The sequence below is a fragment of the Panicum virgatum genome, chromosome 9K (genome assembly GCF_016808335.1).
Source record: "Panicum virgatum strain AP13 chromosome 9K, P.virgatum_v5, whole genome shotgun sequence".
NCBI lineage: Eukaryota > Viridiplantae > Streptophyta > Magnoliopsida > Poales > Poaceae > Panicum > Panicum virgatum.
In genome coordinates, this window is record NC_053144.1 from 63,856,276 (window position 1) to 63,925,265 (window position 68,990).

General features: G+C 49.3%; 6 protein-coding genes and 1 long non-coding RNA gene across 18 annotated transcripts in view; 3 read left to right on the forward strand and 4 right to left on the reverse strand.

Annotated features, from left to right (window-relative positions):
- LOC120646941 overlaps window positions 1-4,309 on the forward strand; it is a 4,359-nt gene extending 50 nt beyond the window's left edge. The window contains exons 1-5 of one of the 2 annotated variants that reach the window (XM_039923486.1): window positions 1-181; window positions 1,733-1,828; window positions 2,862-2,984; window positions 3,455-3,583; window positions 3,854-4,309. The exon at window positions 1-181 is cut by the window's left edge and continues 50 nt beyond it. In XM_039923486.1, coding sequence (XP_039779420.1) covers window positions 174-181; window positions 1,733-1,828; window positions 2,862-2,984; window positions 3,455-3,583; window positions 3,854-3,935 — 438 coding nt within the window. In that variant the 5' untranslated portion in view covers window positions 1-173 and the 3' untranslated portion in view covers window positions 3,936-4,309. The remainder of the gene's footprint in view (window positions 182-1,732; window positions 1,829-2,861; window positions 2,985-3,454; window positions 3,584-3,853) is intronic. The other variant, XM_039923487.1, reaches the window with a different exon arrangement.
- A 5,814-nt stretch (window positions 4,310-10,123) lies between these two features.
- Window positions 10,124-15,832, reverse strand: LOC120646942 (putative F-box/LRR-repeat protein At5g02930). Of its 10 annotated transcripts, XM_039923491.1 has the most exons (7): window positions 15,748-15,832; window positions 15,312-15,659; window positions 14,725-15,049; window positions 14,168-14,572; window positions 13,754-13,903; window positions 13,477-13,615; window positions 10,261-10,736 (listed from the first exon to the last, which is right to left on the reverse strand). In XM_039923491.1, exons 3-7 carry the CDS (start codon window positions 14,731-14,733, stop codon window positions 10,396-10,398), a joined length of 1,044 nt encoding a protein of 347 aa, XP_039779425.1. In that variant the 5' UTR covers window positions 14,734-15,049; window positions 15,312-15,659; window positions 15,748-15,832; the 3' UTR covers window positions 10,261-10,395. The 10 variants fall into 10 exon arrangements, 6 of the variants coding, with proteins under 6 accessions (XP_039779427.1, XP_039779425.1, XP_039779423.1 ...); XM_039923488.1 differs by having other exon boundaries at window positions 10,381-10,736; window positions 14,168-15,049; XR_005664641.1 differs by having other exon boundaries at window positions 10,560-10,736; window positions 13,834-13,903; window positions 14,168-15,049.
- An 8,626-nt stretch (window positions 15,833-24,458) lies between these two features.
- Window positions 24,459-26,081, reverse strand: LOC120646944. 2 transcript variants are annotated; one of them, XR_005664645.1, is made up of 2 exons: window positions 25,638-26,081; window positions 24,459-24,754 (listed from the first exon to the last, which is right to left on the reverse strand). It is a non-coding gene; the product is annotated as an uncharacterized LOC120646944 (long non-coding RNA). The 2 variants fall into 2 exon arrangements; XR_005664646.1 differs by lacking the exon at window positions 24,459-24,754 and adding an exon at window positions 24,815-25,328.
- Window positions 26,082-26,941: 860 nt separating this feature from the next.
- Window positions 26,942-28,715, forward strand: LOC120648223. Its single transcript, XM_039924957.1, has 2 exons — window positions 26,942-27,190; window positions 27,283-28,715. Exons 1-2 carry the CDS (start codon window positions 26,942-26,944, stop codon window positions 28,642-28,644), a joined length of 1,611 nt encoding a protein of 536 aa, XP_039780891.1. The 3' UTR covers window positions 28,645-28,715.
- Window positions 28,716-30,970: 2,255 nt separating this feature from the next.
- On the reverse strand, window positions 30,971-35,307 carry LOC120646945 (formin-like protein 8). Its single transcript, XM_039923495.1, has 4 exons — window positions 33,775-35,307; window positions 33,474-33,676; window positions 32,319-32,560; window positions 30,971-32,173 (listed from the first exon to the last, which is right to left on the reverse strand). Exons 1-4 carry the CDS (start codon window positions 35,292-35,294, stop codon window positions 31,385-31,387), a joined length of 2,754 nt encoding a protein of 917 aa, XP_039779429.1. The 5' UTR covers window positions 35,295-35,307; the 3' UTR covers window positions 30,971-31,384.
- A 10,574-nt stretch (window positions 35,308-45,881) lies between these two features.
- Window positions 45,882-47,808, forward strand: LOC120646946 (cyclin-D5-3-like). The gene is made up of 5 exons (XM_039923496.1): window positions 45,882-46,392; window positions 46,497-46,583; window positions 46,731-47,019; window positions 47,120-47,259; window positions 47,359-47,808. Exons 1-5 carry the CDS (start codon window positions 46,081-46,083, stop codon window positions 47,569-47,571), a joined length of 1,041 nt encoding a protein of 346 aa, XP_039779430.1. The 5' UTR covers window positions 45,882-46,080; the 3' UTR covers window positions 47,572-47,808.
- A 4,820-nt stretch (window positions 47,809-52,628) lies between these two features.
- LOC120646947 (calcium-transporting ATPase 10, plasma membrane-type-like) lies at window positions 52,629-58,382 on the reverse strand. The gene is made up of 7 exons (XM_039923497.1): window positions 57,902-58,382; window positions 56,459-56,513; window positions 54,420-56,371; window positions 54,170-54,328; window positions 53,694-53,865; window positions 53,271-53,569; window positions 52,629-53,164 (listed from the first exon to the last, which is right to left on the reverse strand). The coding sequence occupies exons 1-7, from the start codon at window positions 58,076-58,078 to the stop codon at window positions 52,916-52,918; spliced, it is 3,063 nt and encodes a 1,020-aa protein (XP_039779431.1). The 5' UTR covers window positions 58,079-58,382; the 3' UTR covers window positions 52,629-52,915.
- Window positions 58,383-68,990: the final 10,608 nt, after the last annotated feature.

Here is a 68,990-nt window from a genome sequence, read left to right on the forward strand (position 1 = left end):
TCTAAAAAAAAGGTGATCCCACTATAAATATCCCCGTAACCGTCGGCCGCCACTTCCACCTCTCCGCTGATCAGCCGCTCATCGCCGGTGTACGAAGCGTCGACGCCAAGCGCCGCCCTGCCCCTCCGAGTCTCCGACCCGGCGCCGCCGCCCTTAGCCGACGAGTTGGGACCATGGCTCGGTAAGAACTTGTCATTTTCCTTCACTCCCCGCGATCCAGGACGATACGGTTTCCATCCACTAGATTTGAGTGGTTTTCGTGGTCAGAAAGTTGTAAGATCTAGGCGATGTCGTTTGGATGGTAGTTGAGAGCTCCCCCACGATCCGGGACGATGCGGTTTCCATCCACTGTAATTGAGGGGGTTTTCGTGGTCAGAAAGTTGTATTGTAGATCAGGATGGTTGTTTGGATGGCAGTTGTATACGGCACTGGAGAAAGAGGGGAGAAAAAGGGGATCGTATGGGGGTTGATCAGAGGGTAGATGAAGGGGAACGGTTTTAGGGTTTAGGTTTAGCTGGGGATGAGAAGGTTGATAAAGGGAACGGGTTTAGGGTTTAGGTTTAATTGGGGGTCGTGGAAGGAACGGAAAAGAGAGAAGCGCTCTCAAGCGCCTGACTGGCGGCTGATAAGCTTCCATAGCTCCATGTCTCATCACCTGGTTCAAGTTGCCATGCTCATGCTTCTGGAGCAAGTTCGACAGCCTTAGGTGTTCTGTACCCCTTCGAATTTTGGCACAATCTTAGTCTACATTTCAGATATGTACTGGATCGTTTGATCTATATATATGCAATTGTTAGATATGTTTCCCTTGTAGCTCAGGCTTTTGTTTACTTAATTGTTGCATCAGCCATCAAGCGTCACTGTCAGTCTCAAATTGTTTATCAGGAAGTTTTAGCCATCCTAAATAGCGTTCCTGTTTCATATTTTAGGTTGTGCTCCACTTCTGCATTCTGTTCAGATGTTTATGTAGGAAGGATAGATTGTGTATGAATCATGGGTTATATTGCATTGAGCGTTGAGGGCGAATATATAGGGGTACAAGTACAAGACTTTGAGGACAAGAAGCCTCCCCTAGATATTTCCTATACTACTAAATATAACATCCCCCGCAGGTGCAGGTTTGCTTGTTCTTGTTGTCCTACCATGTTCACTGCTGTTGCCACGAGGTCATATGAATGTTTGCGATTTCTCTATGCATTTTTGTGAGTCTTTTTGTAATTAAGAGATAAGAGACTCGATTGAGCTAGTTTTAGTCACCTGATAATTTTATATGCACATTTGCACTTCAAATGCACGCACACATGCATAGATTGGGTTCACTGCTTCACTATACGACCCTGTGGCTAATGATGTATCATTATTTTTCTTTTTTCTAGTATCGGTTCTCAGTTGGTACCATGTCTGAATTGCATGATACGATGATTGGTAGTCCGTGGCGGTAGAATCAGTTCGATGCAAGTATATCCAATGAAAGGAAACAATCCTCAAAAATTCTTCTCTCTGATTGAGCATTAGCATTCTCAATTCATTTTATTTGTCGCTTTAAATGTGTTTGAACAAAATTAGTTTCTCTGTTGGTATAATTTCTTCTATTCTTTTTTGATTATATGTTAGTACAAGTAATCTTTTTGGAAGGCTTAAATTGCCAAGGTTTCATTCTGGTTACTTATACTATATATGCACATACATTTAAATGAAAATTTACTTAGTAATATGATTTGTCGTATTTCAGCCAACAGCTAGGAAAAACCCTTCTTAAGAGTGCTAGGTTTAGGGATCTAGTGGAGCAGTCTGGTGAGTTGAAGGGGAAGAATAGTGGTGAGAAAAGGTATTGCCTCTCTAGTGGCTTTTTTTATAACCAGCATTTTCTTGGGTCCTTCAGTGTTGTTTTATGGACAATGTGTACTTATATTTTGATTGTGGTGATATGCATTATGTTTTCATTCCTAGGTTTGTTTCACTTGATAAAAATTTTGAGTCAAAAGGGATTTGATACTTTCTGCTTGTTTTTGTTATCTGATGATTATTTCAAGGGCTCTTACTTGATAACATGGAGTTTGTTGTTTACATGCAAAAATGCATTTTGGTCGCAATTGGTCTAGGACAAAAAAACCAACCCCTATTGAAATAACAATAACTGTTTGAGAGTATGAGAAGTAGCCTAAATTAGTTCTGACAATGATCTGCCGAAGACTTGGCATGGTTTTATCCTTTTGTTTTTCACCGCTGTATAAACGTGTTGCATTTGCATGAAAATTTACACATTAATATGGTTTGTTTCAGTGGAACTGATGAAAAAGACCTGCGTAAGACTTCTGATGTCAACACAAACTTTTTAGTTGGTCCTCCAATGTTTTAACTGGAAACTCCTCGTTACTAGTGCTATTTATTGCCATAGCCCATGCCAATAGCAAATAAGACTATCATTTGTGAATATTTAAATTTTTTTAAATAGGACTATCAAAAGAGAATAGAGAGAGTATTGTGCTGGTTGCTGCTTTGTTACCAGTATTGGTTCTCAGTTGGTACCATGTCTGAATTACATGATACGAGGATTGGTAGTCCGTGGGGGATAGAATCAGTTCGATGCAAGTATACCCAATGAAGGGAAACAATCTTTAAAAATTCTTCTCTCTGATCGAGCATTAGCATTCTCAATTCATTTTATCTGAAGCTTTAGATGTGTTTGTACAAAATTACTTTTTCTATTGGTATAATTTCTTCTATTCTTGTTTGATTATATGTTAGTACAAGTAATCTTTTTGGGAGGCTTAAATTGTCAAGGTTTCGTCTGGTTACTTTTACTGTATAGGATTTGTCATATAAAAATTTACTCAGTAATATGATTTGTCGTATTTCAGCAAAAGTCTAGGAAAATCCCTGCTTAAGGGTGCTCAGGTTAGGGCTCGTGCAGAGCTCTCTGGTGAGACAAAGGGGAGGAAGAGTAATGAGATGGTGGACATAGCTCTTGTCCTTGAGAAAAGGTATTGCCTCTCTAGTGGCTTTTTTGTAATCATCATTTTCTTGGGTCCTTCAATGCTGTTTTATGGACAATGTGTACTTGTATTTTGATCGTGGTGATATGCATTGTGTAGGTTTGATTCTAGTTAGATGTCAAAGCTTGTTTCACTTGATGAAAATTTTCAGTCAAAAGGGATTTGATACTTTCTGCTTGTTTTTGTTATCTGATGATTATTTCAAGGGCTCTTACTTGATAATGTTGAGTTTGTTGTTTACATGCAAAAATGCATTTTGGTCGCAGTTGGTCTAGGACATAAAATCAACCCCTATTTAATTGACAATCATTGTTTGAGAGTATGAGAAGTAGCCTAAATTAGTTCTGACAGTGATCTGCCGAATCATACATTGGCATGGTTTTATCCCTTTGTTTTTCCCAGCTGTATAAACATGTTGCATTTGCATGAAAATTTACAAATTAATATGTTTGTTTCAGTGGAACTGCTGAAAAAGCACTGCATAAGGTTTCTGAGGTCAACATGCTCGCAGAGCAATGCAATGAGAAAAAGGCAGCTTCTGGAGGAATTGTAAAGTTTGTCACAATGGTTCCACGCTTTAAACTTAGGTATTGCCTGATCCTCCTTTCGTAAGCAACTTTTTTTCTCATGGAGTCTTGGTTATAATTGCTCAGTTCTGCTGCCATTGAATAATGAATATATGTTTTTAGTTCAGTTTTACCTGGAAACATTTGGATTGGTAGGTTTGAGGTTGGCTGGTTTATATGTTTAGAGGAATCTGTAGGTTAGGTTGTACTGATTATTCATCCTTTCTGGTGATGCCTTCAGTTTGGTTGAATTTTAAGTGTTGACCTGCATACTCTTCCCTTGTATTGTAGGTGGGGTGGCAAGGTTTACAGGGTTGAATTCCTGCTCAAGCGCCTCAAGCAGATCAAGCTCACCATGAGTGGAGACTTATGAATGAAGCTGACAGAATGAGTGATCCAGATGTTCCTACCCTTGACGTACTGTTAAAATACTTGCGGCTGTGATACTAAGAGACAAATCACTTAGAAGTACCGTTTTGGCTTACTATGTGGTTTGGGTACTGTCGTTTAGTTACTTCTGTTGGGTAGCGTGACAAGCTAAATCTTAGTTGATGATAAATGTTGCCTCCCGGCCGACAGATGCGTGACAAGCTAAATCTTAGTTGATGATAAATGTTGCCTCCCGGCCGACAGATAAACATTGCCTGGTGAAGTGAAGTTCATGCTGAAAGAACTTGTCTGTTTCGTATATGTTGGTTTGAAATCTGTGGGTTGCATACTTATGATATATGATGATGGTTTGAAATATCTGTGGGAGTTAAAGGGTGATGCAAAGTAGCATTTAGTACCTGTTTCTTTCAGCAGAATTTTCTTCTTGTCAGCAATTCATGCAGTTTTGCAATCTGTAAGTTGTGCGTAACATCCCCATGATTTCATATCAGTCTATAGATGGATATATGCATTGTCGTTGCTGTCCGTTGCCTCCCGTACCTCCTACATGTGGTGACCCTGTTCCGTGCCGCCTCTGCTCGCGGCGCATTCCTCCAGTCTGGTGTGTAGGACGGGATAGCGGGCGGCCAGATCGGCGTCGCACGGGAGGCAAGCTCGTCCACGCGAGGGCGCGGGACATCAGGGAGGGCTCTTCTCTCGTCCCCTCGTGCACGCTCGCAGGCGGGCGTGGCCCTTTCCCACCGGAGCTCTATAGCAGCGACGGCTTGACCTGGCCCCACTGAGACTTTGCCATGTCGGATCCGTGCGGGTGCGACCGTGCGAGCTGCCAGTTAATACCTTATTATTGTTTTGCTCCTTGAGTTGCCCTGCTGATGAAAATCGCAAAACTCCTGCTCAGAATATTCGTACATATTTCAAGCTGAGTTGTTTTTGGAGTAACTTGAAACTTTGACAACCCAGTTTGGTTCGGTCCTGCGTTGTAGCTGTAGTCCAATCCTGCGCAGAACTAAAAGAGCAGCTTATCGGACGTCCAGCATATGGATTTCTTGCTGTTGCTGCCTGTCGGACGTGATGTGCAGCATCTCCGACTTGATGTGCAGCATCTCCGACTTGATGGAACGACGACCAACTGAAAACTTGCACTTCATCAGCGACTTCTCAGTATGCAATTTGCCCAGGACGAGTGCGTGTGCGTAGAGAGAAAACGTACTTTGTAATAGGCGTGTTACTCTATTGGGCGCGTATGTGGCGTGGGTGTGGAGAGGGATATAATCCCCAGAGAACATGTAACGAGACATTATCGTTTTCCTTCTGAAGAATAGAACTCGGGGTTCATCGGGAGCCAGGGTCCTCTGCCCTGCCCCGCCCCCTACGAATTTGCCTCCTCTTGTGTGATCTCTGCGCTATGCAACTGGAGTTTAATTGCTACATCCTCTACGTACTCTTGTAAATTAATCATGGTAGCAGTTATGTACACATATGTTTACCATGCCTAATATTGCAAATCCCATTATTGATATGCACTTGTCAGGATGTAGTCTCGAATTTCACTATGCACGGTCATAGAGGTTCAACCGTTCAAATCATGCGAGCACCTGTCCTGCCGGCCTCCTACGTATTGCAAGTTAAACCGTTGACGTCTTCAAGTACCCGATTGGAGTTGGACATCATGGTTAGTTATCATCCAATTCCCCTCATGATCAGAGTAATAATACAACGTTTTAGGACTTTCGTTTTACTGGTACTGAGAATTCCATGTAGAAGGGGCAATAGTGAGGAGCCAGGGCGGCGATAATTTGATGAAAAAAAAAGATGAGTACAATATTTAAGATAATGAGGTCAAGTCTTCCATATAGTGTGTACATGGTCATACCCAATATGGGGAAGTGAACAAAAGTTGCATGGACACGTCTAAATTCTTATATTAGGCAAAATTTGCTCTAGGACACTCCTCAAAGGTGGCTTTTGCCACAGGCCACCAAAAAAGACCGGCTTTGCCTCAACACACTCTTGAATGTTGGTTATTTGCTGCTGGACACTAAATGTATTATTATACTACATTTTAATTGGACTCCATGGGGAAATGACTGAATTGCCCCTGCCTCTAGTCAACAGAAGTCACGCTGGATCGAATGGAGGGGAGAACTCATCCTCGCGGCAGCGCCACGGCAGGCTCCCGGCGGCGGTACCCGGCGCCGCGAGGGCGGCCCGCGACGGTGACGGCCCCGGCCTTGAGGCCCCCCCCCCCCCCCCGCAGCGGCTACGGCACCCGGCAGCGGCGAGGGTGCGGCCCCAAGCGGCGGCGGCCCCCGCGGCAGTTCGCAGCGGCGGCTATGGCAGTTCGCAACGACGGCGGCTAGCAGCCCACGCCGCACCAGCGAGGGTGTGGCTCGCGGCGGCGGCCAGGGAGACCCCCGCAGCTGTCAGGGAGGCATCCAGCATTGGCCCTGAGCAAGGCAAGTGTGACAAGAAACTTAGTTCATTCGAGGCATACAGTTGACCTTCAAGAGAGAAAGTGCACCTGCCGGCGGTGGCAAGTGACTGGGCTGCCATGTACACATGCCTTGTGCATAATCACCTCAATTCGAGGTTACAAGATTGAAGACTATATCCATGAATATTATTCTGTGGCAAAGTTCAAGAAAGCCTATGGGAAATGTGTGAAGCCCATGACTGATAGGAAACAATGGCCTCAAGTTAATCCTGGGTTCAAGTTGTGGCCTCCAGTTCTGAAAAGTGCAGCTAGGAGACCAAGGGTGAGAAGGTACAAATCAGTTGCAGAAGGGGGCTCTGGAAAGAGAACAACAAAATGCAAAAGATGCAGACAGCTTGGGCATATGGAAAAAAACATGTAACTAACCTGTTTATGATTATGATGCACCACCACCGGCCCCTCCAAAGCCACCAAGAAAGACAGGCAAAAAAAAGTGTCACAATAGTGCCATCAGTTGCTGCTGAAACACCAGAAGAACAATTATCCATTGCTGACCCTTTGTGAGTGTTAAAATTGCATCTTTATGAGTTTACACCTAACTTGCACATTCCTGCTGCTAACTTATAAATATAAACAACTTGCAGTGCTACACCAAGTAGAGCTATTACTGTATCTAAAAACGAGCCCTGTGACAAGAAGGTATTGCATTGTGCTTGTTGAACTATATTTTAGGTTCAAACTACAATTTCACATGGTTCGATCATGCAGTATGTCAAGGAGGCTGCTAGAATTTGAAGCTTCTACACCAACTAGAGCTATCATTTCTACAAGTACACCAAGCCCTATGACAAGAAGGTAATTTATCTAGATTTTTTTATGTCTTTATGCTTATCTTCTCTATTAGTTTGACTAAATTTGTATCCATTTATAGCCGTAAGAGGTTGATGGACCTTGAAGGAAATATAGAGCCTGTTGCATGTCTAGCTCTCTCTCCATCTCCCGTTGTTGTCAATGAGAAGGGTCGAAGGTTGTGAGGTCCAAGAAGACATAGTCTGTAATTAGGATATAGCTTCGTACTACTAGATAACCAAATGTGGGTGAACCTGTTATTTTGTGTGCTTGGAATGTTTCTGTACATGGGTTCAAGTACTGTGCTGAAATGTTCCTGAAACACTGCTGTAATATGGCTGAAATATTGTTGGAATGTTGCTGAAATTATCATGTCATTTTATTGCTAAAATATTGGTTTGAAGGGCAGGGGTATTTGTGGCAGAACCGTCCAATTTATCCCGACTTAAGAGTGCCCGATCATCATTTAAAGGAATAATCCCGTCAACGCTCTTAAAACGGAATAAATCCGATAGTCCGTCGGGCTTCACCCGAACTTTTCACCAAACAACCGTTCCATAAACATGCATACGGGATCACGAGCATAGAGCTTCAGATATTACACACAGGCATTTATTATAGAACATAAAACTAGGAAAGTGTTATTACAATATAAGAACAAACTTAATGCATACCGACTCTACAGAGTTTTCAAAGAGTACACCTACAGTCTTAGGGATTGTTGCCAGACAAGTTCATATATTACAACGAGTTTATAAAACATTCAGAGAGGTATGGACTCAACATACTCTCTGAGTCTTGGAGCTCTACTCCTGAGGCTCCTCCGGCGGAACTGTTATAAACATTTCAACACAAACACTGAGTACAAAAGGGTACTCAGCAAGACTGACCCGACTAAATGAAAATAAATGCAGAAGATCAAGGAGCATGCAAGGCTGTTTAGAGTGGACTGGTATGTTGGTTCAAAAAAAAAAGATAATTTGAACTCCAAACAATCACTTCCTAACCGAGACTCATATATAGACACTAGACTCAAGAATAAACCTCATTCACAAACATTACAATAACTCTAGGTTCACAAGCAACAACTTTTATACTGGTTGCATTGTAATTATTTACGATGTTTAAGCAAGATCAAACGGCATTCATATCCGAGAATTGCGGCGATTGGGATCGATTTACATCCTGCAGGAGATAACTGGTCACACGTCACGTACAACTTCCGGTAAGCTGCACGCGGCAACCTTTCACAAGGAGGATACTAAACCCTGAACCAAGATTACCAACACCCGGGTTCGCACCCCCATGAAGGACCCCTCGTCGGGCTTGATCTCAACACAGGTTTCAGGCTACGATCCCGCCACCTATATCCACGTCGAGTGGGGTACAACTTGGTTCAAGTATTTAGGTCAACCAAGCTATTGGGCTTACTGGTTCCATATGTCAGTATATGACCAGTTTGTCAACTCCTGATCAAGGTTAAACATACCGTAGTTCCTTATTTCTTTCTTTGAAAGTGAGGACAGAGCCAGAACTCCTCTTCTACTCTGTACTCAACGATCACCCTACTCATCATACATTGCCTGTTTATATCAAGTGAACCTTTGAGTAATACCTAGACCTTTGATTGCTTTTAGTGTGGGTTTCTTTTAGACATTTTGGTTTGATCTAACTAGTTGCGAAGGTGGCAAAGATGTCCTTAAAACAATAAAGTTGATCATGCATCAAATGGGTTTCAATCAATTCCTAGACTTAAGCATTCACATGCGATAGCATGAAATAACAACAATCACTAAGAAATTAGTAGATGTAGATGCTCCGGTGCTTGCCTTGATCGGCTTCAGGAGGTGGGACTTCAGCTTGGAGCTCAGGCTCGTGCTCGATCACAATCACCTCCTCTCCTCCTATGGGTCCCTCGGGCGGCAGCTCAATGTATTTGACGCTGACGTCCGCGACTTCCGATTCTAGTCGTAATGAGATGCAATGTTAGTGCATGAATGCAAAGCATTTGAAAGAATTGAATTACAACCTTATACCCCCTATAAAGTTGTAATTCAACACTTAAAACACAAGCAAAAGTCCTAACCACATTTTAACCTTAATTTCCTATTTCTTATTATTCCTAATTATTTCTATTAAATATTTAAGAATATCAAAGTTCTATTTTAAAAAGAAATAAAGGTTTAAAGTTTTATTGCATAAAGAATGGTAAAAGAAATCTAATAAAATTTATTTCACAAATTTTGGACAACCACAAAATCTTTTTAACACAAGAAACAAAATTTATCTAAACCATTAACACAAAGCCTCCTTTATCCCTTTCATTTCTTTTCCATCCCCCCCCCCCCCCCCCCCCCCCCTCTTCTTTTATTTTTTTCCTCACGGAAGCCTCCTCCCTCCTCTGTTTTTGCCGCCCACGCACGGACAGGGAGCGACGGCTCCAGCAGCTCGCCGGCGGCGGCCACACCGGCGACCTGCGGCCGGCCCCCAGGCCTGCGGCCCTGCTCCCCCCTCTCCACGCTCCATCCACGCCCCCAAATTCCCAAATCCCAGCGCCCCCAGCGAGGAACGCCATGGGGGGGCGGCAGCCTGCCATGGCCAACGCTGACCGGCCAAGGCGGCGCCTCCCCGCGCCGGGAGGGGGATTGAGGAGCACCACCACCACCCCACGAACCCATTCCGGCCCTCAATCGAACCTCGGGAAGACCGGAGCACAGAGCTCCGCGGCGCGCCCCGGCGACCACGCCGGCCACGCGACCACGCCGGCCACGGCGGCGCGCGCGTGTTCCGACCGCCCCGGCCACGAAACAACGCGGAAAGCAGCACGCACACCTTCTACGACACCTAACCAACTTCCAAGACTGCCCAAACAAGACCCAAAACCTCGGGAACCTAGAGCTCACCACCGGCGACCTAGTTTCTCTGCTCGATGGTGGCCAGAGGAAGAAGACGATGGCGAGCTAGCGGTTGTGGTCGATGGAAGGGCTATAAACTCTTTGAATCAGTCGAGATAGGGCTGCTGGTGATGTGTGTGCGGGGAATCGAACCAAGAACGCGTGAGGGCGACGAAAACGGCGAGGAACAGAGAGCTTGGTTTGGGGGAAAAAGATGGCGGGAGGATGGCGATGAACTGCATCCAAGCAGTATATATTTGAAATTTTCACCGTGATCCATTTGCCACCTCCAGCCTGCTTGTTGCCACGCTCATCTCGTTCATGAACGCCACGTAGAAGCTTTGAATTTTTACCGCCTCCTTGATCGAGCGGTGCTCGGTGGAACAGATAAGGATGAATGGAACTGTAGCAGTCTGAAATAGGCTGAAACTGAACGAAATACCTATATTTAGACCCCTTTTTGTCCAAATTCCACTGCTAAACTTTGAAATATTCCAAAATAAAAGTTGTATATCTACCATTTGGCTACACATTTGCTTTAAGGAACCTCCTCTAATTTTTCCTCTAAGATAGTCAAAATCATTCAGCAAACTTATTCCATTTACCAGTTTTTGCATTCAAATTTAAATGACTTTCTGCCATTTTACATATATAAAAATAGTACCACTGTGAAGCCTGGACATCCAAATTTCCATTTTGGCGCATATTACACAAGTTGCTACATCGAATATCATTTTATTCGTCTCCAAACTCAGTCATTTGTCACTGTTTTCAGACTTGGCAAAAATCTTTTGTTCCTGCTGATTTCTTGCTTTCTTGTAACTTGGAAGCTTTCAAACATCATCAAGTCACTGTTCCAAGTCTTCCAACTTAGTTCCATTACGGTCTTGTTTGTTTCCACGGACTTTTTTTATGTCCCTGTCACATCAAAAGGAATCTTGCTGTTTTGAAGTATTAAATAAAATCAGTTTGTAAATTTTTTATTACAGCTGAGTGCTAATTCGCGAGACGAATCTAATGAACCTAATTAATCCATAATTTGCTATAGTGATGCTACAATAACCATTTGCTAATTATGGATTAATATACCTCATTAGATTCGTCTCGCAATTTAGCCCCAGAGTTCTGAAGTTAGTTTTATAATTAACTTTTATTTAATACTTCTAAATACTAAGATTCTCTTTGATATGACATAGACTAAAGTTTAGTCCCTCCAACCAAACAACCTCTACAACACTCATACCTTGCACTACCTTTTCCATATTGACCAAATGTTGACTTAGTCCACAAAATTGCAAATTAGGATCACTTAGAGTTTGATCCCTCTCATTAACAAGGGTGAGTTGTTACAGTATTCTTGTCTAGAAATTTGTGTTTTCTTACCTCTTTGAGTTGGAAATAGTATAATAATGTTTATAGTGTCCAGGAGCAAATTGTTACATTCCAAGAGTGTGTTGAGGCCAAGCCAGTCTTTTTTAGTGGTACGTGGCAAAAGCCACCTTTGAGCAGTGTCCTAGAACAAATTTTGCCCTTATATTAAGGAGCGTGCCTAGCTCCACGCCAGTTGAGGTATGCGATGAGACCTCGGCTATAATCAAAGCGTTTTTTTTCTTGATGTGACACTTTATTTTATATTTATGTTATATATAGCAGTCTACAATATGCACTAAGTCTAACGGTTAAGCTCAAGTAGCGTTGTACCATGGCTCTATTATAAATATTGTCCACATGTTATATGATCATTAAAAATACAATTCCAATACTGTGTCAGGGAAACTTTTAGGCTTTTATTATATGATGTTTAGAGTCTTTTATTTTTTCTGAGCACTTTTTAAGAGAGAATTCCCATAAAATCTAAATAAACATCCAAATCAATCATGCATTATGCCCTATCTAAAATGCACAAGTCTTATATATTACTTAATACTTAAGTTTGACAACGGATCGAGAACCCTTCTCAAACAATCATGTTTAAAGGTATCAGTTGCCACTGTAATTCGTTAAAGCCCAAATTTCTCCCAACCAAACGGCACCTTAGTTCCATTCAAAAGACGTCGCTTGCGATTGTCGCCTGCAAATGTGACAATCCTCAGATTTGCAGGAACAGATCGCTATATTGTACCAGATCATTTTGGCAACCTGCGCTGTGCACCAAAGCTCGATTTATGCTTTGTAGGCAATTAGTGCACACCATCATTATACATACTTCCTCCATTCTAAAATGTAGGTCATTCTAGGATTTTTTCCAACAGATTATAGAGATGGAGAAAATACTATTTTACCTCTAATTATTAAGTATTGAAACTCTATTTGGGTAACTAAATATGTGCTAATTAAAGTAGCATGTTTTTTCCTATGCACTTCCCTCTACATGGCTACATGCACGTCTTTCTATTGAGAAATACCTGAAAATGATGCACAATTAAGATGGTTTGATCCACCCTCAATCTAAAATGTCTTACATTTGAATATAAAATTTAAACTCTAGAATGCTCTACATTTAGAGAAAATAAAAAGACTAAATGAAATGATTGCTGCGTTATAGCACCCAAGACAGCACCAAGCATCGGAACAGAACCTCGGGCCAACATTGTAACCATCGTGGGGAAAAGAACTTTCATAAATTGGTACCAGTCATGACAATTGACAAAGAAAAGGTGAACCAGAATATATGTATGACAACCGCCTAAGGTTGTTAACCCGAGTGGTACGAAGCAACCGGCGGCACTCCACAGGTGGAGGGTTCGAACCCCCACCGGGACAAATTTCTCCGCCAGTGGGAAAAAACCCTCGTTGTGCTTCTGATAGCTTGAGCTGTATAATCAGCCTAGCCCGGCCTGGCGTCACGGTTTCCCGGCCCAGTGGGTAACGACCCCGGCCCGAGTAACGGTTCCAAGAAATGGCACCAAACCCAAGGTCAAAAAGAGCCGGAGTTCGGGGGATTTCTCGACCTACATTAGAAGACCTCCTTCTTATAAGAATGCTCGGGGGGCGACTAGCCCCTCGCAGGTCGAGTTTTTTTTTTGTATGACAACGCCAAAACCAGTTCGTCAATCCAATCCAACTAATCTTTACAGAGTTCAACTAGATTAAGCTTCTACCCATCCATAATCATGTCTTAAAGATTATTTGTGTGGAGCAGGAAACCCCAATACCGAGCTGATCCAGTATCATGTCTTGCTCGTATTTATTTTTCGGAAACATCGAACCTGTTGGACAACAGGTCAGATTGCTGCTGACTGCATCGCAGGGTTCGCATGGATCTTTATCTTGCAAAAGAATTGTCTCCAAACTAGAAGCATAGTCCATGACACCTCTAATAAACTTCATATGTTTCTTGATTGCCATGAAACCCACAAATTCAAGCCTTTCTAATTGCAGATGCCCGGAACTTTTGAACTTATTACGTTTCTGCCAAGGATTAGTTCTTTTAGAGAATACTCTCCTGTTTTCTTCAGTGTCCACGTCACACATGTGATTCCACACCTGAGTTCAAAATGCCACAAGTGATTGTTAGTATCATCTTTCTTTGGTTCAATTTCCATCTAGAAGTACATGGGCATGATGGAAATAAAGAGTGCAAAACCCTAAACAAAGAGCGTAAAAGAGCATGGAAACAAGTACCTCAATTCCAAATGTCTTTAGAGAAGGGGCCTTTTCAATAAGAGCAATTGTCCATAGAAGGCCAAATTTGACATTGATACCATGTATAAACATCTTGGTTAACTTGTTGAATGAAGTACAAAGCTTCTTTCCTTCAGGTAGCATCCATATCTGGTGAGAAGAATGTTACAAATATGCCCAAGTGGATCAGAACATATGGCATTCTAGTTATGCTTATTTAGCCTATTGTTTTTCACAATCAATAAAATGACAATTACAAGAACAGTTAATGTTCTAGGTTATACTAAATAAATTGTGCAAGTTTAAAAATTAATATCACTTAGCATGTCCCAGTAAGTCCTATTTCCAATTTGGTACAGGAGCAAAATAGCCGGGGGAAAAACCCTACAATAATTCTTCTGTGAACACTCTTACCTTCTCTCCATAGAAATCCAAAGTAAGAACCTTTATACTCGTGGAGCCATGTAAAAGCTCACTTAAACTGAGTCCAGATTGATATTTTGCCGCACAACAAACAAGACTCAGATCCTCAAGGCAAGGAACATAGCCAAAATATAAGGGGGTACCAATAGAGCTCCAAGATTCACAACATAACACAGATAGTTTTGGAAGGCATAAAAACTCAATCTTCTCAAAGCAACAGGACGCAAGTCTTAGATAAGAGATTTTTGAGTTTGGCATGTCAATCTTCAGTACGGATAGATACCCGGTATCACAACTGTTCAACTCCAGATGTTGTAGTTGCTCACAGCTATTTAGGATTTGGTGCATTTTGAACTCGCTAAATCTAGCGCTGTACAGAACAAGCTTTGTTGTACACTGAAAGAGATTGTGCATAGCATCAAAAAAACAGACCAGATTGTTAGCATGCCGCATCATATCCGCCCTATCATAATTTTGACTAGTAGTTGGCAAGGCAAGCTCCACACTTTTCACGTTACTGTTATCAATAGCTTCGCAAACTAACTCACCAATGTCATACAAGTAATTGGCAGACAGGCAGAGGTCGAGGCTTGCTGTTTTCATAACCCTTTCACTCCCTGGGGTAGCCAGACATATCCTCGCTGCTTTGGTCATAGCTGCCATTGCTTCATCTACCACTTTATTATTAGTCAAAGTGTTGTTGGAGTGGATAAAGTCCCAAATACTTAAGTCGATGTGAGGCAGTAAGGAAGGAAGGTGCCTCCATCGAGTTGATGAAAAGCTGGCCCTTATAGATGACATAATGTTTGTTTTCCCCAAGATATGAAGTAAAATATCATCAGGCAATTTGCTGAACCTATCATCATCGTCCACCTTCAAGAAACAAAAGAAAGAAGACATCCCTATATTAGGAATAGCTAGATCCGAGTTTGTGTTTCTATGTGATATGATTTCAGAACAGTGAATAAGATGGTACAATGATTGCTATATCATAGTTACATTCAGCAACTACAGAAACTTAATGGTGAAGATTATGACAGTCAGTTTTTAATAAAAGCTATTTCATAGAAGAGTAAGAAATCACGCAAGAGAGGCAAAAAGGAAGTGGAAAGAAAAAGAAAAAATGAAAGCTTACGTGGTTTTGGACGTTATTTGACCCCATGAATTATCTACGGAGCTTCTACACGTCTGAAGCTTGCAAAGGGCCTTCGTACAAAGCTGAAGCTATGAGGCAAAGGGCCCTCGATCTCTGTATATGAGGTCTACCCGACCTCCACCGAAACTGAAACAGACCCTGATCCGACTATATCTCCGGATCCATGAAGATATATGGCACACAAAATCCTTGAAGAACCATCCAATCCAATTATATTATCTTAAAGAAAGTGCCAAATCGTTGCGATCCTCTATTTCCCGTTAGAGAGGTAAAGATCTAGGCCAACTACAGTTTACTATTACTTCAGATTTGGACCGAAAACGGGTCCTGAAAAATCAACAGCCGATGCGCCATGAAACAAAATGAATCGAAAGTGAAAGGAAAAATATGGGGAATAGGACGGAGAGCTTCGTACCGTCTGTGTCGGCTAGGGCATCCGGCTAGGGGCGGCAGCCATCTCGTCTGCTGGGGAAGTCGGGGAAATTAATGTCGCCGTTTCGAGCCCTTTTCTGTATTGGGCTTGGCCAAAATTAATACATGCGGCACGTCGTATTGGGCTTGGCCAAAATTTGGGCCATATCTAGGCCCGCTAGATGAGATACTTGGACGTATAGTTTTTTTTACGACAATGCTTGAGCACAGACGTCCGCCGATACGGACGCTCAGCCCTCTGACTCTCTACAGTGGGTTCACCAAACCGGTCCGACCCGATTTCGGTTTGGTCCGGTACCAAACCGGCCCAAATTCAAAATTCAAATTTAAAATTTAAAAAAAAATGAAAAATTCTCAAAAAAATTCCTAAAAATACTTCAAGGTGCGACGAATCTAATGGTGTCAAATTTTCTCAAAAATTCGTTCATTTAGTATAGTTTGCGGGGATATAAAGTTAAACAAAAAAACGTACATACAAAAATATATAAATACAATGTAAAAGTAGTACGAAAAAAGATTGGAGGGTTCATTTAGGCTAAAACATGTTATACAAATATTCATTTAGTATACTTTGCAGGCATTTGAATTTAAAGAAAAAAAGAAAAAAATTGAATTTGACCGGTTACCAGTCAAACCGGCCGGTAAACCGATCAAACCGACTGATATACCAGTACGAACCGTTTGCACAGAAGATTTTAAATTCAAATTTTACTTCGACCGGTTTGGACCGGTTTCCGACCAAACCGGTCCGGTATACCGGTACCGGACCCCGCCGGTTTGGTCAGACCGGTCGGTAACTTAAACCCTGTCTACACTCGATTCGCATGGGAGAACGTGCTCATCCTCCACGCTTGCCATAATTCCTTGGGGGCAACATGCTGCTGGAGATCGCAGCGTTCCTAGATGCTAGCAGCAATGCAAAGCCGCGTACGCGTAGGCGTAGGCAATTCAGGCCCCGTTTGGTAGGGTTTCGGCTCTTCCAAAAACAGCTCCGGCTCTGGCTCCTCAGATGGAGCGGCTTTTCTGGTGGAGTTGGAGCCGTTTTAGAAAATGTTTGACAAAACAGCTTCACTTGTTAGATTGATGTGTAAGCCGCGTGAAACCACGATTTCATGGCTTTACCTTGACTGTGTAAGCTGCCGACGGCTTCAGAACCGGCTTCACACATGAAGCCGGTCCTGAAACAAACGTTTGGGAGGGCTTCACCTGAAGCCGCTCGTGAAGCCGCCGGTGAAGCCCTCCCAAACGGGGCCTCAGTCGATGATCACTGTAGCGGCAACTTGTCACCAAGTCCCCGTTGCAAGATCAACGATTAGATCTGGATAAACAATACAAATATTACAGTAGTAAATAGTACCCATACAGTAATTTTTTGCTACATTATCATGTCTACAGTGCTTCCCCTTATTATTTAGGCGTGTACTGGGACACCGGTCGTCGCTCCGGAACACAGTGTGACTGCTACAGTGCGGGGCACCGGGCTTGATATGGGAGACATGGCTGCAGGCGTGGGAGCCATGAGGTTACGGCGAACCACCTCGAGCAGCGCCAAACCAATTTGGGTCTAGTAGGTTTACCCCTGCCCCGTGACAGGACAGTGCTCGGCCTCGTCTGGAATGTTGCCTTCATCCAGTCTTCGTATCTCCGCTGTGGAGCTCATGCTTAGATCCTCATTAGCACGGCTTCTCTTACGGCTCCGTCAAATGCTTCATATGAAGCTGTACTAAACAGGTGGAAAAAAACAGCTTCAGACGTGAAGCCAATGGAGAAGCCGGTTTGGTTTTGCACTGGGGCGAGTGAGAAAGAAAAAAAATTTGGCTCCGCCGTGCGGCTCCCTCCTCGACGCAGCGTCTTCAGCATGAAGACGCCCCTGGATGTCGCCGTATTCACACAAAATTTGCCACCGCCATATTTCTTACCCATTCGTTCTCACGCGCTTCTCTATGTGCGGTGACGGCGCATGGACTGGAGGCCGGAAACAACGTCGGGGCAGGTCAAATCGGCAGATTAAAAGAATGCGTGGAAAAAATGAGAAAAAGAAGTGTATATTGAATAGAAAAAGATAAAGGCATATTGGACATTTAACATATTTCATCACTTCATGAAAACATAGAAGTTATTTTGCCAAAAACTTTGATAATAAAAATAAAAATAACTCCACATGAGAAGCCACTCCACCAGAGAAGCCACGGCCTTCTCCTACCAAACTAGCCTTTAGCCCCAATGAGAGCCCTTTGTGCTGCTCTGTTTCTATATTGCTGAGGATGCATGGTTGATTTAGAGATGTTTCAGTAGCAAATAACTTGTGACTTGTGGTGATACTTTTTTTTTATGTTACATGAGGTGATTTGAGCATAATCGGTTGATACTCGATCATACATGTTTTTTCCATGTTCTTGCAGTAGATTTTTTAGAACGTCGCGATATATTACTTTCTAAAAATGTTGCACAAAAAATGATGTAACATTTGACGTAGTGTTTTCTTTCACAAGAGATTGAATGGTACTGTTGGTGAGTTAGAGCAAGACTAATAATTTAGTCCATTGCTGGCTGCAAGACTTTTTGCAGTTCATCTCTCAGCCCACTTGTATAGTGGTTTATTTTCCCACCATTAATATATAGCTCACTTATCTATCTCACAAACTTTTTTGATTCTTGTGTCAAAACTGGCTGTAAGCTTACAGCCCACTCTCTCTCTCTTTCCTCTTCTCTCCTGCACCTCATCATTCAGCCTGCTTTTAGCCCACCATAATACTTGCTCTTATTTTGTTTCATATTTCTTTGATGTTGAAAATTGTATTTTGATAGCTAATATACCCGTGCATTGTCAAGGCAACGTACAGATCAGTTTTTTTATAGTTTTTTTTCTTCGAGACGGATTTTGTTGTATTTTTATGTACTCATATTCGAGCCCAATGTTACTATGATTGTTTGATTCTTGTTATATACGCTTCGGGTGGTCCACCCATTAGTGTTACGTGTTGGACGGAACCAAACTTTCTAATTGAAATGTTGCGTACTTTAGTAACAGATAAAGATATGTTGTTAAAGTTTTTTCAAATGTTGAATATAATATTTCTAGATTTTGTGACCAACTTTTGTATAAAGAAAATGTTAAATGTCGCATGCAGCGTGATACATGTTACGATGAGAATCTTATAGCGGGGAGTTACCATCCGATGCTACACTCGAACGTTCGGGTGCTAGCAATTTTGTTTATTTTAGGGCAGATCACATGAATTTTATTCTAATATAGTGTGGTGGTGGTGGTGGTGGGGACGATGCCTAAAAGGCTAGAAATATTCAAGGTGGCACACGCTACTGCGATTGAGTGAACCCATGGACCACCACGGTGATCTCGCACCTAGCTAGAGATAGAGAGTTTAGGATGCTGGTCACCTATAGAGAGGGTCGTCGAACCAACGGTAGGGCCTGTTGAGATGGCGGGGCAACAGAAGAAGGCGGTCAAGTTGGGGATGGTGGCGGGGGTGTGTAACTTGGATAAGATTAGCATAGGAGGTGGTAGAGCGGCACCAAGCCGGAGGAGGAGGTGGAGGGGTTGGGAGCTGGAGCGGATCCCGGCCGTCTACATCACATGAGCCTCAAACAATTTTCCTTAGTCAGGGATTTTGTAACCATGAATAATGATACATGTTCTTCAGTTTGCCACTCTAAATAAGGAACATGAACATATAGGGACAAAAGAGAGTAAATGCAATCAAGTACTGTTCAATTGTTCTAATTGCGTAGAAACACTTCTCTTCATGAATATTGAATAGTAATGATAACAAAATACTTGCTTTTTCTCCGTGGAAATTCAAAGTAAGAGCCTGCACATTTGTCGTATCACCTAGAAGTTCAGTTATCTTGAATCTTGTGTGATCACTTGTTGCAGTACAGATGAGTTTTACTTCATCAAGGCAAGGAACAAAATTGAAAGAAACAGGTTTTGGAATTCCAATCTTTACACTGTAGCAGAACCAATTTCGGAAGGCAGATTAACTGAACCATCTCAAAACTGCATGAACAGAGTTCGAGTGCACGCAGTTTTGAGTTTGGTAGATCCATCTTCAGTATTGATAAATATCCAATATCACAATCATAGAGAATAAGATTTTGTAGTAGCTCACAGCTAAGTAAAAGGCGGTGCATGTCTGGTTCTGTGAAACTCGCATTAAACAAAAAGAGTTTTGTTAGGCAACCAAATAGGCGAGGAGATGAGTCGAAAAAGAACATCAGGCTCTGCGCACGCTCCCGCATATCCTTGTTACCAGAAGAATCACTTTTCTTCACAGTTGGAATCTCAAGCTCCAAGTTCTTCAGTTTACCACTGTCAACAGAATCGCAAACTAGTTTCCCAATGTCCAACAAGAGATCGGCGATCAAGCCAACCCTAAGGCTCAATGTTCTGATGCTGCTTTCTCTCTTGGGCGATGCCAAGAAGTTGCTCACTAGTTTAATTAGATCTGACATTGCTTCCTTTACCGACTCGTCATCGACCGCCGTGGTGGAATTCTGGGGCATGAAGTACTCTGCTTCGAGGTAGAGATGAGAGAGCAACAAAGGAAGGTGCCTCCACCGTGTCGACAGGCTGCTGGTCCTTATTACCGTACTCATGCTAACTTTCTCTAAGATTGCGAGTAAGATATCATCTGGTAGTTTACTGATCCTGTCCTCATCCTGCACAAATGGGGGGGGGGGGGGGGGGGAGGGATGCTTATTAAACTAGAATGACTATATTCAGTTGGTTTTACATCATCATCAGGTGTAACTAGAAACAAAAAAGAATAAGGTGTACATCTATCAAGCTCAAAATAGCACAGCGTTCTTGCCATATCCTAATGTGACCGTGGAAACTTGATGGTACCATGAAAAGAAGAAGAAGAAACTTACATGGTTTTGGACATCATAGGACTCCATAAGTAAATTTGAGGGGTGTCTTTAAACTGGGCACCTCTGCCGGACAACTCGGCTAGCAGAATTTTAGAAATCCTTATATCTCAGCTCAGAGGAATCGAGGGGAAATCACACTAAACTGCTCCAAAAGGGGATCACGAAGCAGATCTGGTCCGAGACTAGGCAAGCAAGGCAGAGGTTTCCTGCCTGGGTCTGAGCTGAGTGTCTCCAAAAGAAGAAGAAGAAGAAGGAAAAAAAAGCGCCCAGGCTCCCGCGTGCCGGCGGCGACTGCGCGAGGGGTGTGAACTCCCGCACTTGGGTGCGAGGAAATTCCGGTGGCCAACACGGCGCAGGTGCAGATATATGGTGAGGTGACGTGTTCTTCTCGGCCACGAACCGGATGAGATGGAACTAGAATTGCACCCGTTGATCCTCTTGGCGTGCCAGGTGGGGGGAGAAAGGAATCCGGAAAACATTTTCTGTGGCACGGGTACGGGGAAGACAGAAGTAGGAAGTTCCACAACGGGATCGTTTCCGTTCAAAAATAAAAGGTAGCCAGTACTTCAATCCAGCTATAATTTCCAAGCCATGCAGAACATATTTAATTTGTAGGCTCCACTGTAATTTCACTTTTGCATGTATATCCATAAAAGATGCTTATTAACTGTTTGCTGTAGCAAATTAGTGCTTTTTTTAACTTAAAAAGGCCACTACACGTACGACGGCATCATTGAGTTTACATCAATTGAAGATTATGTTAACGGAGCAACAAGACCCCCCAATCTCAAGCTGAATCAGTACCATGCCTTGCTCATAGTGCTCTTTAGGAAACAATAATGAATGGACCCGCTGGAGAACAGTAAGATTGCTGTCGACTTCATTAGATCACAAGTCTCGCAGAAACAAAGGACGGAAACAAGCAAAGCATTCGCAAACAGGGAAACAGGAACATGACGTGCGTATTATTTTCCCACGGTCGTGTCGTGTCGTGTCGCGTGCCTGCCAAACTATAGCTAGCTAGCTAGAACCTCCTGATGGCGATGATGCGGCGCTGGTCCTCACGCACGGAGACCAGGAACAGCATGGCCTCGGCCTGCCCCTGCACATCAACGAAGTGGTGCCGCGTGCCGGTGCTCGCGTCGAAGAAGCTCTCGCTGCCCAGCACGCGCGGCGCCGCGGCGCCCCTCACCACCTCCGCCACCTCGCCGCCCTCCGTCACCGTGAACGTCACGCCGTCGCACCTGACGCGGCCGGCGGCGGCTGCGGGCTTCCTCTGGCTCGCCGCCGGCGAGAGCGCGCTGCAGCTTTCGTCGGTGGAGCAGGAGTCCATGATGCTAATCTACTGCGGTAGAGGCGGACACCGTCGTCCCTTAACTTGAGATCGTTTCAACTGGAGGACCCCGTGGTGTGCCTTTGTAGAAAGAAAAGTTGCGTCGGTCCCGAGTCCGACACGAGATGTGATCATGTGAGTACTTGTATGACCGCACATGTCAGCTATTTAATTGCACTTAAAAAAAGCCAGCCCGTTTCCGAATACTATGGAGATTAAGGGCCATAAAAATTCTGGATCGCCGTGCAGTCTTGCCCCCGTCGGCCCGTTGCAACAGCAGCCCGATCGATCGAGGAGCAGCATCGCGAAAGAGAACATGTCGCCGCCGCCGCGTCAAGGGCATGGGCATGGGCATGCCGGCCGCGGCGGAATGCGTGTGGTGGACGTGTGGGCCCACAACCAGGATCAGGAGCTGGCTCGCATCCGCGAACTCGCCCGCGGCTTCCCGATCGCCGCGGTGGCCGTCTCCCACGAGGGCCCTCCTGCCTTCTTGCTCTCCGGGCAAACATTCCCCCACACGCTGGAGGGCAACTACGAGGCCGTCCGCGCCAGCGTCGAGCGCGCGACGTCGGCGCAGGTCGGCCTGGCCCTGGCCAGCCGCGACGGCGAGCTCGCCATGGGCGGCCGCGTGTGGCGGTTCCACCTGGGCGCCGGCGCCGGTCTGGCCAACCCGCGGCGGGTCTGCTTGGGCATCAGGGCGCACGCCCGCGCCACCATGCCCCGCGGCGCGCTGGTCACGTCGGACGGCGCCGAGGACGCGGCGTACCTGATCAGGCACATCGTCGATGGCGGCCTGCCGCGCCGGCGCGACGAGTTCCTGCGCGCGTGCGGCGTGTGCTTCCCCGCGCTGTACGACCTCAGGGTGCTCGCGGAGTGGACGACCCCGGCGGGGCACCCGCCGCCGCTCGCCGCCGCCGCCGCCGGCGGCGGCTCGGGCGCCTTCCGCGCGTTCCTCGCACTGGCGCAGGACGCGTGGTTCTGGGAGGTGAAGGTGGCGTACAGCGCGTTCCTCTACGGCCTCGGCGCGGCGGACAACGAGTTCCTCGTCCGCCGCAAGATCGACAAGGCGGAGCACGAGGAGAGGGACAGACGGCTCAGGGAGCTACTGCTGCTTCAAGGACACGACGAAGCATTTGTCCGAAACATAAGTTTTTTTTGAGAAAAACTACGGCCCTGAGGTTGCCTGAACTTTATTGCATTAAGGAGACAAAACACGAGGCAATTTACAGGGAGCACAAGCAGGCTCCATAGTGGAGGAGAGAGAAGAGCCCTAAACTATCTATCTAAAGCTAAAACTGATTTACATACATTACATAAAAAAGAAAAAAACTACTCCAAGCCAAAACATAAGTATTCTCTAGCAAACAACAATTGTTTTATTTTCTTAAAAAAATGCTGGTGCCCTTTCTCATGTAACAGCAAGTCTTACTTCGTGTTTCAGAGTATTATTTGTGTCGAGTTAATTTTTTTTCTATCATGTAATTTACTACAATGCGTTCTAGACCTTGCACTGCTATATAGTCATCAGAAGGTAAAGATGGTCATTGTTGAGGATTGGACCTTCGGGAATGCGCCCGGAGGTTAATCTCAGCTTCGAAAACATCTCCTAACCTGTCTGCAGGGCCCCGGTGTTGGGTAACAAGAGCGTCCGAAGGGTGCTCGGTGCCAACCAAGACACCAAGGACCGGGAAGCCCACCTTCGGGACCGAAGGTGGGGGCCGATCACTCAGGAGCACAAGTCTGAGGACCACAACCTGTGAAGCATCGAGGGGATCACCTTCGGGAGGCCGAAGGTGACGATTGATCGCTCAGGAGCACAAGCCTGAAGACCACAACCTGCGAAGCATCGAGGGGATCACCTTCGGGAGGCCGAAGGTGACGATTGATCGCTCAGGAGCACAAGCCTGAAGGCCAGAACCTGCGAAGGCTCTCGAGACCCGAAGGATATTGAGTGCAGAATGCAACCCGGACGAAGGTCTTCAGAACCTTCGTCGGGAGTAGGCGTGCATGTGAAACGTGAATACGTGAGAAGGTCGAATTTGTACACCTCTCACCGTGTAATTTTACCCTGAAACCATATGTAAGTGAGCTGTAAACGAGTTGGAGGAGGACAATTCGGGAATATCTGGCCGAGGGCCAAGGGTATAAATAGCCCCCTCTCTCCACAGTGTAAAGGGTTGAATTTTCTTATTACTTATTGGAGAATTAAGTGCCTACTTTCATTACCATTTTCATACTGTTTATGCTTTCTGTTTGGGCATCTAAGAAGCAAAGATCCCAACATTTTAAAAGAAAAGTTGCTCGTGTATGTGACCATTTAAGCCGATTCAGTAACAGTTTGCAAGATAGAAAAGTAAACATATATAAATAAATAAATTGGACCAACTCAATCTGCTTCCAATTTCATAGCATGCATAGTTTAGAAAGGACCTTAACTACTGCACTTGTTCGCAGAGATTGACATATCATTAATCACTTATTAACCCCTACAATGCATTGGTGCCTAAATAGGCTTAACCTCTCATTCAGACACTGCTTAGCCACCCCATTCAGCAAATGCATTGATCTCAGTTATCATCAAGTAGTGCTGCATTGGGCACTCATGTAGTTTATCTTTGAACCAAACAAAATTATGTTCACCCTGACGATAAGCCTGCCTAGAGAAAGTCAAAATATAAAGAACGCACTACTCCTAAGTCCTATATACCTACATAATAAACACTTGCCACTAGGAGCGTGTTTCCTTGACAACAGATAGTTCCTCCTGTACGAAAACATTCCAAGGAAACATGAAGAATCACTGAAATGAACAAGAATCTCTGCATGTGGAATGACTATTATGGCATGTCTGGTGTCAAAAAATGGTTGACCAGAACAGATATCGACTAAAAACAACAGAGGAACAGTTGAAAACACAACCATTTAGTTCTCCGATTAATAACAGACATCAACAAATAGAGCTGAAGATATCGCTCCATTCAGGACAAACTACAAGCTTGGAAGCTCTGGCTCTCAAATCTCATTTACTTTCCTTCCGTTTGACCCCCTCCTTTGAAGGGGCCTCTGCACTCTCGCCTTGGTGTGCCAAGGACCTTGACTTGTAATGCTCAAGTTCTCGATCAATCAAAAGTAGGTGGGGATCAACCCCCCCCCCCCCCCCAATATTGTTCAGAAAGAAAACACAACCGCTGACACAGTAATTACATACCATCCTTTATCCCTAGCATCACCTCATGTATGTGTAGGCATGCAACAGGGCTGCAAACCTAGCATCTCGATCAAGGCTTAAGTGACCAAACTGTGTGGAAGGAAACATAACAGCAGAAACCTCGAGCAGCCTTTCCTTTCAAAAAAAAAACAGCAGGCAAAGCTTACAGATCAGCCTGAAATCCTGATCATGCTATGGAAAATAATTTTACCAAAACGAAATTTGCAATCAGAGTACATTTGACCTATCTCGATTCTCGGCAATGGCATATCATCAAACAGATAGCGTGCATTAGAGATGGTGCACAAAACAGTTGTGGCGTAGCTTACGAATCAAAGTAAATCGGCATGCGGTTGGACAAGAACGACAATTAGATCTTACTGAACCGAACGCAGCCCCTCCAATGGCCGGGCTGGCTCTGCTTGCCCACCGTGCCTACCTCCAGTGGTTGAAGCCTGCTCGCCGCGCCCCTGAACCATTAGCCTGCCCGGCGCTTGACCTTTCCCGTGGTAAGAGGTGGCGGCCAGGCTGGGGTCATTGCCTCCTCTCCTCTTCTTGGGGATGGGGTGAAGATGGATGATGCAGTGCAGGCCTGCAGGGAGAGGGAGGCGAGGGGAACTTGCCTGACGAGACTAGGCAATAGACGGCACACCATAAAACCCGCTTCTCTACAGCGAAGGCGTAATCTTCAGAATTCAAAATTTGAACCAGCGCTCTCGAGAGCTCGATTGTGCAGAGCCGCCGCAGAAGAAGAGGGCATCGCCTCGCCGCACCGCTTTCCTCTCCATCACCGGCGAGGCCAGACATGCCACGTCATCCGTTTGACAGCTGGAGGCAGTTAGTTAACGGAATTGGGGATTCTAGAATCGCATCGCCGCAAGTGCGAAATAGCTAAATACTTCTTCCCAAAATAAATGCAATTCTAAGAGATATGTAAACCAATGTATAGTGTGAAATTACCAAAATACCCCTTATCTTTTATGAGAAAGATATAGATAATATCTTGTCTCTTTTGTAAGAAGTCTCGGATACTCTTGTCTTGTAGTAATTGGGTCAAAGTATCACTTTTTGGTGGGACAATTTTTAAATTCTAGTGGTGGAATTATTTTGGGACGGAGCAGTAAATAATTGCAGAGCCCCCCTCTGCATTTCCTTGGAATACGAGAACCCACCGGCGAGGCCACCACCGCCGCCGCCGCCCCAACATCTCAAACAGGCGCCGCCATGGACCACGGCGGAGGCTACCGGCTGTTCGGTCCACCCCCTCCTGAGGGCAACAGCCGCTACGGCGCCGGACCAGCGACCCACCTCCTGGCCGCGCCGGGCTACGCTCTCTTCGGCGCGGATGGCGAGAGCCACGCCGCGGCCGCCTACCCCGTCGCCGCAGAGTTCCGACCCGTCAGAGCGGTCGGCGGCTTCTACACGGCGCACGGGCAAAGCATCCATGGCGCCGGAGACGTCCACTCCTTCGGCGCTAGCGGCTACTCCAACGCTGGGAGCGTCCACCCCTTCGGCGCGGCGGGTTACGCCCTCATGGCGCACGGCCAAAGCACCGGTGGCTCCGCGGACGCCCACTCCTTCGGCGCGGGCGGCTACTCCAACGCCGAGGGCGTCCACCCCTACCACGCGTCCGGTTAAGACCACACGGCGCACGGGCAAACCATCCATGGCGCCGCGCACGTCCACTCCCTCAGCGCGGGTGGCTACTCCAACGCCGGGAGCGTCCACACCTTCTGTGCGGACATGAGGCCCCTCTCCGCGATCGACCCCAACCGCTCCGCCGCGCCCGCCTGCTCCTACGTCGCAGGCGTCCATCAGCACACCGTCCACCACTTGGACTCGGGAGCTGCCGCGGCCGACCACACCGGCGCCGAAGATCACGTCGCCCCGATCAGCGCCGGGCGACGTGCCCGCCCATCGGGTCCATTCGCGCTGATGTCTGAAGCGGTTGTGCAAGTGTGGCGCGAGAACTCGGCGGAGGTGTTCGCGCTCGTCTTGCACCAGCTCCGCCAGCCGCGTGGCCACCTCTTCATCGCGCTTGACCTAGAGTATGTGGCCGATGCATCCACCGACGTGCGCCACAGGCCGATCAGCAATGGTACGAGCACCTGCGAACGTACGTCAACAGAGCCGACGTTCTCCAGATTGGTCTTGCGCTTGCCTTCGAGGTCGAGGAGGATCATCCAGTACGAGGCGGTGAAGTTGTTGCAGATTCGTCGCAGCGGGTGATCGCTGTGGAGATAAATCTTCACTTCGATGTGCAGTCACGCGACTACAACTCGATAGCCATCAGCTTCCTGGAGGAGCAAGGCCACCGCCTTGATGAGCACAAAGACCGCGGCGTCCTACCTGAGTGGGTTTTCGCCGGACTGCTGCGCCACCTCCCCTTCGGTGACCACTCCGTCACCTGGATCACCTATCACGGTGACCGGGATGTTGGCTTCCTCCTGCGCCTGCTGCAGGCTGGAGGCCGCGGAGAGCTCCCACCCGACCGCGTCACTTTCCTCCACCAGGTTCGGGAAAAGTTCCCTGCCTTCTACGATGTCCGTGTTCTAGGGCAAGTGTTGACCGAAGGATTTGCTGGAAAGCTTACCAAGCTTGCAGAGGACCTTGGAATTGAGCGCATCGGCGACTCACATTTTGCCGGTTCGGATGCGCTTCTCACACTATCATGCTACTCTGAAATTGCACAGCGTTCACAGAGCAAGCTTGCAGCTCGATTGAGCTTGCTGTCCGGGGCAGAGGAATGGGACATGGGAATCAAATGTGGGCGAAGTGTGGGTGATGACAGCATCATCACAGTTGATGTTAGAGAACACAACTTTGAGGAGGAGAAGAGAAGAATAGGTGAATTGATCACGAGCAATTTCAAGATAATAGGATTGCAAGTGCTGCTTCCGAAATTGACTGCACCCCTCTGTGAAACACCTCATCCTCAACAGGAGTATGATTTAATGAAGAGCAGATTCAATGGGATCAACAAGTTCCAGATAATCATCGGCTTCATGAATGCTGACGGAATTGTAGCCTATGGGCGTTTATGGAAGTTCCACTTCAGCTTGAACCGTGAAAGAATGGATGGTAATGTACACCCGCTGCAGTTTGCCGAACTCATTGCATCCAGCGGAGCTTCCCACAACACAGAGGTTTCGTGGGTTACCTTTGATGGATCCCACGGGGTCGGTTGCCTTATCAAATCCTTCATGATGCCAAAAGACCTTCCCCCAGATTTGCCACCCTACTTGTTTCATCTTAGGGCTTGTTTTCCAGTTATCTATGATATGAGATTCCTATCTCCGCGATGCCCAGACATTGCTCGCCTCCTCACCGGATGCAATGGAGAACCAGGGGTTGTTTTACTTTTGAGGTGTTACAAGAGAATTTCAGAGCATGCAGATTCCACTACCATTTCTTCAGATGCTCAGAGAAAACTTATGGTAGGTTGATGCTTGTCGTCTCTCTAAGTCTCTAATGGAAGATGGTGTTTGTGCTGTCTGTACATGCTATACTAGCAAACATTATGTGGTTTGTCACTGTTCTTGAAACGTTCCACCCTTGGAAGTTTAGATTCAAACTATTACTGAATTGATGATGTCTGATATCACACCAGATTTGTGAAAATTCGGGTCCGGGCATCGGGTAATCCCGTTTACCCGATTTGTAAGGGGCGTGAGGCGCGGCGGGCTGCCGGCTGACGCGCTAGGCGAGGGGCAAGGCCGCGAGCGGCGCTGCCGGCCTGCCGCGCAGCCACGCAGGTCGAGGGTGGCGAGGGGCGAGCGACGCGGGGCAATGGCCAGCGGCTGGCGGCGGGCGGCCGCGCGGTAGGCCGAGCGCGGCGAGCCGTTGAGGGCGCGGCTCGTCAGCCAGTGACGGTGCGCGGGCTGCCGGCGGCGAGCCGATGAGGGTGATGGGCGCGGCGTGGAGGCCAGCTGCGGGCGGCGGCTGGGTGTGCCGTGTGCGGACGCGTGGGGAGGAGTCTGGGGGGAAGGTGGGTGGGTGGTGGCTGCGGGCTGCCTGTGTGGGCTTTAGGATTCCCCAGTGGCCACGTTACAGGCTGGAAGAGGTGGGATGGGCCTTGGGCCTTAATTAATACTGGGCTTCTTTGAAATATGGCGTATTTCGGGTGCCTGGGGCATACCCGAATTTTTCGAACTAAATTTGGGTTTTGCAATATCATACCTGAAATAGCTATGGCGTATTTCGGGTTCGGTATTTCAGGAGCGTGTTCGGGTATTTCGGATCTGGGGTTCGAAAAATTGTGCCCAGTCCTATGCGTCCTTGTTAGGCCACATCTAGGCCCTTAAAATGAATCTCCTCTCCTTTCTCTGCCTATGCGTCATAACAGAAAGTGAAGTCCATCTGAATTCAAACCGTTCAAAGCTAAGGAAAGGATCTTCTTTGGAGGAAGAATATCTCGAATCCTAGTCCTAGACTAGATGCGTTTAAATCCAAAACCGCAATCGCCAAACGGGCCATTGAACTGTTCATGCTGGATGCTTGAACACATTTCGTTAAATGTGCTGACAAACGCGGCGAGCTTGTGGTCATTCGCCCAAGAAAAAGGAAAAATAGGCATTTTAGACCTCCAACTACGCTCTGAGGGTTAATTTCGTCCCTGAACTATTAGATAGGCCAATTTAGTCCTCCAACTTCTATTCTTAGGTCAAATTTACCCTTACGCTGGTATGGTGGTTCATATTAGCATGAGAGTAATGCAAAAGTCTATTTTACCCTTAGCTCCTCCCCTCAATTTTCATTGTGGTGAGATTGACTTGGTATTGCTAGCTAGTGGTCTGCTTATACTGAGAGCAGCCAGACGCAGCTTGCCGATTGCAGCTGAGAGAGGGCCTTGCATATTTATGTTTAGTATTTATTACATGCTTACTTTTGCGGGGAATGGGAAATGAGAGCTGATTATTGATGTGAAGCTCATATTGTAGAGAAAAGAGCATGCAACTACTGCATTCCTAGCTTGCTGGCATGACAGTGCTATTGTGCTAGAAACTGATAAGAGAGGAAGCACTTGTTGCTGCTCTACTCGAGCAAGGAGGAGAGGAGAGCTAGCTAGTTCTTGGATTTGATAGGACATCTAGGTCTACTTCATTAGTTGGTTCAAGGAAGAAGGCGAGGGTAAAAAAGACTTTTGGCATTATCTCATACCAACATGGAGTGTCACATAAGTGTATAAGGAAAAATTTGAGCCAAAAATGAAAGTTGAGGGACTAAATTGGTCATTTTAAAAGTTGAGAGATGAACTTAACCCTCAAAATAAAGTTAAAGGATCAAAATGTCTATTTTGCCAAAAAAAATGGAAATATACTTTCTCCGCGGCCATGCGCGACCACCCACCCTTCCTTTACCTCTACGCAAAAGACTGAAGTGATAACCTGTGCGGAGAAAAGGCGGCGACATGGACGAGCAAGGCTGCTTGCCTGCGCTTCTGGCAATGGAGTAGACTATGATGGTAGCTTTGCTGGCAGTTATGCTTGCACGTCTTTTTCCTCTACCGCGCTGCATCTTTCTGCAGATATCAGGAAGGATGGCCGACAGGCTGAGATTTTCTGTAGCTTTGTGTGCGTGGTGGTATAAAGTTTATCCACTGAGGTGTGATTACAAGGTAAACGTTTACAGTTTGGCGATGCATCAGGTGTAATGCAATACATGCAGAAGACTAGAAGGCACAGGTTCAGGAGGAAAGGGCCATACGAGTTGTTCGTTATTTTCGACAAAATTTTACTCTCATGATGTTACCACATTATGAGGACAGCAAAATTTACATCCTGAATAGTGATAACAACTTCCCAGGTTATATTGGATGAGCATAATAATTACATAAGAACAGAGTATAGCCATACCCAGAAGCTGCAATGCTCTACTACGTACTGACAGCAAGCTGCATCTCTAAGCCTCAATCCTCAATTCTGCTTGCAAGTTACCCAACAAAAGAGAAAGAACTTGGTATGATTATTTTTTCTTTTGTACAAAAAAATTCCACAGGATTCAAACGTATGCCACCCCCATCTTCCCTAACTTTGGTGCTCCCAAGGTTAAACGTGTGCCCCGCTGTCAATGTCATTGTGACATTTGCAGCAGCCAGCAGCTGCTAAAGCTGGCAAAGTTGATGTGCTATGTTCGTTCCAAAATTCAGTTTGTGTCTTTGTGACTTTGTCCCTCAACCTCGCTGTCCTATGATGAAAAACTGTCATCATCAGAGTCGTTCTCTCTTCGTTGCCCATACAGACTTAGAACTGGCAATGAGGTCGTAGCCGAGATGCGGAATGACCTGGCCGACCCAATGACCGTTCTGTCCTGCTGCATCCGGCCAACCTCCTTGCAGACATGATCCAACGTCGACAGGAAGTCCCTCACCACCATGAATATCCTAAGAGGATGCGCTTCCTCTTTCGCGGTGTCGCCATGGAAGTACTCGGTGATGTCTTTTACTCTCACCAAAGCCCTCTTCTCCTCGCCTCTGACTTGCTCGATCTCCTTCTCAGCTTCCTTCAGAAAGCTTTGCATTGTCGTAAAGAATTTCTGTCCTTGGATGCATTGCCTCTCAAGCTGCAAGACTGACTTGATCTTTTCAAGACCTGTTTCTAGCTTACTGACATAACCATGCAACACATCAAAATCCATCATAGCTGCTTTCTTGACATTTCCTAGCTCGCTGCTAAGCCCAGAGACAAGTTTCAGCCCTTGCTTCCGTAACTGCTCGTCTTTAGAGCTATGAATAATCATGGCACTTTCCTTTTCTGATTTTGCATCTTCTGATCGAATGATTTCTTGGACAACAAAATGTAACAGCGTTGTTTTGCCATCAGTGCCCTTGACGTCTGCAAGTTTTAGGAGAGTATCAAGCTTGAACGCTTTTGCCTCACCCCGGTTTGTGCCAACATTCATCCGGTTCCCAGTTCTCAGCACTGCTTCGAGGAGTTTCAGGAACAACCTGCTGCCTTTAAGATCTTCACAGGCTGCCTGAAATAAGGGTGAAGAAATATTAGATAAATGTAAGTCAAATATCTGCAGTGGGGATTGATGTACAAATCACTGATAATGTTAGTAATCAAAATGATGAAATGATGGAAGGATTCATTCAGTATTGACTAGCATTTTAGCATACCTCTAGTGTTTCAAAAGATTTCCTTAGGTAGTTTATTTCAGTCTCGAAATTGGCTCGATACAGCATGGCGTCAACTCTTTTGAAGGCAAACGGAATATCAAGCACAGCTTTGAGAAAGCGCTCTGCAGAACCAAGCTTCGACAGGTCACCATTATAATCTCGTAGTTTGAGTTCTTCCTCTTTAGTAGGAGCCATCTTGACTAAAGTCTCCAAAAGCTCAGACCCCAAGCATTCAGCACTGCCTGTTAGATATCACATTAGAAATGACAAATTAACTGTCAGTGAACTCCGTTGCACAGAGATTATATGCTAAACGTCCAAACAGCTAACACAGCAACAAGCACCAGCATAAATCATCAAACTGATTCTGTGTAAGATTCAGCCTTCCTGTATAGAAACAGCAATATGTAGAAAGAGTATGTGACTAAGATGCTCCACAGCTTCTACAAAATTATTGTCATACAAATGTTGTTATGAAAATAGGAAAAAACGCAAAGCTAAACAAGTGTTATTTTCCTGCTGCTTAGTTTATCTTTGGATGTCTACACTGTCACCAAAATTCGCTGATACCATCCTCTAAAACAGGCAATGTTCAATATAACAATTGATAGATGCAAAAAGTAAAAAACAACAACTTGAAAAGTGGCAAAGGATCTTTGTACTATAGAGATTTCAAGTCCTAGCTAGTAATCTGTTGAGATTTGTATCAAGAACCAAGGTTACTATATAGTTTCAACACATCATAAGTACTAGTCACTATTGAACGGGTACGACCATTAATCCCCAAAAGGAAAATCTCATGGAAAGGGAAACAAAGAGTAGATGTGATATTTTAAAAAGCGTCCTACCGAAGCATCCAGACGCTGAATACCTCATTACCAATACCAGTCTATGATAACAAATCTAATTTGTGAATTGGAATAGAAATTAGTTAGCCTTCAAAAAAATTGGAATAGAAATGAGAAGAAGAAGAACTCGTATTTTGGCTAAACTGTTCCAATATTTTCGGCATCAAATCAGGAGGTTTACGTTCAGCAAGAAACATTGGCAAGCTTTCAAAAAAAAGAAGAAGAAACATTGGCCACTGAATTTATCCAAACACACAAAATCGGCGATGCAGTCGCCGAAAGAGCAGCATGCCAGCATAGCACTCACCATCCAACAGTGCATCGGAGACCTCCTCGCACGTAACATTCAACGCACGGAGCAGGATGGCGATGTTCTGTGCTTTCTTAGGGTCGAGCACCCTCTCCTCCTGCCTGGACGGCGGCGCGGTGGTCTTCCTCCCGGCATCCCTGGGCGGCACGGCCGGAGTTGAGTTATTCATGAACAATGCCTCGATCATGTCCTCATCCAACCTGAAAGAAGTGCTCTCAACATCAAAGCATAATTCACTGATATCCAGCCACAGTAGCACATGTAGTAGGACTGTAGGAGTGTGCAACAAGATCTCAACTGGAAGGAGCTTGACTTGAGCTGGTCCCAGACCATGGCGCGGTCGGAGGTTGCCCGCACTTTGTCCCAGTGCAGCGGCTTCAGCTTCGGCCGCGGCTCGCCGTCTACCGCGTCGTCCTCTTTACGCATTGACGTGCTCCCGTTGATGTCCGCTGAAGTTGCCTCCGTGATCGGCATCGGCATGGCAATGCGGGGCCCTTCCGGAGGCAACGGCTTCAGCAACCGGCGCCGCGACGTCGGCCCGGACGGCGGCTCCGCAGGCCTTGGGATGGTATTAGATGGAGGCTTCGGTGGCGGCGGCGGAGGAGGAGGTTTAGGAGCGGTGTTGGGTTTTGACGGTGGCGGTGGAGGAGGAGGAGGAGGCGGCGGCGGTGGCGGCGCCTGTGGTGGTTTGGAGGATTGCACCGGCCGCGGGGACGGCGAGATCACCTGTTTGATGTCGGGGGTCGAGCCGGCGGAGAAGCGCGTGCGCGGGGGCGTGCGACGGGAGCGCGCGGGGGGCGGTGTCGGCGCAGCAATGGCCGCGACCGGCGGGAAGCAATCGCTGGTGAGACTGGGGAGGCTTCGGCGGGACGCGGTTGTGGTGGTGGGCGGGCTGGACGCGCTGGCCTCACTCCACGTTTCGCCGCCAGCCCCGCCGCCGCCGGAGCCCCCGGATCGCTGGCGCGGCGTGTAGTACGCGTCCTCGTCGGAGGAGCCCATCGTGGCCGCGCGCCGCAGCGGCGGGAGCGGCCGGAGCTCCGGGCTCGGGTGGTCGGTGGGGTCGTCGCGGCGCGCGCGCGCGCTGCGCATCTTGCGGTACGGGGAACCGACGAGATCGGCGGCGGTGGGCCCGTGGTGGCGGCCGGGCGTAGTGGGCTCCACCGTGCCGACGTAGAGGAACTCGGCGGCGGCCGAGGGCGCGGCGTGGTGGCGCGCGGACCCGCGGTCGGGGCCGAGCAGCTTCTGCGAGTCCCCGCGGCGGCGCGCGCGGCCGGTGATGAGGAACGCGCACGCGAAGCCCAGCAGCGCGACCGCGGCGGCCGCGGCCGCCCCCGCCGCGATGATGGTCGCCTTCGCAGGCCCGCCGCGGTGGCCGCCGGCGCCGGCGCCGGACGGGGCTGTCGGGACGTTCGCCGCGACGGTGGTCGGCGAGGGCGACGCCGTCGCACCTCCGCCGCCGGCAGGCGCCGTCGGCGGCGCCGGAGGGAAGAAGTCGCCGGGAGGCCCGTCCGGCGTCGCCGGGTCGGAGGTGAAGTCCGGAGCGGGCGGGGCCGGCGGCGACGGCGGCGGGGTCCACTCGATGGGGAACAATGGCTGGTGCAGCACCCGCCTGGCCACACCGCCACCGACATCGCCGGACGACGCCGCGGAGAAACCGCAGCACAGCAGCAGCGCGTAGGAGGCCAGTGCCAGTCTGACGGTGGTGGCGGGAGGCATTGGCGGTGCGGCAGAAGAGGAAGGGAAAAAATAAACCGATCGGCCTCGGCCTCGGCTTCCTAGAGCGGGAGCGAGCGTGGGGAGGGGAGGGGACGCCGCCATTTTTGGCTCAGGAGCGGAACCGGTTCCTTCTCCAGTACGACTCGGTGCCACTGACATGCGGGCTCCATAGTTCAGGAGCCACAGGTCAGTGGGAAAATCTCCTAGTACTGCAGAGGAGACTCATCCCTCCGGAGCAGTAACACACGCTGCTGCTGCCGCTGCTGGCGGAGGAGATCAACCGTCCCGCTCACACGTGGCGCGGGAATCTGCTGCTTTCCGTTTGCTTCCTTTCACTGCCAGGGTTAACGAAACCGGTGGGAACCGGTCCGGTTACGGTTTGGGCCGGTATCAAACCGGCCCTAATTCAAAATTCAAATTTAAATTCAAAAAAATAAAAATTCCCAAACCGGTCATACCGACTGGTAAACCGGTCAAACCGGTCTACCGGCCCCAATTCAAAATTCAAATTTAAATTCAAAAAAATAAAAAATTCCCAAACCGGTGATACCGGCCGGTAAACCGGTCGGAATCGGTTGCACATGCGATTTTGAATTTCGATTTGAATTCAACCGGTTTCTACCGGTTTCCGGTCAAACCGGTCCGGTAAACCACTACCGGAGGGCGGCGGTTTGACTGGACCAGTCGGATTTGTAAACCTGTTCACTGCTCGCTCTTTCCTATTTTCTCTCCCCTCTCTTTCTTCGCTTTTGGATCCCACTCGGCAGAAGAAGAAAAGGAAGATCCAATCAGAAACGAGAAACCCCCAAGAGAATTCGGCTGTGATTATCTTAGTGCGCGATTACAGAGCCGACGAGGGAAAGAAGGCTCGTTAACGCATGCTTTTGGCTGAAAAGAAAAATGGAGATTTTTGCGTCGGCTTTGCAAATGCAAACCCGGAACGGATTAAAATACGGGTGATGGAAGGTTGGTGCTTGGTTCGTCGGGGAGGCAAGGAAATATTCCACACTGCGCCGGTGTAGTAAACACATGCCGAAGCGGAACCTGATTCTTTGCGTGCCAACAAACTCGATGTGATCGATCTTCCATTCTTCATCTGAGCAGGAAAGGTCTATGTGAACACCCGTACGACTTGCTGGCTTCATTTTTTTTAAAAAAAACTTCGTGGGTTTCATGAGTTCTCTGTGGTACGATGCTACTGTACCAGCGGGTGGGCCTGGCTCGCTTGCTGTTTGGTGGATTTGTCTCCGCGCTGCACGGTCGCGTCGCGTTCCCCTCCCGGTGGCACGCGCGCACTCAGCTGGTGCTGGTGATCCACTGGTGCTCGCAGCTTGCACGCTACCAGCCGTACGTGCTGTGGCCATGCGAGGGATTGATTGTTCATCAGGGGTTACCGCCGGCTCAGTGCTGCAGTTACCGCGGGTGCTTTAGCGATAAGCACGGCAGGGAACGCAATGATCAAAAGATGCGTCGCGCAAAAGCGTCGGTGTTGTGTCGTTGATGCTGCTAGCTAGCAGGGGCTGAGCGCCGGAGCGTAGTGGTAGTCCTTTTTTTTTCCTTTCTCTGTCTTTACAAGACCCATCTGGCACTTTTGTCCTGCATCATTCCGCCTAGTTGGGTAGTAGGGATCCTCAAGAGTTCAAGCGCTTTACTCGCTTTCCTAGTGCTCGGTTAGCTTTAATCCAAAGCGTTTTATTATTACGGTGGGGAAGGGAGGACGATGCCGGATGCTGTGTACCAGTAGAGAGAGAGAGAGAGAGATTGTTTATGGGCCCCACGTGCACGGGTGCTGGGCCCGGTCTTCGCCGGCCTTGAGCTTCTCTTTTGTCCGCTTTAGTTTAGCGGTTAAACTATTTGCCGGTGATGATTTGTCTAATTGGCACGGTAGGCATCTCCTTTGGCCGGGATCACGTGGAAAGCGCCCCGATCCCGGAGCGCAGCGCACTGTCTGCTCGTCTGCTGCTCCGCCCTCTAGGCTCCGGGACAGGACGGCGTGCGGTGCCGTGCAGGTGCTCGGGTTTTGCCGTCTTCTTCGCTCGCCGCTCCGTCACGCAGCCACCGCTCGCTCCCTCGCTATCCCCGCTTGCTTGGAACTCGGGCTTACTACTCTTTTGTACCCTGATCAAACTCCCTCGGAATTCCTCGACGCAGCGACACAAGCGGTTGCGCAGGATGCTTGTCTCCCTCACACCAACCGCCAAGGGAAACTGAACCTTTGAGCAGAGAGGTTAAGATTAATTAGTAGTACATCCTAATGTCGCCATCGACTCGTAGGAAATAAAATTGCTCGTCGTCTCATCTATCTCTGATTCTTGACTTCAACTGCTGACGGATGAGGCATGGCGCGGGGATGATCGGGGACCCCCAAAAATAATGGCGCGCGCTGGCATGCGGCGTCAGCGGGAGCAATGCGCACTCGAGGCGGCGGGCCCCACGTGGTGGTCTCGTGCTCAGGGTGCAATTAGTTGCACGTGTAGTAAAAAGGGCCGGATGCTGGCTGGAGCGCCTTCATCAGGGGGGCACGCGGTAGGCCCTCTTCCCATTCCGTTTTCCCTATCCTGCCGCGAGCGACTGGGTTGTTATCAATCACCCGCGATCATGGTGCTCTCCTGCCCGCGGGGGAGAAAACTCAAAAACAAAGGAAGCGATGATGGCCATGGTGCCCCACGGCTAATGGCGAGTTTCTTAGCAGACCGAAGGGGGGTGACTGATGAGATGATGGTCCTCACTCCTAAGCTGGCCTGGCCCTTTTTGCTGCTGGTGGTAGCAATAGTACGCTATGGAAATGAAAAGTGTGAGCATGTCCTGGTTCACTTGACTTGAGCTACTCAAAGTGTGCGTCTTGGACTCTTTGTTGGTTCTAACCTTCAGCTGTGTCCATTGTTTGCTTAGGCCGTGTTTAGTTCGGTAGGGTGTAAACGCAAAAAAAATTTGCGTTTCGAATCTTCTCAATTTGAAGCACTAAATGAAGTCTATTTATAAAACTTTTTGCACAGATGGGTTGTAAATCGCGAGACGAATCTAACGATGCTAATTAATCCATGATTAATCAATAATTAGCGGATGGTTACTGTAGCAGAACTGTTGCAAATCATGGATTAAGTAGGCTCATTAGATTCGTCTCGCGATTTACAGCCCATCCATGCAAAAAGTTTTATAAATAGACTTCATTTAGTACTTCAAATTAGCAAAATTCCTTTTCACTTTAATGCGTTTACGGTTTTTTTGCATTTACGGGGTGGAACTAAACACACCCTTACTATTGCAGTCTTAGAAACCAAGCTGAGGTGGACCAGCTGCCAACTTGGCAAACGCTCCTACGTGGCTAGTAGGAGGGCTCCCACTCCTATGCAAGATCAGAAGTCGCGTAGGATGTGAGGAGCTGTCCCACCCAGGGTTAACCATTTCGTTTTCCGGTCAAATCCCGGTGTTTACCGGAAACGAAATTTCGGCGAATTTCGGTGAATTTCGGTCGAAATTTGTTGAATTTTGAATTTGAAAACGAAATTTTTCGAAAAATACCGAAATTTCGAATCCCGGTAACTAGCGGAAACGGAAAATTTTCCGAAATTTCGGCGAAATTTCGCCGAAATTGTTAACCCTGGTCCCACCTGCCCGGAAGGACGCCGTACATAAGCGTCGGTGCTCAGTGGTTAGCATGGCTAGTACTGGAGCAGAGTGCAGAGCAGAGCAGGTGTACTCTAGTGTAGAGTAGCGACAGAGCTGCCCCGGCCGTGCTGCATACAGTACCCGCGTCGTTTTCCTAGCACGAAATCCACGCATTCAATGCGGGATCCGAGACCAGCGGACCAGCCTGACGCCCGTGTCCGAGATAAGTCGAGTCGGCGTTGGGTGACGCGTCGCTATCCTCTGTCGTCTCTGCAATTAGCTCGATCTGTGCTTTTTAATTACCGGTTGGTAGATCACTTTCAGAAAGAAGAAAAAAGCTCGAAGATCAGATGCTCACGTCACGTCCAAGTACAAAAGATTGTACCGGTGCAGAGCTGCGTGCTTGCACGCTGTTCTTCAGATTCTCTCATCTCCTCCGTTTCTCCAGGGTGTTCCCTTATCTGTTTGAGAGATCCATGGTAGGAGCACCTTCGCCGCACTCTTCTTTCACCTCGTTCCAGCCTCGAGATTTCATGTCAAATATCCAAATTTCTGATACGCAAAAGGTTATTACGGATCTGATGGCCTGAAATGTTGCGATTGCGAGTCGTCATCTCTGAAAATTCATCCCAACCCGATGCCGCAGTCCATGAAGAAAGAATTTGAGCGGAGTGCCGCGTGGTCAAACAACAACAAAATGGAGCCGTGAACAGAGGCCCAACCCAAGTGCCCAACCCGAACGAGCGAGGAACATGGCATGGGGCCACAAAGGCACCAGCCCAGTAGCCTTCTTACGAGACGCGCCTCTGTGTAGCCCGCGGCGGCCCGCCGCGCCGGCCCGGTCGTCGAACAGGCTCCTGATCGTATATGGGCTAGGCCAGGCCATGCGCAGTTTCGTCAAAGAAGAAAGTTGAGGCCCGTGCTTGCTACTGGCGTCCTTGTGTATTGCGTAGACAGGTAGGTCAGTACGGTGAATCCTATACATCTTCCACAAAAAATTTTCATATTTATCTTCCAGTATTTGAAATTTGTGCAAATAATTATAGCCCTTAGATACAACCAAACCCTATCTTCCTCTCTCTTCCTCCCTCCTCCTTCCTCTCTCCTTCCCCAGATCCTCCCGCGCGCCGCCGGCACCCGCGCCCTGCCGCCGCTCGTCCACACGAGCCCCGCGTGCCGCTCGCCCCCGCCAGCCCCGCGTGCCGCCGCGGGCCGCGCACCCCGGCCGGCCACGCCCCCCGCCAGCCCCGCGCGCCGCCGCGGGCCGCGCACCCCGGCCGGCCACGCGCGCCGCCGCGGGCCGCGCACCCCGGCCGGCCACGCGCGCCGCCGCGGGCCCCGCCGCCCGTACCCAACGCCGCCGGCACCGGAGAAGATGGAAGAAAAAAAATGTTCAACATTTTGAAAATTGATTCAACATTTTTTGAGATGCTAGTTCAATATTTTTGAAATGGTGGTTCAATATTTTTGAGATGCTGGTTCAACATTGGTTTAATATTTTTGAGATGTTGGTTCAATATTTTTTTCAGTAAAATTTTAAATAGACCATCAGCTAGGCCATAATGAGCTTTATAGATAAGTTGCTTATCCATCTTGCGGAAGACATATCCGAGCCCCCGGTCAGTACCGTATACCGGCATATTACGGAGTAGTACCTACCTCAGAGGTCAGAGCTCGCTAGGTGAGAGTACACAGTACACTGTACATGGTAGATGACGCAGTACTGTCTCCCCACACGTGCTTCAAGCGCACACTTTTGACCAGCGGAGCACCTGCGCCACAAGCCCACAACTACGAGCGAGCACGGACCTTCCTCCAGCTTCTACACGCTGCGACTGCGTACCCCCGCGTACCCCGTTGCCGTCGGACAGGTAGACAGCATTGACCTGCGACCACCGTAGCGGACGCGCCCTGCTGCAAGAAGTGCCCGTGGCGGCGGCTGAAGGGTCCGCGGCCGTGCCTCCTCTGATCGTTCGTCTCCTCTGCTCGCTCATCAGGTGAGTACACGGGTACCACGGCAGCTGCAACTGCATTTGCACGCATAACGCATTGGATTCGCGCGTGGTCAAGAGTCAAGACTCGAGATTCAGGACGTTCTTTCAGCGCCGGGGGGGGGGGGGGGGGGGGGGGGGGGCTCTTCGTCCTCGGGATCTGCCGCGGCAAGCAGCAGCCCTACTGCGAATACTACTGTTTACCTGTGATCTACTCGAGCGCTTCTTTTCGAGGAACCACAGTTGCCTATCAGCTCATCTGGGTTCCTATCTGGGAAATCGATACTGCTCCGTCTTTGGCCATTTGCACAGTAATCTACACTCTGCAGTAATCTGTTACCAAGAAGACTGGCTTTGGTCCACCTCTAAGCATATACTAGTCCTGGAACAAATCTTCTTTGATTGGCACGGCTCAAATTCTCGTCGCAAAACCTCCCCCCAAAGACCAATGCCCATACCATACTGTTGGCACGTTCGGTCCGGTCGCAAACGCACGCACGCATCGGCGGAAGACGCCGGCCGCCGCATCGGGATCCGGCGAGCTTCCGGCCTCCTCCAGGTGTCGCCTTCCCGGCGGCGCTCTCCAAGCCAACGCGCCCTCATCGATCCACGCCAAGATCGCCAATGGGATGGACGTGAGCGTGAACCCCCCCTCTCCCGTCGGGATCGCGCGCACCCACCCGGTCCGCGACAAGGGAACCTGGTCCGACGGCGCGTCGCGTCGCGTCGCGTCCGGCCAGCTGTGCGCGCCGTACGCGCTGCCGCCGCCCGTGCCGCGCGCCCGCCGCCCGTGCCGCGCGCCCGCCGCGAACGACGGCGCACGAGCTCGGTCGGTCGAGAGCGCGGCGCGCGCGCGCCCAGTGATCTCGTGATCGGGATCGGGATCGGGAGTCGGGGATGCTCGCACCGGGCGGCCCCCAAGTGGTCGCTACGCACCGTGCCCCGTACACTTAGAAAAGGTGCCTAGGGCGCGTACGGCTTGGGCGGCAGTGCGGCACCCCATCTGAGGCCTAACCCGAGCCAGGCCGTCGCCTTGGCCGTATCGCGGCGCACTTGCATGCCGCCATGCCGGCGATGCAGCCCCGGTCCCTCGATCTGTCTGCCTGCCTACCATGCCCGAGCGCGGGTACAAGTGTGCAACGAGCAGGTGGCGCGGTCGATTCCATTGGCAGGGGCGGGGGAGCTGGGTACGAAGGCTACGTACGAGCAGGGACCTGGGAGCGAGGCTTTTGCGCTTGTCATCGTCAGGCTCGCCGTCCTTGGGTTTGGTTGGACAGCCGGGCCGGCCGGGGACCTCGCGCCCCGCGGTAGCTGCTGCCCGCTGGCTGCATGGGCGGAGCCAGGGGTATGCCCCTGTATTCCTTGGCATACCCAAGATTTGGGAGAAAATACTAATAAGTATACACAGATTTAAAGTATCTCTAAGAGTCTTTCTAAATTACTCTCTAAATTATTATTTGGATAGTCTTCTGCACAAAAATCGTATTCTATATGTTTTCACTCTCTAGAAGTTTTTCTATATCTTGTGTACACTCTAGAAAGTTATTTCCATTATCTATCTTTGACTAGCGAGAAACACGGAATGGAGGATGGCTACATTTGGATAACCACTTAGAGAAGCTGTTGGAGGATATTTTTTCCATCAAAATCTCTATTCCTAGCTACGAAGAAAGATATAGAGAGTCTTGCTCTGCGTGTCGCGTCCGCCCCTGATGGCCTGATCTCCGTATCCCGTCCATTTAGAGTTCAGTGAGACGGTGGCTCCGCGCTCAGGGGCTCCTCCCCCCACTCCGGCAACCTGACAGCCTCGTGACCTCGGGTCCTTACCCTCACCAGCTATCACTCATGACTCATGTCCTCTCCTCCTAACGTGAGTTGCGAAGGACCGAAGGTGCCGACCACCGGCCCGTTGGGGCACTGGGCACTGTCGGCCTTGCAGTGGCGCCCAAGATGCCAGCAAGCGGCGCACCTTCTGCGACTCTTCTTCGACCGGTAGCCCTACTCGGACCACTATTTTATAATATTATTTAATTATTCATGTTTACAACTTATACATGGATCACTATTGTGAATTTGTTATTATTATTATAACTTTTTGTCCATTATATTTCATATTTGATTTTGAATTTTTTTTACATATGGCATACCCAATCATGAATTTCTGGCTCCGCCACTGGCTGGCTGCCTGTACAAGCCGCCGCCGCGCCGTGCGCGTTCAAATGAATCGATGGCCGGATGCGCCTGTGGTGGTGGTGGCTGTGGAGCGCTAGCGTCTGCGGCTCGATCTGGCTGGCAGCGTGCACGCTGTCCGTTGCACAGCTGCAGATTGATGGAACGAGGGTGTTCCGTCACGTGCGACGGATCGGCCGAGTCAAATGTGGCAGCCAATCATCGATACGTTGCGCGCGGTACGGCGACGCACGGGCTGCGAGTAGAGATGGGACTTGGGCCGGGTCGTGCCGGCCGGCTTTGGTCCTCTCGTGCCTAGCGGTGTGTCGAGCATTGGCACGTTATGCCACGATGTAATGGCACAACAAGTCTTTTACGAATTTAAGTATGGCTCACAACTATCCCCTGTATGTATTCGTGCTATTCGTGCCGGCCAGCCCAAGCACGACCCTTAGAATTTTAGGCATTGTCCTTCGACGTTTGTCTAATTAGATACTCGTCGTTTTACGGGTATGTAAGACAGAATTCATCATTTTTAAATGACACCTTTCTTAAATGGCGATTGTTATATAGGAAGTCGTATAAATTGATCGATATTAGAACAATGGGCTACCTGCATGCTACTTTCAGTATCCAACTTTTGGATGAATGCACCATAGAATCAAAGATTAAGATATTGTAAACATATTTTGCATTCAAGTGTAATAGAGCTAAGATTGCATGCGGAATTGAGGAATATTTTCAGTAATGAATCCAAATAATCATCACTATACTTCACAAACCATTTATGGCAAAATTTGTTGGTGAATCGTAGACACTCCTAGCACTCTTCTCTACTAATATCGTGACCATTTTTGTCCCATTATTTTACATATACTTTTGGTTATGAAAAGATATGAGGTTGCTTTGTGTATTTTTTAGAAGAAGAGAGTTGTTTTACATAGATACAAAGACGATAAACGAGTAAAAACACAAATACACAATCTGATGATTAGAGTCACAAAGAAACTCACACGATCGCTGCCACTTGCCATCTAATAGCAGCACGTTTCGCGAGCCAAAAATCAGGGTCGCAACTTGTAAGACACACGATACACGAACGTTGCGTTTGGCCAGCGAGCCTGCAACGTGTACAGTATTTGTGGTCACGCAGGCATAACACTGCTAGCCTAGTAGTAGTAGCCTGTACAAATCGTGGTCAGCTGGCGCTCGTCACGGACCTCGTCGTCTACTAAACCCGGCCTCCTCCTCCCTCCCTCCTTCCTTCGTCTCCCGTGCTCCCGGCCCCGTCTCTCCCACGCACGCACTCATCGGTCATCCCCACGCAGCGCAGGCACGCCCGCCTCTCCCGCACGCCACGCGCAGCTCAACTTCCCAATTCCATCTCCCCCGCTCGCTGTCTCCAACTGCACATTTATTTCTGGGAAAATTGGTCTCATAGCACTGAAAGATCGCGACTTCCGTAAAATACCACCGAAAGCGCGAGGCTCCGTAAAATACCACTGAAAGTTGCATCCGTTACCCAAATTTAACATTCTGTTAGATTTCAGGTCTGGATCTGTTAACTTGGACATATATACCCCCAAACTGTTTTTTCACAGGAAAACAGGCACAGCACATGAGAAAAAAGCATAGAGCTAATACTTGCACCATTTCAACAAAAGAACATTATCAATGGCAACATATGCACTGAAAATTACGAACCATAACTAGTACCAAATCCTCGGCATTACTGACCACAAGCTGCTGCTCATTTCCTTCAAACTGACCATCATCATTTATCACTAGGCTTTGATCCTCCATTTGAGTCATATTCTGACCATGTTCACATCTATCAATAGTCATAATGAACTTCACAAGTTTTGAAGCCCGCAACAAGGCTATAAGCTGCTGATCAGTTGCAAGTCGACTTGTTTGACCATTCTGATCCTCAAACCAAAAATTTGCCTCTTGATTAATTGACCAATGGAAGTGTTCTGCAACATCATTCTCCATATCAATGATGGAGTACTTCTCTGAATCTACCCACCATTCCAATTGTCTGCCCTTCTGGTACACAGATCGACCATCCTCAATTGTTGAGAAGGAGCAGACATCAACCACAACTCTACAAGCATCAATCTCATCGATCCTGAAATAGTAACAGTGCACAAATCAACAACATTTCTTATCTTACCTACCTATCTGTCTTATTTGTTGCAATTTCCAGTGAATCACCACTGACCATATCCAATGCATACCACAATCGGTCCGAATCTGACCAACAAATCCGTTTCCATCTACTATCAACTTGAGGATCCCTAACCCTAGATGAACCATGTGCAGTAACAGAGAGGGAGGGATGGGAGAATATGATGCTTACCATTCGGGGATCTCTGGTGGATGCATCCTTGCTGGAGGGCGCGTGGGTGGCGCCCCTGCTTGGCGCGCACCGGCCTGGAGGGCACACGCGCCCCCTTTCGCCGGCCTGGAGGGCACCCCCGCCTGGGATGCTCGGGCGCGGCCCCTTCCGTCGGAGCGGGCGGGGGCAAGGCGGCGCCCAGTGCCGGGAGGGGGCGCGGCGGCGCCTAGATGCGGGAGGGACGGGGCGGTGGCAGCCCGGGAGATCGACTAGGGAGGGGGCGGAGCGGCGCACGGTGCAGGAGGGGCGGCGTCGGTCTGGAGACCGAGACCGACCAAGGGGGGAGTCGAACCAGAGGATAAGATTTCTATGGGCTAAGGGCATATGGGTCATTTTATGTCCAGCTCTTATTCTGAAAATGGATGATTGGAACCGTTTTGTGAAGGAAAACTGACGGAATGCTAAATTTGGGTAACGTCTGCATCTTTCAGTGATATTTTACGGGGGTTCACGCTTTCGGTGGTATTTTACGAAAGTCGCGACCTTTCAGTGCTACAGAACCAATTTTCCCTTTATTTCTCCCCTTCTTTCCCCGCGCGAGTGTGGAGGAGGGAATCCCTTTCTGTTCCGCGCCGTGCTCGCGCGCGCACCCACCCGCGCCGCACGCCGCGCCTTTACCTCCGCCCGGCTGCTCCCACTGGGCGAGATCTTTTCCCCTTCGCTTTTTTTCCTTTCCTTTTCCCCCCGCGCATGCACGGGCTCTGATTGACGCCACGGCATGGGGGACGCCGCCGCCGCCGCCGCCGCGGCGGCATCCACGTCCGCTCCCGCCACGCCCACCTCCATCCTCATCTGCCGGGAGGACGGCAGCGACCTTTTCCACGACGCCGACGATGGCGGCGCCAGCGCGGACCTCTTCGTCGCCCGCGATGACCGCCTCCTGGTCGTGGACCAGGACGACGAGTATGTTGCGGTGCTCCTGTCCAAGGAGAGCGCTTCCGCAGCCGCCGGCTGCGGCGCCGCCATGGCGGAGGAAATGGAGGAGTGGATGAAGGCCGAGCGCTCCGGGTGCGTCCGCTGGATAATCCAGGTCGTCCGCGCGCTCTTCCCCCCCTTTGCCGCGTACATTTTCATCATCGGGGAAAAAAATCCATCTTTACCGATGTTCGTTCGCCTTTTCGTTGCTGCTTGCAGACGACGGCGATGTTCCGGTTGAGCGGGAAGACCGCGTACGTCGCGGTGACTTACCTCGATCGCTTCTTGGCGCAACGGCGAGTCGATGTAATGAACTGACGAACCTGCATTTCCCATTGTGCCGTCGCCATTGCCGGCTTCTTCTTCTTCTTCTTCTTCCGGCGTTCTCCAGTGTCTGATTGACTGATGAATTGACTGGCTGTGCATTGTGACCGTCTCTGTCGACGGGTTCAGAGGGGGAAGGAGTGGGCATTGCAACTGCTCGCGGTGGCGTGCCTGTCGCTGGCGAGCAAAGTGGAGGAGCACCGCGCGCCGCGGCTGTCGGAGCTCCGGCTCGACGCGTGCGAGTTCGACAGCGAGTCCATCCTGCGGATGGAGCTCCTCGTCCTGGGCTCGCTCCAGTGGCAGATGATCGCCGCCACCCCGTTCCCCTACATCAGCTGCTTCGCGGCGCGGTTCCGGCAGGACGAGCGCCGGGCGATCGTCCTCCGCGCCGTCGAGTGCGTCTTCGCCGCGATCAAAGGTTCGGTCTGGTCTGGTCCTTCCCCCCTCACATTTGATCCCGTTCCCCACCGAATCGGATCGCAAGAACACTGAGATTGCCCCCTCTCTCGCATTGGCAGCCATGAGCTCGGTGGAGTACCAGCCATCCACCATGGCCGTTGCATCCATCCTCGTCGCGCGCGGCAACGACGCGACACCCGCCGCCAATCTGGACGAGCTCATGGCGATCCTGGGCCCATCATGGCCGCAATTAGACACCGTAAGCATCGCATCGCGCATTTCTTTCGGGAAGAAGGCTGTTGCCTGTTGGTGGAAAGCGCCATGATGAGTAAATGCCGGCGCTGTTCGTCTCTGGCAGGGGCATGTGTACTCCTGCTACAGCGCGATGGCTCAGGAGGACAAGTCGTGGATGCACTCGGCGGAGGTGGCGTCCTCGGGCGTCTCTGTCGCCGCGCACGTCGGGAGCCCGGACGCCTCCGTGGGCACCAATAATGCGGCTGGCACCGCCCCGCCGGCAACCCCGGACAACAACAACAAGAGGAGACGGTTGCGCTCACCTCAGCGCCAGTAGGAGCGAGCCTCTGCTGCCTCCTGGGCAGTGGAGTCCAGCTGCATTTTCGGCTCACCATTTTTCTCTTCGTTGAATGAATGAATTCAGGCTGCTGCTCGCTGGTGATTGTTTCTCCGGGGAGGCCAACCGGATGCCCGAATCCAAATGGGGCCAAGGGCATGATTTGATTCTTCTGATTAGTGGCAATTGTCACAGGGTGATTTGGTAATTTAGCTTTGGGACGACTTTTGGTTTAGAGATCTTTCCCGGGATCAAAAGGTAGTGTAGAGAGGAGAGACGAAAGCTGAAACAGAAGTGAGAAAGCTCTTGCTCAAAGTGAGAATACCTCGTACCTCACCGAGGTACTGAGGTCTGAGCAGGGTTTAATTTACCGACCGGTCCGGCCAAACCGGTGGGGTCCGGTACCGGTATACCAGACCGGTTTGGTCGGAAACCGGTCCAAACTAGTCGAAGTCAAATTTGAATTTAAAATCCTCTGTGCAAACAATTCGTACCGGTATATCGGTCGGTTTGATTGGTAACCGATAGGTTTGACTGGTAATCGGCTAAATTCAAATTTTTTTTTTTGATTTAAATTCAAATGCCCGTAAAATATACTAAATGAATGTTTGTATAACATGTTTTAGCCTAAATGAACCCTCCAACCTTCTTTTATACTACTTTTACATTGTATTTGTATATTTTTGTATGCACATTTTTTTTGTTTAACTTCAAATCCCCGCAAAATATACTAAATGAACGAATTTTTGAGAAAATTTGACACCATTAGATTCGTCGCACCTTGAAGTATTTTTAGGAATTTTTCGAGAATTTTTCATTTTTTTTGAATTTAAATTTGAATTTTAAATTTGGGCCGGTTTGGTACCGGTCTAAACCGAAATCGGGCCGGACCGGTTTGATCGGTTACCGATCAAACCGGACCGGTTTCCACCGGTTTGGTGAACCCTGGGTCTGAGGTGAAAGTGAACAGCGAGAAGTCAAGGAGTGCGGAGTCATTTTTTTGTGTGAATACGTTCTGTACCAGCTATCTGTCTGTCTGTCCTCAATCCTTTTCTGTTTAATAGCCTGTCACTACATCAGTGACAATAGTTAACCAGATCATTTCACTTTCACATGACCTCTCTTGTGTCTCTCTCGCTGTGGAGTCATGTTGGTTGAGCAAGCTCATTAGCATGCTCTTTTCAGATGCTGAACCAAACGCTACTGTTCCATTCCACCTGTGATTGATGACGAAGTCCCCACACGTTGATGTGCGTGCAGGATGCCGTGCACAGCAGGCAGCTAGGAGTAGTTTAATGTTATCGCGCGGATCGTGAAAGAGAGGGACGCTCGGCCGCTGCCCGCCTTTCTGGCGACGTTGCCTTTTGTGCCGTGTCATCAAATCGCCTGCCTCTGCTTGCTTTGCCTTTGCTTGCTGCTCGCGGCCATGGCCGATGGCCCCCCGTCCGGCTGTTGTCGGAGATGGCTGCGGAGCTGTGGCCGGCACTGTTCGTCTCCATCTTTTTCGTTTCGTGCACCCGCACACGCTGTGCTCCGGGTGTTTGTTTTCTACGGACTATAATTTAGTCCAAATCATATTGGATATTTGGACACTAAAAGTATTAAATCTTTTTGTGAAGTTAAAAAAGTATTAAATCTTACTATTGCTAATTTGGACCACTGCTAGTCCGCTATTATAAAAAAAATCTAAATTAACCTCATAATCTTTTTGTAAATTATCCATGTCATTATAAAAATAATGCAAATAACTCCATCAATTTGCACATAAATTATCCAATCATATGTAACCACTAAATCTGAATCTGAATTATATAATTATAATAAAATAATAAAGTGCACTAATATAAAATTCTAAAGTACTATTTCGATCATTATTAATATATTATTTATATTATTGTTTACATAAACATACTACCCACAATATGTGTTAACATATATTCGTCTATGATGGAAGAGATAATAATACCAATTCACAAATAAATGGTTGAACTAAATATATATCAAACACACATGGAGGCGTGATGCAAAATGAAATCGATTGCAACTAGATAGTAATAAATATATATTTTAAGGATGTGTTAGAGTATCTCTTTGGCTGTGCAATCTTCTCTTGTGTTTGGAGCTGCTTCAAAGAGGCTTTGGGGTGGGATATGACACCTAATAATATGAACGATTTCCTACGGGGTTGGCTTCCTTTACGCCGTGTTGACTACGACTTAAAACTGTTCATGTTTGCCATTGTAACTTGTGCTATGTGGGTATGCAGAAATAAGATTGTCATAGAGAAAAAGTTTCCTTCTTCGGCTATTGACATTATGTACAAAACTGATCTGCTCCTGCGGGAGGGGGGCTCCGTGATCAAGATTGACGAAAGTTGGACGAAATAAGAGGACGTTTGGCGAGCTGGACGAAGATCTCTGAAGGTTTTTTATTTATTTATTTTTGCTCAGTCTGAGTGTTTGGAGTGTTCCTCTGTGTTTCTTCTGTTGTGTTGTCGTGCTGGTAACCCCAGCACATACTTGTTCCGTTGTTCGGTTGTTCCAACGGAACGTTCTATTGCTTTCTATAAAAGCAGGACATGGTCCTTTTCAAAAAAAAGATGTGTTAGAATATTTAGTAGATGAAAGAGAGCGTGTGATATATAATTATAATTATTAGCTATAAATCTTATTTTATATTAATTCTAATTAATCCGTGCAAGCACGGATTGATAGGCTAGTATAGGATAATTACAAAATTAATTGCGTAAATAGAGGTAATTTCACATATGAATCCATTAAATTTAATTAGTTCATAATTTTACCATATTGTGTTGCAGCAAACATATTGCCAATAATAGATTAATTAGACTTAATAAATTCATCTTGTAAATTAGCCCTAGCTTATGCAATTAGTTTTATAGTTAGCTCATGTTTAATTCTTCTAATTGGTATCAAAACATCCGATATAACCTGGACCAAAAATTAGTCACTAGATCCAAACACTCTAACTCACCGCGTCGCGTGGCAAATGGCTTGGACATGGATGCTGGCTGCAGCAGGGCAGACAAGATCAAGATCGAGAATGGCTTTTGGATAGATGGGCGATAAAAGAAATTAGTGGGACGTGTATTTACCTTATGGGTGCATAAATTTAAAACATGAGATATATATATAGATGGTGAAAAATTGATCTAAATTACTGTTTTTTTATTTTTCTTATGGGTGCAGGTGCCTTCGCTCGATGGCTATTGCAATCTCTGTGTTTCTTTAGGCCGCATGGCCCATGCGGTCAAAAGCGAGCGAGGGCCAGGCACGAGGTGAGAGGGACATGACCTGGTAAAAATTGGGTGTCCTGCGCGCCTGGCAGCCAGTAAAAAAAAATTAGCGTTTGCTCAATTCAACCAAAATGGCAGGGCTGCTGGCTGGTACTGTTGGAATTTTATTCCCAGTGGTTACTTCCTTAAGCCAGGAACTCTTGTCTCGTAGGAGTAACATGCTCAGGCCAGTGCCTTGACTGGTCAAAAGCGGCTTGGCATCGATGAGAGTGGTGATGGGAGCGAGCTGCTTGGTGTCAATTTGTGATGTCATGATAAGCCTGGGATTCCGAAACTGACTGGCAGGCTGATGCATGCAGTGCCTGGTAGTAGTCTTTGGTGTATCTTCTGACGCTGGCATTTGGAACGAAACAGGCTTCTGGTCAAACTTAAATGTGATACTGTATTTTCTTCCTGATAGTACATGTCAAAAGCAGGATGCCTGCTAGATTTTATAGGAATATCAAGAAGCAAAAGATTTACAGGGCTCCTGTTTCTGCACGATCATGATCTGATCAGATCTTGGAAGCTGGGGGGGGGGGGGGGTCATTTTCTTGGCAAATCGGAAACATTAAAAACCCACCCATTTCTGGAACTTCTGACTGAAACATAAATTAGCAGGGGAAGCAAAATGGTAAACATTCTTGTCGGTCCCCCAGGACTGGGGTACCCCTCTTGTTGTGACTAGGCAAGAAGAGCTTTGTAGTTATCCTTAACTACGTCCAGCAGCCGAACCCCTGCGGTCCGGAAGCCCTGTTCACCCGACAACGGTCCCGGACCCGTCCTCTGGATGGGAAAGGTCCGGGAGCTCCACGTGTTCCGGAAGAAGCAGGCGCTCAGCCCGAGCAGCCGGAGGCTCCGGACCTCCCGTGGAGGTCCGGATCCCCGCGGAATCCCGGACCCCCTTTGGGGTCTCGGACCCCCGGTATAGTAACCGGACCCCTCGCCAAGGGAAGGAATCGACACTCCGCCTCGGGGTGGTCTGGAGCCACCACGTGTCTGCAAGCACAGACACGTATATAAAGCTGCTTGGTCTCCATATTAAGGTTCACCTACCGCTGTATTCATTGCGCTAGGAGGACGTCAGCATTGATGTAGCAGAAGCCGAGACGATTCTTTGACCAGAGGGCACTATTGATCGCGTATTACCAAGATGCATAGTGGGGCTGCTGGTGCCGCCCACGCCGCGCCTGTCAGTCTGCCATAACAGATGGATACGACGGCTCGGCTTCACCCATTATGACGCCTACATAATAGCCTCAACAGGTCACGCCGCAAGCTACGTTCCCCCAACGGGCACCTTGCTGACGGAACAAGAGAAGACCACACTTCGTCAGAGGGTCAGCAGGGCATGGAAGCATATCGGAGGAAAGATTCGTAACCACTGTAGCCATTTAAATACTCTGCGCAGTATGCTGCACAGTCACGTTGGGCCCACTTGTCGGGCCCCAACGTCCTATGTATCCGCACCCCTTGGTCTATAAAAGGGGGCGCCCGCTAGAAGGAAAACTCAGGCCGGGAAAAAGCCAAGGCCCGGCAGAGGATAGATTCATACACAGCCAAGATCAATACCTCTCCCAGTGGATGTAGGGTATTACGCTCCGGCGGCCCGAACCACTCTAGATCGTGTGTTCTTGTGTGCTTTTCTCAAAGCTAGATCAACCCAATCGCCTAGTACCTTCCCGAGTACTCCCTCTCTGGGAATAGTCGGGTGCGCTCCGCGCACCCGGCAGTGGGTCCCCTAGAAACCCCACGACAATTCTAGTGAGCAATAGATTTGACATATACTGTTACAGTCTCCAACTTTCAAAGGAAAAAGCACCAGGGAAAAAAAAAGAGAGAAATCAAAGAACAGCTACCAGAGTCCGAGGTATTTTCTAAGAATCAAGCCCACACAACCTCAGCTCATGCTCTAAGATTCACCTAAAGAGAAACATGATGGCAGAAAGATTTGTCTTGTACGTTAATGGCGATGCACAAAACTCCATTGCCATGATCAGACCAGTCCTGCCCAACTTCAGTTTCCGGCTCGAATTAGCTCTAAGTTTCCTATGACGAACCAACTGGGATCATCTTGACAATAGCAGCAATAGGCATGCCTATAAAACCGATGAAGATGCATGCGATCCACTGGTTCAATGTGAGAGGTGCGGTGTTTGCGAAATCGCCAAGGAACTGTATTATGATGAACTGGAAGATGACAGTGCTGCCAAGGACCGCGATGAACACGTTGTTGTTTAAAATGCCTTCAAATACGTTTATCTTCTCCATCTCTCTCGAGCTCACCTCATTGAATACCTGCACAGCAAAAATAAAAGTTTAGTTCACAAGTTAGTGCAAGTAATTCAAACAGAATATAAATGCAACCTAGCGAGTTCATCAGAACACTTAGCTTGGAAATTACCTGGCAGAATACAAAGCAATTGAAGATAAGTGTGTTCAAGACTAGATCGGAGTTATCACCCTTAATTCCAAACAGCCACTTCCCCTCTGTCTGCAGGTACCAAATCACAAGGAACTGGTAGAAGGCCTGTCCCAGAATGTTCCTCCACATAATGTTACTGATGAAGTTTCCTTTCCTTCCAACAGGTGTCCTCTTCATCAGATCATTGTTTGGGGGTTCGGTGGCCAATGCCAGTGCACCCAGTGTATCCATGATCATGTTGACCCAAAGCAATTGTACAGCAGTAAGAGGAGCACTCCCTGAGTCAGCGCATATACAAACAATGAGATGTATAATTTTGAAAGAAAAAAAAGAACATTCAGAATACACTTAAGTAGCGCAAGGATTTCCAAACAATGGACCAATACAGGGTTTCAGATTTACCTGTCAAGCAAGCTGAGGAGAAGTTTACAACGAGAGCAACGACATTTACTGTAAGCTGAAACTGCACGAACTTCTGAATGTTGATGTACACAGATCGTCCCCATTTCGCAACAGTGACAATAGTGGAGAAGTTGTCATCAAGAATAATGACATCAGCACTCTCTTTTGCCACCTTCAAGAAGATTTTAAGTTGAGTCAAGATGGGAGTAAATAGTGAATAAACTTGAGATATCATGTAATTAATGGTGCTGCTCATGAACATCAAGAGCTCATAGATGTCGCAGCAGTATAGAAGAATGCAAGAACAAAAATGGCACTAATATAAATATAGCTAACAATTACAGTCCTAGATATTTGATATCGGTGATAGTTAACTATAACATACCAGTAATAGCTTGGTTATTTAATGGGCATCGCTAGTTATGCCCCCCCCCCCCCCCCCCCCCCAAAAAAAAAGAATGTAAGCTTGAAATTACCTCAGTTCCGGCGATGCCCATTGCAAGGCCAATATCAGCCTCATGTAGCGCAGGTGCATCGTTTGTCCCATCACCAGTCACCGCAACTACTTCATCCAAATTATTTCGAAGATGCTTGACAAGGTTGTGCTTATCCAGTGGCGAAGACCTTGCCATCACCTTGTGCATTGAAAGAAGATCATATATTGGTCAATGAACCACAAAAAAATATGCAAAGGCGTCCAAACTATACTAGAAGCCATAAAGTTACCTGAATCTTTGGTATCAATTGAGTCATCTCTTCTTCACTTTTGGTTCTGAAATCTGGGCCCTCTATGGCAATGCCACCTTCAGTTAAAATGCCGCATTCCCGGGCAATTGCCTTTGCCGTGTTGATGTTGTCACCAGTAACCATCCTAACAGTAATACCTGCCGACCTGCAGATGGCAACTGATTCCTTCACTCCGGGCCGGACAGGGTCTTTGATCCCCACAATGCCAATGCAGGTGTACCCATCTGCTGGAATCTGATCATTGGCTGAGAACCCATCCTGAACTTCCATGTAGGCGAGACACAGGGTGCGAAGTGCCTCGTTTGCGAAGCTATCAATCGTTGCATTCAAGTGATCAATGGTTGCTTTATCCAGGGGGACAACATTGCCTTCCTCATTGAGGTACTTGTTGCATGATGCCAGTATGATCTCTGAAGCTCCTTTGCAGTGTGCTCGAAGTGCACCCCCTGGGAGCTGGATGACCACACCCATTCTCTTCTTAGCAGAGTTGAACGGTTCCACCTTGACAAGGGTGCTCGCTTGCCGTACTGGAGAAAAGTCTCCACCAAGCGACAGGCCGAACTCTAGAATCGCTGTCTCAGTCGGTGTGCCCAGTATTTCACGTTTTCCATCCTGGTTGATGACAACATCACCGCCAGTGTTGTTGAATATGGACTGCGCGAGCATCATCATGACAGAGTCCGGCAGTTCGGAGAATAGGCTCTTGGTATCCGAGGCACCATCCACTTCCTTGATCTTGCCGCAGATGCAGGCCTTGACGACAGTCATGTGGTTTGTCGTGAGTGTGCCGGTCTTGTCGCTGCAGATGGAGGTTGCCGAGCCCATGGTCTCACAGGCTGCAAGGTGCCGGACGAGTGCCTTGTCATTCATCATCTTCTTCATTGCAAATGCAAGGCTCAGTGTCACGGCAAGCGGCAACCCTTCAGGGACTGCCACGACCACAATTGTTACAGCAATGGCAAAGAACTCAAGCAGCTCCAATGCATCATCTCCAGTCCAGCTCAAGTATGTGCCATCGCTAATCTTGCGCCGGAACAGGCTTTCGGTGAGCACTGCGAACGTGATGACTGCAAAGATGAGACCTATCTTACCAATGATGGTGGCTACGCCATTCAGCTTGACCTGCAATGGTGTCTCGTCATCACCACCTTCGCTGAGAGTGGCCATCAGCTTCCCCCACTGAGTCCTCATGCCGACTGTCGTGACAAGCATTTTGCAAGAACCGTCCTGCACTTTGGTTCCAGACAGAAGGAACGGGTTCTCAGCATTAACAGCAACCGGCTCGCTCTCTCCAGTCAAGCTTGACTCGTTGATCAGAAGCGAGAAGCCTGACAGGAACAGACCGTCAGCCGGCACCTGATCACCAATGGAGAGGTGGACAATGTCGCCGGCCAGAAGATCATATATCGAGAGTTTTTGCCTGTACCCGCTCCGGGTGACCTGCACAGTGATCTTCTTCTTCTCCTTGTCGAGGTCCTTGAACTGCAGGGACTGGCGGTAGTCGCTTGAAGCTGTGACGAACACGACAAGCAGGATGCTGGCCACAATGCCGAGCCCATCGTGCGCGCCCTTGGGCCACCCCTCAGTGGCGATGCCAACGATGAGCGAGACGAACGCGCACGCTGCAAGGATCATGAGTGTCATGTCCTGGAGCGCCTCCCAGACGAAGACCCAGAAGCCACGAGACTCTGCCTCGGCGAACTTGTTGACGCCAAACAGTTGCTGCCGTGTCGCCAACTTGTCGGCCGACGTGGTGAGGCCATCCGACTCCGAGGTGGATAGCTTGGACGTGAGGCTCTCGACGCCACCGTGTGATTTCAGCTTCTTGAGGTCATGGCCCTCGACTATCGAGCTCAGCTCCTCGGCGCATATGCCGAAACCCGCCGCCTTGACATCGGCAGGGACCTTGTACTCACTCGATGGAGCAAGGCCTGCGGAATTGCTGTGGTGTTAAGGTTGATTCAAGAAAATAAGAGAATATTACCAAACTTGGATGCTCTAGTGGGGTGGAATCATACCGTGGATGAACTGAAGTGCAGCCTTTGAAACAAGCACGGCAACACGCAGCTTCTCCTGAAATAGGTAAAAAAACATGCAGTAAGTCTCAAGAAGCAATAATTTTGTTCTCAGTTAGCTTACTTATTTATATTTGGTAAATATAAATCTACAGTTGCAGCTCTGAAGATAGGATTCGAACATATATAAACTGTCTAAATGTCAGATTCATGGTGACTCATAGTCTTATTCCTAAAAAGAATTGTGAAGCCATAAGTTTTCCACTGGATAACCAGCAGACTGCTAGATATTGATCAAGGCACTAGTAAATATGCAAGTGCTAAGTTGCTCTAATTAGTCCTGCAGTTCGCTAGTTGCCAATTTGGTGTGCATACCGGAAAAAATCTACCAATTTTTTTTGTGCGACTAATCTTCATAGTTTTATCTGTAATAGTACTAAATAATTAAAGAATCTATCTGTAACGCATGATAAACATAGATACAAAAACACACAGAAAGTTTGTTTTCGCATAGCTGCCCAATAGTTAAGCAGACTGGACATTTATTTTCTGATAGTGATCAGCAACTTGCATAAAAACGTATTCCAGTACTCAGATAGTGTCATCTTCACTGGTAAACAAAGCGATAAAAACCTTATCCACACCTTTAATTATTTAATTGCAGCTTTCAGGTCGTTTTCATAGTCTGAGGAAAACACGTTAATATTTTAATATTTTGCTGTCCAGCTGTCTGCACTTTTCCATGTGCATTCAGCACTTATTATAATACCGTGGTCTTGGGTTCCATAATGTCCAATGGTCATTAGTTAACTAGCCCTGATAAACAAATGTCCTCTGTAAAAGTATGAGAAGGCTAAAATTATGCTGCAATGTCCCCTGTAAAAGTAGTTTTTTCCTTTTGACTCCATATGACATTTTGTTTTCCTCTCTTACGTACAAGGTATTTCCTTTCATTCCAGCATCAAGCTAAATGCTTATACAAAAAAGGACAGAAGTAAGATTTTTGACCTCTATTTGGTCAATGGAAGCGTGTGTGGATTTGCTCTCCTAGCAACTGTTCACATATTTTCCTTTGAAACTTTGAGCAATGTTCTTATACCATTTGCAAAATATGTGGAACAGACGAGCTACTGGGTTCATTCTGAAGTCAGACTTATCCATAAGTGTTACTGTGCCCCAGTTTCTGCTTTGACTCAAATCCTGCGTGCTCCTCTTTGAACAAATCAACCAAACCTTTTTTGACCGACTCTATATCTAAATTCTGCATCAATTTTCTTTTGGAGACCGAAAGCAATTCCTTAAGAAAAACACTAACGTCGGCTTGTGTGACGATACGAAGGACATGAAATTGAAATCGCAGGGCAGAGCAGGAGGCGCGGAAGCAGGGGAAGGAAACGCACTGAGTCACTGAGATGAAATCAGGGGGGAGCAGCAGCCTGTACTCACATGGTTTTTCCGCTTCATGGCGGTGACCTCGCTGCGCTTGTCGAGGTTGGCCGTGAAGCGGAATCGTCGCTTGGGGTTCTTGACGACGCCGACGACCTTGCGCCATCTCCCCAGCGCCTCCTCCGACGAGTGCTTGGCCTGCACGCCCCCGAAGTTCTCCTTGAGGTAGCTCTCCATCTCCGCTCCCGGATTGGACCAGCTCCCTAATTCCCCCCCTTCTCTCTTCCGCCAACCCCTGCTGCCCGCCGGGGGGGAAAGGGTCGCGCAGGCAGTATATATTCACGCGGCCCCGACGCGTTCAGCTGCGTGGGGCCCGGCCGTTGACGCGCGGGGACGTGACGACGACGACGACTACGCCGCCTGGTGTGGGCGAGCACATTGCCGGGAAGTTGCGTCGTGCGGTGCGCGCGGGGGGTGGGGGCGGAGTAAGGAATTGCGCGGTGGTTTTCCGGGGATCCGAGGCGGAAGGGCCGGACCAGCGGGAGGGAGAGGAAAGTGATGGGAAGGACGGAGAGGAAAGGGAGGCAGCGATCCCGATCCCCACCCCTACACCCCGTGGTTGGACACGCCGGGTCCTCGCCGTGAACGTTGCGCCGCACTGCACACGCCGCGCCGCGCCTGCTAAATTTTCGCGCATGCGTCTTTTATTTTAAAAAATAATAAATCGCGCATACTGGGATCGGGCCGGGCTTGGGCCGTTGCTTAGATTAAATTCGTACGCATCCTGTCAAAATAAGCCCAGTTCATTTTTTTCTTATAATTATAAAAAAAGAGACTACTTACCTACCCCCGGTCCATTTTTTTTAGATTCCCCCGGTCCAATTTTTAAGTAAACCACGGCGAGCGGGGTCAATAGTACAGTATTGTCGTGTATTATCAGGTGGCGACGACGCGAGGCAGGAGGAGGCACGCAGCTTAACTTAACAGGACGAACGACATGGTCCCAAGTCTTTGCACTATATATTCTAAAAAAAAGGTCTTTGCACTATACAAAATATCGCAGAACATGGCCCCACGACGGCACGACCTCCGCTGGATTGGCGCTCAACTTGCGTTAGAGCTTTTTCAAAAAAAAACAAAAAAAAAACTTGCGATAGAGCTGCTGCTCTCATCATAGATCTCGATGATCGCCGCGTTAGAGTCGGCCAACCCGCTGCGGTCGAAACCGACGTGCTCGCGATCCCCCGTACGCAATTTTCCGTGCAAGTTTGGCAGCGTGAGGGGAGGGAGCGTGCCTGCGAAGTGCGCCGCATTGTCCGGTCGGGGACACGGGAGATTCCAGTCAAGTCAAAGACTCGACGCGAGCGAGCGGGCGAGGGCGTCTAGTTTCACTTCACAGTAAAGATCCGAGGACAGGCGAGCAACCTCTACTCCAACACAAGAACGCCGCGTCTTCTCCGCGGCCGGGAAAAAGGGTGGGAGCGCGTGCGCGCCCACCGGCCAACTGCGGCGACCGCGACCCTCACCCGCACAGCGTGCGCGCGCGAGAGAGAGAGGTGCCCGAGTTCCCGTGTAGCCCCCGGGGACTGACGGTAACACATCTCGTTGTACAAAAAGTATTGCTCGGCAAATTTCGTGTTCTGTCGCCATTCAGTTTCAGATGGCTGCGATTGTTTTGTTGCCTAGTGCTAGGATTTGGGCGAACTGGCGAATTCGATTTGTTTGTTGGCCTGCTTCCTTTCGTTTCCGTCAAGGATAATATCTGGATTTGCTTCTTCTCCCATCTTAAATGACAAAGCGGTGCGGTGCTCCCGCAAACTATTAAAAAAAAGGATAATACCTGGAGATGGAAGAGAAAACTCGTTCTACTTTATAATTCGTTTCCGCCTGTAGAAGCGGATGAATCCTTGGTTGGGCGCGCATGCCGGGTGTTGTTCCACGCACGCTATCACATCAGGAGGAAGCACCAAGGCCCAGTATGCAGGAATTTAAATGGGCCATAGTTATGATGGTGGACCAAAAGTCCAACACATGGACGAGCAGTAAACAAAAGTAAATATTAGAAGTTAGTGTCTGCATTGTGCTGCGTAATTTGAAAAAATGAAGTCACACATGTGATTAGTAATCAAACCGTCATACAGAGTGGAACAAACTTTTTTGTTGCGGAAATAAATTTTCTTTTATATTTAGTTTGGATGAATTTTTTGCAAATCATAGTAAATCACAATTAGAATATGGAAAATTAGGATTTGTTGTACAGTAGAAGACCAATCGGAGAATGCATCGAAAAATATTACCGACACTGGATACTAAATTTTTGTGTACAATAGTCAAATAATGTATTGATTGATGCCACACTGGTAACAAAGGTGGGTGTCACGGCCCCCACTTACACAGGAGCCACATGTGGTACACTTCCAGTCCCAAGAGGCTGGTACACACATTTCGGCAGAATGAATCATTGCCGTTCGTATGACAGCGGTTTATGAATTTCAATCCAAAATAAAAGCAGAATAGATTGAAAGATAGCTAGTGCTAAAGTTAAAACAATATTGATGAAGTACTCAGCATCGCAACTCAGCATCGTGATATCCCACGCCACAGGCAAGTCTGGTGCGAACGCGACGACTACGGGTAGACTTCTCTGGCGATCTGTAAACGCAGGCAAGGGTGAGTACAAAAGTACTCAGCAATTCTAACCCCGCCCTACGGAGGGGGATAAAAGTTCATGCATAATGGAGTACAAGGAATTGGTTGAGGTTTATTTTGCGAAAAGCAGATTTTTACCATAATGGAGTACAAAGAATTGGCTGAGGTTTATTTTGCGAAAAGCAGATTTTTACCCATGCAAGGTTAAGTTTGTAAAGATGTTTTAGCAAAAGAGTAATATAATCATATTTATGAGTATATATAAGAAGTGAGTCCAAATTTTAATGCTACCGGACACTCCGTCCGCAGTAGCTCACGTCACTCTTGCCGGACATTTCCAAAATCAGACCCAAATCCCATTTTATCAAAAAGATTTTAAGAGCTCTAAAACCGGCTGTCTAGTTCAAGCGCTCTTGATTGTGAGCATAGCTATTCGAATAGTTTTACGCTCTGCAGAGGTTGTACACTTTACCCGTACGACATATTTCGCTTTGATGCTAGCACGTAGCTAGCGCGCATATACACAATTCCTTAGATGTGTCGGCAAGCTAACATGACAAAGTCGTTACATCAGCCGGACCCAAAATATGCTACACGATAGACTGTAGGAGCGTCTCATCTCCATACATCTGACCGGGTTAGCTACCCCAACACCGACGAGCTCCTCGAGCACTCGGGCGGTAGCATCCTCTCGGGCCGACTGACTTAATAAGCTAAGACTAGTGCCCATTTAGCCGTATAGTTGCACTGTAATACTTGACTAGAATCCTGCCAATTACCGGTCCTTAATCGAGACAAGGCGGATAACTACAAGACCGAACCACACAGGCTCGAGTCAAATTTCCACTAGTCCCACACATGGACCCTATTCCGCCCTATCTCTTGGTAACCACCACCATCATCATCATGTTTGTCGGGTACCATGATTAGGGGCACCCTAATCAGGGGACTAAAATCGCTCTAAAATCGCAAACACATGCTGGGCAACTGGGCCCACGAAGGCCTACAGCCTCCTTCCAATCTGAAAGAAAGGAAATGACTCAAAGAAGCCCAATACGCCACGTACACAGTGCGGCCCATCCAAGCCCCCTCGAACCCGCGGGGCGATCTCCGCCTCGCTCGAGGGCTCCCCGTCGAGGACCTTGACCGCGCCACACGTCTCCGCCTCGCTCGAGGGTAGCGAGCCTACCCTCGGGGGAGTGGATCGTCTCCGCCTCGCTCGAGGGTGGGAGGCCTACCCTCGGGGGAGCGAATCGTCTCCGTCTCGCTCGAGGCCACCCCTCGACGGAAAGGACAAACGGCCCTTCCGCTCACCCGCCTGCCGTACGGAGGCATTAAATGCCAACCACTCCTCTACAGCGCCCGGGTCAACGGCGTCAGACCGCCATCCCCCACAGAGGCTGTGACCGGAGTCCCGTCCACCAACTCCGGTCACTGCTCTGCCATTCCGGACGCTGTGGTGACACTGTGGGAACCTGCGACGCAGTGCAAGACATGCTCGGCACTGCTTCGGCCACTGTACTGCCAACTCCCCATACCTCCTTCAAGCTTTCCCCTCTGCGGAGCCCTCGAACGGCATGGGCACGACCCTCGGAAGCGGCCCCGACCTTGACCAGGACAGGGCCCTGGCCTGCAGGACCCTTGGAACATCGCCACGCCACGTCTGGAGGACGGTGCCCCCTACAGCAACGACCACGCCGCCCGCTGGAGCTACAAGGGCGCCGACGCGATCTCCGCCAGGCCAAGGACAACTGCCATTCCAGACGCCATACCCCACAGTGTACTTTCTACAGTGCTCGACCACTGCACCCCCGCGATTCGGGGATAGGACGACGACTTCCACGACCTCCTCAGCATGTACACCAACCCTCCTTGCGACTATAAAAGGAGGAGGCGGGCTTTATCTTGAGGGGATCGATCCTAGCAGCACACAACACTCAGCACTACTCACAGAGCATATAAGCTCTTCTGAGCCCCGATATTGATACTCGCCTCAATCAACCCCTCCTCTAGCAGAGACCTGGGAGCTTCCCTCCCTCTCTCGCCTCGCTTGTACCCCCTACTACAGGCACCCCCGGTGCAAGACAGTACAGTGCTCTCGCACACCCCTTTGCTGGACGTACGGCCCCGCGGCCGGAACCAGGATAAACTCGTGCGTTACTGTGTTGCCTCTTGCATGAACCATCTGGGACGAGGAACACGCAGCATCATCACTAGTTGGTGCCAGACCACCGGGCCAGGACACCGACAGTTGGCGCGCCAGGTAGGGGATGCTGCGTGACATTTCTCTTTTGTTCCCATTTGATCTCCAGGGATGGTGAGTAGATCCAACCCATTTCCCATGGGCGTCTCGGATCCGCTCCCAGCGGGATACGTGATTTGGTTCGGGAGTCTTGAGTTCCGGGCAACCGGCAACGGTTACCTCATGGAGCTCCTCTCGCCCAGACGCAACCCTGACGCTCCGACTTCACCAGCCCGGCGCAACAGGCGCTCGGGCCAGCGCTCGCGACAAGCGCGCATGGAGCGGCGCAGGGCGACACTCCTCAGCTCTCCCATGTGGGTTGAGGTTGGCATGTCGCAACTCAGCGTCGCGGCCGACGGAGCCACCACTTCGTCATCACGTGCACCGGCGCCATCTGCAACGGCACCATCATCGACTGCAGCCCCAGTGCCTCCCAGGGAGGGCGCGACTGCGCCATCGTCCTTTCCCTTCGGGATGCGCAACGCTGCCACCTACGCCTCTTCATCCAGCACCAACTTCACCGAGTACGAGGATCTGCCGGGTCATCACCTCATCTCGATCCGCAACCTCATCGCGTCATCTCCTGACGACTCCTACCCCGAGACGGCGAGCTCGATCGTCGACGACATCAGCTTCTTCATGGACAACTTCACGGCCGAGGAGTTCGAGGACTACTCCGGGGTCCGCGACTTCGACGCTTTTCGCTCGTTCCAGCTCGCGGCGGCTTACTGCCTCACCTGCTCCGAGGACTCCAGCGAGGGGGATTACGATCCCACTCGGGAGTGCTTCATGGTCCAGCTCGCGGACGGGCAAATCGGCGACGCTCCGGGCAATGATGGGAACGGCGGGGCAGACGCGCAGGTAAACCAAGCGGTGGCGCCTGTCGCGACCCCTTCTTCTTCATCAAGCTCAGCGGCGCGGCAGGCATAGCTGGCGCAACTCAAGGAGCATCAAGCCAGGCTCGACGAGCAGCGCCGGCAGACGCAGGAGCTGTGCACTACACTCGAACAGCAGCGCAGCGCGCGTGACGCGCAGGCCCGAGCGGCGGGGCGTGTCGCCCGGGAACAGATCCTAGATGACAACGTCGACGGACCACCAGAACTGAAGACGACCAGCGAGAAGCTCGTCGTTGCGGCTTACCTACTCCAAGCAATGCCTGAGCCATCTACGACTCCGGGTCGCAACTTGCGCCACGAGGCACAGGTTCTCATAGAGCAGGCTGCTGTGCAGCAAGCCGAGAGCTCTGCATCTCGCATGCACTCGGCAGTCCCGAGGACCGGAGGTACAACACACCAGGGCCGCGAGGCCTCGGTGCACTCTCCCCCGGAGGGAAAGGGCAAGGCAGCCGCAGCAGACGGGGTGAAGGCACCCTCGGTGCACGACCGCATCGGAAGGGCTCCCGCAAGGGAGCGACTCCACGACACGCACGGACACACTGGCGATGGCGATGTCCGCAACGTCATCAATGGCAGGAAGTACACCCCTCGATAGGGTGGCCGCTTCGACCCCGAGCACGACAGGGGCGAGTCACCAAAGCCTCCGGGCACCCGTGTGTTCAGCCGGGAGATTCGTACCACTCCCTTTGTCCTGCGCTTTCGACAGCCCACCACCCTCGTCAAATACTCGGGCGAGACCGATCCCGCGGTCTGGCTCAACGACTACTGCCTAGCATGCCAGCTGGGCGGTACGACGGACGATGCGGTCATCATCCGCAACATCCCCCTTCACCTCGTTGACGCCACATGAACGTGGCTCGAGCACATGCCCGAGGACCAGATCCACGGCTGGGCTGACCTAGTCAAGATCTTCGCGGGCAACTTTCAGGGCACTTACGTGCACCCTTGGAAATCGTGGAACCTTAAAGGGTGTCGGCAGAAGCCCAATGAGTCCCTGCACGACTACGTGCGGTGCTTCTCCAAGCAATGCATCGAGCTCCCCAGCGTCACCCACGTCGAGGTCATCAACGCTTTCCTCGAAGGCACGACGTGCAGGAACTTGGTGCACGAGCTTGCGCGAAGCCGTCCCGCCAGTACCAACGAGCTGTACGATGCCGCCACCAACTACGCCGCCGGCGAGGAAGCAGTTGGTGCCATCTTTGACGACAAGGCGAACAAGCGCAAGGAAGATGTGCTCGCAGAGGGCGACAGCGCCAAGACTAACGCCCCAGTCAAGAAGCAAAAGCGGGGGAAGAAAGGAAAGAAGCTGGCCCCACGACACCAGTGCGGACCGGGATAGGCGGAGGACTCCGACGAGGCCTTCGTCGCCGCCCCGGACCACAAAGGACCTCGAACCCCCCTCGAGGCGGTGGCGGCCTGTTCGACGATATGCTCAAGAAGCCGTGCCCTTACCACAAGGGCTCGGTCAACCACACCCTCAAGCAGTGCGAGATTCTCCGGAAGTACTACAACCGCATTGCGCATCGCGACGAGGACAAGAAGAAGGATGCTGGCGACAAAGGTGGAGACGACGAGTTCCTCCCGGTGGAGAACACCTTCTTCATCTTCGGAGGACCGACGACGAACATGACCTCTCGGCATCGCAAGCGTGAACACCGGGAAGTCTTCTCCGTCACCAAGGCCACGCCATCCTACCTCGACTGATCGGAGGACACCATTTCCTTCAGCCGCGAGGACCACCCCGACTACGTCCCACACCCGGGACGGTACCCGCTTGTTGTCGACCCCATCATCGGCAACACCCGCTTGTCTAAGGTGCTAATGGACGGAGGCAGCAGCCTCAACATAATGTACGCCCACACCTTGGAGCTCATAGGGATCGGATTGAACAAGCTCTGCCCCAGCAAGTCGCTGTTCCATGGCGTTGCACCGGGAAAGCGATTCCAACCCCTCGGCCAGATCGACCTACCCGTCTGTTTTGGCACGGTAGCCAACTTCTGCAAGGAAGTGCTCACCTTCGAGGTGGTGGGGTTTCGGGGAGCCTACCACGCCATCCTTGGCCGTCCCTGCTACGCCAAGTTCATGGCCATTCCCAACTACACCTACCTCAAGCTAAAGATGCCGGGTCCAAAGGGTGTTATCACTGTCAGCTCCTCGTTCGAGCACGCCTACGAGTGCGACGTCGAGTGCGTCGAGCACGCGGAGGCTCAAGCGGAAGGCGAGGCCCTCGCAGCCACCCCCGACAAGATGGCAAGCGAGGCCTTTGACTCCACGCACCGGCACGCGGGTAGCTTCGAACCTGCCGAAGGTATCAAGAAGGTGCCCCTCAATCCGAATCACCCCGACGACAGTGCGTTGCAGGTCAGCGCCACCCTTGACAACAAATAGAAAGTGGTGCTCGTCGACTTTCTCTGCGCCAACATAGACATCTTTGCGTGGAGCCCCTCGGACATGCCTGGCATACCGAGGGAGGTCGCCGAGCACTCCCTTGACATCCGACCCAACTCCAAGCCGGTGAAGCAGCGCCTGCGATGCTTCGACGAGCTCAAGCGCCGGGCGATCGGTGAGGAGCTGCAGAAACTTCTGGCGGCCGGATTCATCAAGGAGGTATTCCATCCCGAGTGGATAGCTAATCCTGTATTAGTAAAGAAAAAGAATGAAAATTGGAGGATGTGCGTAGACTACACTAGTTTAAATAAAGCATGTCCGAAGGCTCCCTTTCCTTTGCTGCGTATTGATCAAATCGTTGATTCAACTGCGGGATGCGAACTTTTATCCTTTCTTGATGTTTATTCTGGTTACCACCAAATCAAGATGAAAGAGTCTGACCAGCTCGCGACCTCTTTTATCACACCATTCGGCATGTACTGCTATGTCACGATGCCTTTTGGCCACAGAAACGCCGGAGCTACATACCAGCGGTGTATGCTCCACGTATTCGGGGACCACATCGGGCGGAACATAGAAGCATATGTCGATGACATCATTGTAAAATCCAGGAAGGCGGATGACCTGGTAGCCGACCTCAGGATTGCGTTCGATTTCCTAAGGGCCCAAGGGGTAAAACTCAACCCTGAGAAGTGCGTGTTCGGAGTCCCTCGAGGCATGCTCTTGGGCTTCATTGTCTCCCAGCGGGGCGTTGAACCCAACCCTGAGAAAGTCTCGGCCATCACTCGGATGGGACCGATCCAGGACCTAAAGGGGGTATAGAGGGTTGTCGGATGCCTAGCGTCCCTTAGCCGATTCATCTCGCACCTCGGCGAGAAAGGTTTGCCTCTGTATCGGCTCCTAAGAAAGTCCGAATGCTTCTTGTGGACCCCCAAGGCTCAAGAAGCCCTCGACAGGCTGAAGGCATCGCTCACTCACGCCCCCATTCTCACACCACCCATAGACGGCGAGCCCCTCTACCTGTACGTAGCTGCGACGACCCAAGTGGTCAGCGCGGTGATCGTCGTCGAAAGACAAGAGGAGGGCCATGCTCTGCCTGTCCAACGGCCGGTGCACTACATCAGCGAAGTGTTGTCCGAAACCAAGACGCACTATCCACAGATCCAGAAGCTGCTATATGCGGTGGTCTTGGCTCGGCGCAAGCTGCGCCACTACTTTGATGCCCATCCCGTCACAGTGGTCTCGTCATTCCCTCTGGGAGAGATAGTCTGCAACAGGGAAGCCGAGGGTAGAATTGCCAAGTGGTCCGTGGAGCTGATGGGAGAAACTCTCACCTACGCGCCTCGCAAGGCGATAAAGTCCCAAATCTTAGCCGACTTTGTTGCTGAGTGGACGGACACTCAACTACCCCCACCGCAAATCCAAGCTGAATGCTGGACCATGTACATCGACGGGTCGGTGATGAAAACCGGCGCCGGCGCCGGCCTCCTCTTCATCTCACCCCTCGGAGAGCACATGCGCTACGTAATTCGTCTACACTTCCCTGTGTCCAACAACATGGCAGAGTATGAGGCCCTCCTCAGTGGTCTCCACATCACCATCGAGCTCGGCGTCAAGCGCCTCGACGTGCGCGGTGATTCTCAGCTCGTCATCGACCAAGTGATGAAGGAGTCTAGCTGTCACGACCCAAAGATGGAGGCATACTGCAATGCAGTACGCCGCCTCGAAGACAAGTTCGACGGCCTAGAACTCAACCACGTCCCGCGCAAGTATAATGAGGATGCCGACGAACTAGCCAAGATCGCGTCCGGGCGGACCACCGTCCCCCCAAACATCTTTGCTCGCGACATCGCCAAGCCCTCCGTCAATTTCAAGGATCCGGCGGAACCGGGCCCCTCGAACGCTGAGCCCCGGGCGGGAACCCCTCGGTGGATGAGGCCGAGCCCATGGACACTGACTTCGAGACCTCCTCCATGGACGAGGCCGAAGCAATGGAGATCGACGAGGCTCCACTTTCGCAAGACTGGCGCGACCAGTACCTCGACTGGATTAACCGAGGGGTGCTACCCTCGGATCGCGCACAGGCGCGACGCGTCGCCAGGCGAGCCAAGTCTTTCGTCGTGATCGATAGAGAGCTGTACAAGCGCAGTCCCTCGGGCGTCTTGCAACACTGCATCCCGATCCCTGAGGGCAAGGAACTGATCCGGGACATCCACGCTGGCATCTGTGGTCATCACGCCACGCCGCGTACCCTCGTGGGTAATGCGTTTCGTCAAGGCTTTTACTGGCCCACCGCGGTCGCCGATGCTATCGACATCGTGCGGACCTGCAAGGGTTGCCAGTTCTATGCCCGGAAGACGCACCTTTCGGCCCACGCTCTGCAGACCATCCCCATCACGTGGCCATTTGCAGTGTGGGGACTGGACCTCGTTGGCCCACTGCAGAGGGCGCCCGGGGGCTACACCCACTTGTTGGTGGCAATCGACAAATTGTCCAAGTGGATCGAGACTCGACCCATCGGCAGGATTAGATCCGAGCAAGCTGTTCTGTTCTTTACTGACATTGTCTTCAGGTTCGGGGTCCCGAATTCGATCATCACCGACAACGACACCCAGTTCACGGGCAAGAAATTCTTGACGTTCTGCGACAGCTACCATGTACGCGTGGACTGGTCGGCTGTGGCGCACCCACAGACGAATGGGCAAGTGGAACATGACAATGGCATGATCCTTCAAGGCCTCAAGCCAAAAATCTTCAACAAGCTGAACAAGTTTGGCCGGAGGTGACTCACGGAGCTGCCCTCGGTTATCTGGAGCCTGAGGACGACCCCAAGCAGAGCCACGGGCTTTACCCCGTTCTTCCTCATCTATGACGCCGAGGCCATGCTCCCCACGGACTTAGAGTACGGGTCACCGAGGCTCAAGGCCTATCAAGAACAGCAAAACCAGCAAGCCCGCGAGGACTCGCTGGATCA

Excerpts from the sequence above, each read along its gene's own strand:
- LOC120646942 (XM_039923488.1), bottom strand. The coding sequence starts at position 15,338 with ATGGGGTCAAATAACGTCCAAAACCAC. Across the intron at positions 13,904-14,167 it reads TGGATTTCTATGGAGAGAAG|ATATGGATGCTACCTGAAGG; the intron begins GTAAGAGTGTTC and ends TCTTCTCACCAG. Across the intron at positions 13,616-13,753 it reads TAAAGACATTTGGAATTGAG|GTGTGGAATCACATGTGTGA; the intron begins GTACTTGTTTCC and ends TTTTGAACTCAG.
- LOC120648223 (XM_039924957.1), top strand. The coding sequence starts at position 26,942 with ATGAGGCCCCTCTCCGCGATCGACCCCAACCGCTCCGCCGCGCCCGCC. Across the intron at positions 27,191-27,282 it reads CGGCGGAGGTGTTCGCGCTC|GCCGATCAGCAATGGTACGA; the intron begins GTCTTGCACCAG and ends CGTGCGCCACAG.
- LOC120646945 (XM_039923495.1), bottom strand. The coding sequence starts at position 35,294 with ATGGCGGCGTCCCCTCCCCTCCCCACGCTCGCTCCCGCTCTAGGAAGC. Across the intron at positions 32,561-33,473 it reads CTCCGATGCACTGTTGGATG|GCAGTGCTGAATGCTTGGGG; the intron begins GTGAGTGCTATG and ends GATATCTAACAG. Across the intron at positions 32,174-32,318 it reads AATCTTTTGAAACACTAGAG|GCAGCCTGTGAAGATCTTAA; the intron begins GTATGCTAAAAT and ends CCCTTATTTCAG.
- LOC120646946 (XM_039923496.1), top strand. The coding sequence starts at position 46,081 with ATGGGGGACGCCGCCGCCGCCGCCGCCGCGGCGGCATCCACGTCCGCT. Across the intron at positions 46,584-46,730 it reads TGGCGCAACGGCGAGTCGAT|AGGGGGAAGGAGTGGGCATT; the intron begins GTAATGAACTGA and ends CGACGGGTTCAG. Across the intron at positions 47,260-47,358 it reads CATGGCCGCAATTAGACACC|GGGCATGTGTACTCCTGCTA; the intron begins GTAAGCATCGCA and ends CGTCTCTGGCAG.
- LOC120646947 (XM_039923497.1), bottom strand. The coding sequence starts at position 58,078 with ATGGAGAGCTACCTCAAGGAGAACTTCGGGGGCGTGCAGGCCAAGCAC. Across the intron at positions 56,514-57,901 it reads CCATGAAGCGGAAAAACCAT|GAGAAGCTGCGTGTTGCCGT; the intron begins GTGAGTACAGGC and ends TACCTATTTCAG. Across the intron at positions 53,866-54,169 it reads TGGGCATCGCCGGAACTGAG|GTGGCAAAAGAGAGTGCTGA; the intron begins GTAATTTCAAGC and ends ATCTTCTTGAAG.